This window comes from Crassostrea angulata, chromosome 2 (genome assembly GCF_025612915.1).
Source record: "Crassostrea angulata isolate pt1a10 chromosome 2, ASM2561291v2, whole genome shotgun sequence".
NCBI lineage: Eukaryota > Metazoa > Mollusca > Bivalvia > Ostreida > Ostreidae > Magallana > Magallana angulata.
In genome coordinates, this window is record NC_069112.1 from 73,500,359 (window position 1) to 73,554,406 (window position 54,048).

At 32.8% G+C, this 54,048-nt stretch overlaps 3 protein-coding genes across 4 annotated transcripts; 1 reads left to right on the forward strand and 2 right to left on the reverse strand.

Moving 5' to 3' along the window:
* Window positions 1-2,611: 2,611 nt before the first annotated feature.
* Window positions 2,612-13,502, reverse strand: LOC128172164 (methionyl-tRNA formyltransferase, mitochondrial-like). 2 transcript variants are annotated; one of them, XM_052837943.1, is made up of 11 exons: window positions 13,365-13,502; window positions 12,625-13,109; window positions 11,887-11,956; window positions 11,266-11,408; window positions 10,862-10,984; window positions 10,286-10,388; window positions 9,845-9,920; window positions 8,596-8,687; window positions 8,200-8,275; window positions 3,952-4,064; window positions 2,612-3,480 (listed from the first exon to the last, which is right to left on the reverse strand). In XM_052837943.1, the coding sequence occupies exons 2-11, from the start codon at window positions 13,011-13,013 to the stop codon at window positions 3,253-3,255; spliced, it is 1,413 nt and encodes a 470-aa protein (XP_052693903.1). In that variant the 5' UTR covers window positions 13,014-13,109; window positions 13,365-13,502; the 3' UTR covers window positions 2,612-3,252. The 2 variants fall into 2 exon arrangements, with proteins under 2 accessions (XP_052693903.1, XP_052693902.1); XM_052837942.1 differs by having other exon boundaries at window positions 13,356-13,478.
* A 6,293-nt stretch (window positions 13,503-19,795) lies between these two features.
* On the forward strand, window positions 19,796-27,399 carry LOC128172179 (ras-related protein Rab-11B-like). The gene is made up of 7 exons (XM_052837963.1): window positions 19,796-19,954; window positions 20,967-21,064; window positions 21,646-21,757; window positions 22,106-22,189; window positions 22,462-22,655; window positions 23,214-23,294; window positions 23,665-27,399. The coding sequence occupies exons 2-7, from the start codon at window positions 21,028-21,030 to the stop codon at window positions 23,769-23,771; spliced, it is 615 nt and encodes a 204-aa protein (XP_052693923.1). The 5' UTR covers window positions 19,796-19,954; window positions 20,967-21,027; the 3' UTR covers window positions 23,772-27,399.
* A 3,765-nt stretch (window positions 27,400-31,164) lies between these two features.
* On the reverse strand, window positions 31,165-39,791 carry LOC128172156 (uncharacterized). Its single transcript, XM_052837928.1, has 13 exons — window positions 39,588-39,791; window positions 37,168-37,197; window positions 36,451-36,580; window positions 35,834-35,925; window positions 35,584-35,671; window positions 35,359-35,429; window positions 34,966-35,209; window positions 34,411-34,484; window positions 34,149-34,242; window positions 33,546-33,631; window positions 33,248-33,335; window positions 31,793-33,059; window positions 31,165-31,332 (listed from the first exon to the last, which is right to left on the reverse strand). The coding sequence occupies exons 1-13, from the start codon at window positions 39,652-39,654 to the stop codon at window positions 31,327-31,329; spliced, it is 2,337 nt and encodes a 778-aa protein (XP_052693888.1). The 5' UTR covers window positions 39,655-39,791; the 3' UTR covers window positions 31,165-31,326.
* Window positions 39,792-54,048: the final 14,257 nt, after the last annotated feature.

Sequence of the window (54,048 nt, forward strand, 5' to 3'; positions counted from 1 at the left end):
GCAATCAATGAGTGGTGTGAGATTTAATATATATATAAGTATACTGCACAACCGGCCGTTATCGTTTTCAATGTAGTATTATACCATATGTGAATAACTTAGCACAAGAAATACATTTCCTTCGCAAGATGTCGATTGCATTGTTTGAGAGCCACGTACAATATGTAGACACGTTCTTAGGACAGAATTCCTCCAACTCAAACACATTCTGCACGCAATACAATGAATCTTTTTTTCCTTTAGCTCCTGATTTATTTTTACTTAAGAGAAAACATTAAAAAAAAATCTTCATCAATCATTCCGATAAATATGACTATGAATTTTAATTTGTCACGAGACAAAGTTGTGATCTTGAACACGTGACCAAAGTAGGATAAAATGTCGAAATAAACATGAAAAGTAGAAGATACACATCACTAGGCTCAATTTTTCGAGCATATGATCAATATGCAAATATGAATGTTATCCAATAGTAATAAGAAATGATTTTAGGACCTATAAGAATATTTTATCTCATCGAACGCCTGACCAGGGACGTATATACGTCCCTGGCCTGACTTGTTAAATACATGTATCCACTTTTGACCAGACGTATCTTGTTCGTTCCGGACTTCATACAAAGGAAATCTCAACGGGATGGAACGTTTTGTTACAAGAATACATGTAATTTATGACAACACCAAATAATTAGACCGTGTATATATATATATATATATATATATATATATATATATATATATATATATATATATATATATATATATATATATATATATATATATACATACATCATCACTTTGACCTGTTGACATAATCCTTGAAAGCGTTTGCGTAATATTCAGGCCAATGGTCTCCCATATTGTGTAAACAAATATTTGATGACGTGGCGCTATATAACCCATGATGTGAATAACATATATATACCTATTATCATAAAATAATATCAAAATCAACGTGTTTTTTCATTCAAAGTATAAGAGAACATCAAAATTCTAAAGTGGATTTCTTTGCATATGATGTACAGCATATATAATGAATGGAAACGCCATATTTGGAGGTCACCCATATTAGGAAGTCAAAATTTTCCTAATATGGGAGGATTACTAGAAAATTCTCACGGGGGATTTCGTATGTCGAACTGACTATGAAAACAACATATGATCTTTCAGATCCAAATACCACATTTTATCATCAGTTTATTTGATTTCTCATCAATATATAATCATATTAAAAAATCTGAAGCGATCGTCTGAGCATGTGGCGTTATACGTGTACGGTATGCAATATCGGGGCCACGTTTGTATACAAATTTCCAGGTGGTGTGAGCGGTAAATTCCATAAATTAAATACGCAAGTTTACATATACATGGCGCATTTGTTGAAAAATGCAATATTTCTATCTTCATTTATTAAAGAAAACCACATGCACTTTCACAGGGGGATTTGCGTATCAGGTTTGAGGTGTCACAGACATGACATACATATGAATGAGGGCACGTGTACTCGCTACCATCTCGTTGACGTTTTAAAATCTTTAAAAAGGCCAGGAAAACGTCAGATATTTCGAACTACCCTCTCCTAGACAACCATGGAACAAGGGAAATTAAGCGAAGTTGTTCAATAACTTTTATACATGCTCCCTAAAAAGAGTGCTTGAACATAATATATGCTACGTACAGTAAACCCAACCAATTACAGAGAATAACAGGCAGTAAGATAGTTGGATAAAAGACGGGTCTACTTCACATATTTAAATTTTTATAAAATAGGACCCCAAAAGCAATCCGTGACTAAACCCAAATTAAACCCCAAGTGGACTCAAAGTATAAACCCCAATGCAACTAATTGCATGGACACAAATTTTCAAAGAGTAGACCTTGAGTAAACCCCAAGTAAACTCTGAAAGTAAACCCAGGGTTTAGTTGGGATATACCCTCGGGATAGGTTGGGTCTGATCAGTACTGTAGGTGCCCGAGTTACATTACTATGGGTGTTGTATAAGGAAAGGAGGAATGAGCACATAAATACAATGAAAATATATGGATGGACCGGAAACCAAACCTGGGACCCTGCAACTCTAGTCAGGAACCAGCCCTACCACTGATCTACCAAGGCCGATATCATGATGGTCCATATAGCCAGCCCCCCACCCCAGTACCACACTGCAGTATTACTTATATATATGCCATGCTAACTTATTGTACAAACTATTCAGATAAGTTAATTAAATTTAAAAGTGAAACTCCTTTTGCAGTATTTTTCCAATGCATAGATTTATAATGAAAGGGTCAGGAGGGTCTTGAACTTCAAGAAAATTAAAAAATATGATATTAATTCAATTAGTAAAGTTACCAAAAAACAGTCACTGGACAACACCAACAAATGTAACAACATACTCGGTCCACTCTGGAAAACATCAGCAAACATTGTTTCTCTACCCTACCCACTTTTTTGGATCAGCTCATAAGTTCAGCTGCACTATTGGTGCGTTCTCCTTCCATCAAATTGTCCAAATTAAGATTCATTTCAATCCAGGCACAATTGACTTATTCAGAACTTACGTTGGTCTGATAAACTGTCAGTATTAATAATATCACAACAACAAAGTAACATCTTTTCATCAATTTATTACACTTCTTTTTATCACAGATATACATGCAGTTTGACAATGGATAATGCATAATAAATCACTTGATTTCTAACAGTCACTCTCACAATCAGCATTAATTATAAGAGCAGTTTATTGCAAGTAAATCCGACACCCCCTGTAAATTAAAGATTTTTGTTTGAGACCTAATATAATGCATTAACTCACATAAACAACAAATCAGAAATCAGTTGTTATGGTACTCTGTCTTAAACAATATAGAATCCATTCGTTACGATATCAATAAATTAATACAATAGTATCAACAAACTTTAAAAATCATCAATACCACTCTGGGTGTATTGTGGAGTAAAAAACTAAATGATGTTCAAGTGGATCCTGTCAGTTTCTTTAAACATCAGGTACAAGTACCTATATATATATACGTATTTTTGTTATCAAGGACTAACATCAATATCTTATGTCATTATCCACCTTCTCTACAGTGACACACTTTATCCACCATGACCTATTTTATCCACCATGACCTATTTCATTCATCATGACATATTTCATCCATCCATCATGACCTATTTTCTCTGCCATGACCTTTTTAATTCATCATGACCTATTTCATCCATCATGATCTAATTTACCCACCCTGTTTATCCACCATGACCCACTTTTAAGTCCGTAAACCACCCTTCCCTGACATCCACTGGAATTGTATCACTATGTAGAGGTCGCGGGGACAGAAGGTCAAGGTTAAACTTGATTCCGTTATCCACCGTCTTGAATCGTGGATCTGGATTTTCCAGCAGATATCCGCAGTGGAAATCCACCGCCTTCAGTTTCTTCTTTATTCTGATGGTTCCAAACCCTGTCCATCCATCCTATGGATTGAAGGACAAAATTGTATGAAAAATCAAAATCACAATTTATAGTTTGAAATACATCCGTTTCAGACTCTATAAAAAGATGAATAAAGCATAGTAAGGGGTTTTCATGTAAAAACATGTGACATGTAAAGAATCACGATTTATGAAGCTACATGATTTTTTTTTGCAATTTCATTTGATTTTCTATCCCTCTCCAAGGCTTGGAAATAGACACAAACAACTCATCCAATAAAAGTCATATGTGCCATCACATACAGTATCCTAATACCGGTAGATCGTATGTACATGTATATAAACTCCAACAATTTCAATTGTGTAACTGATATGATGAACAATGAAGTTTTGGGGCAGACAACTGTACCTGGGGAGGGAGGGAGGAAGGAGATTTAGAATAGTAAGATGAGAGAGAGAGAAAGATAGACAGAGAGAGACATAGAATGAGAAAGAGAGAGAGGAGACACACACCTGACACTTGACCAGCAGATGTTTGAGAGGTTTACTGTAGAACAGGGATCCAGGGGTCACCTCCGCGCTGGGGTGGCCATATTTCCACAGCACCGAGTTCTCAAGTTTGGGATCTGTCAAACAAAACCAAAAATGTATCACATATACTGTAGAAAGATAATCAGATAAGCTGACATGCTTCTCATCTTGTACAGCAATTAACTATTGTGGGATTTGGGTGAAGTGGGATGAGTTGAGTAGGATGGGATGGGAATATCAATGAAATCTATATACCAGGGATGGGGTAATTGAAAAAAGTATTTGTAATTGAGTGTAATTAATTACATTTTTCAAAGTAATTGAAAGTAATTGGTAATTGAGTCTGTCTTCAATTACAAGTAATTGAATGTATTTAAATACATTCCAAAAATATTTTGTATTTTCAATTACTTTTCAATTACATCTCAATTACTTTTCTCCAAGTTTAAGATATAATAAAGGTGTCATATAATGATAAATAGATTTTATACATGTTTGGCATGGACTTTTGTTTATACAATAATTAAATGTCCCATAATGTTTCGTATGTTTATACAGTATGACACACTGCCCAGAGCAATAGGTAAATATCTAATTTTGTGGAGGTGTGAACTCCTCCAATACCCAAGAACCCCAATTGATTTTAGACTGAACTGAACTGATTTTAGACTCAAGGGAATCAAAATATCTCATTCTTGTGAATTATAGCAATTTTTATTTATATACTGATATGCTGTACTGCGAAAAGTTGTTCTTTCTCAATAAACATAGTTTAATATGTGAATAAAAATAAATTCACTATAGAGAAAATATTATTCAGAACCAAAAATGAACTCAATGGTACTTAATGAATTTAATGTTAAAGAAAATTTTCAAGAAATCTGAACTGAACTATACAACCTTTAAAAAAATAACCGTACATTAAGCTATTGGCCCTGATAATATTAGTCATAGAATGTTGAAATATACAAAATTTTCCATTTCAAAACCTTTATGTATGCTTTTTAACAAATCACTTGTTGAAAATTCATTTCCAAATTATTGGAAAATAGCTCATGTTCTACCGCTCTTTAAGAAAGATGATCCATCTGTTGCAAGTAACTACAGACCGGTGTCCCTGCTAAGCTGTGTCAGCAAAATTATGGAAAGGATAATTTTTAAGCACGTTTATAATTTCTTTCACGAAAATAATTTATTCTATAAATACCAGGCAGGTTTTTTGCCTGGCCATTCCACGGTATTCCAACTATTAGAAACATATCATAGCATTGTCAAAAGTATAGAAGATGGGAAAATGTGTTGTATGATTTTTTGTGATTTGTCTAAAGCTTTTGACAGGGTGTGGCACGAAGCCCTAATTTTTAAACTTCAAACTTATGGTATAAGTGGGCATCTTTTACAATGGTTTAAAAGTTACTTAAGTGATAGAACACAAAGGGTAATGTACAAAAACAAGTTATCATCAACGTTATGTATCAATGCTGGTGTTCCACAAGGGTCAGTATTAGGACCACTTTTATTTCTTATTTACATTAATGATGTAGCAACGAATATGTTATCATTTTGTAGACTTTATGCTGATGATAATTCATTACAGCATTGTGATTTATATACTAAAAACATTGAAATTGTATTGAACCATGATCTGAAAATTCTCAGCGATTGGTCTGACAAGTGGTTATTGAAATTTAATCCGTCTAAAACAAAAGCTGTTTTTTTCACTAAGAAACATGTAGAAGAATTTCCTAAGTTATTTTTTCAAGGGTGTCAACTGGACTATGTTTCAACCCACAGACATCTTGGTTTACTTTTTTCTAATGATTTAAGTTGGTCTCAATATATTAATAATATAGTAAACAGTGCATACAAAAAGTTAGGACTTTTGAAAAAACTTAAGTTTACTCTAGGTAGAACTAATTTATCAAAAATGTATATCACGTTTATTAGACCAGTTCTTGAATATGCTTCTGTAGTATGGGACGGTTGCAATATGTTTGACATGGAGAGATTAGAACAAGTTCAATTAAGTGCTGCAAGGATTGTTACTGGTTTACCCATTTTAGCATCTACAGATTCTCTCTACACAGAAACTGGCTGGGAATCTCTGGTCAGTCGACGAAATAAGGCTAAATTAATAACCATGTTTAAAATTCATACAAATCAAGTACCTGAGTACTTGAGCAATATTATTCCTCCCGTAACAAAAAATGTCTCAAAATATCACACAAGAAATAGCGAAAATTATAGTGTTCCAATCAGCAGATTAGAACTTTACAAAAAATCTTTTGTACCTGACACCATTCGGAAATGGAATTCTCTCAAATTAGAAGTTAGGGAAGCAACGTCTCTCAACATATTCAAGAAAAACATTACTGAAAGTATTCCTCAACCTCCAAAATATTTTTCATTTGGTAAACGCACTATTAATATTTTACATACCAAGTTGAGACACAACTGTATTTTGAATTATGATCTGTATAGAAGAAACATTATTGAATCACCCAATTGTATTTGTGGTCAAAAGGAGGATATTTATCACTTTTTCTTTGTATGCAAGAATTATGTAAATGCAAGAAACAATCTTTTTGAATTACTTTTTAATAGGCTTGATGAAACAATTTTAATTAACTCACATTTGCTTCTTTGGGGTAGTGACAATTTGTCTTACAATACAAACTGCTTTATTTTTTCAGCAGTTCAAAAGTTCATTAATGAGTCTGGAAGATTTAATAATTAAATTCCTTTTTGCTTTTGCTTTCTATACTGTACATTAACTATACTATATATTTGCAATTACTTTGTAAATGTATGTCCATGAATTTAATTATTATAAAGTCAATAACTATAAGTAACATGTAATATTACATGTACTATGACAATTGTATATATTGTATGTATTATCATTAGGAGAGGAACTTGTAAGTTGTAAGAACTTGTTTCCGATCCTTTTGTGTTACTTACACAATAAAATATGTTCAAATCAAATCTACATTAAGCCCTGTATATCTTAATGTCTTTAATATATGTATATGTTCTCAAGATTTAAAAAAATAAAACTCAAGTAATTGAAATGTAATTAATTACATTTATCAAAGTAATTGAGAGTAATTAATTACATTTTAAAAAATCAATGTAATTGTAATTGCAAGTAATTGATAAAATTGTCAATGTATTTGAAAGTAATTAATTACTTTTCAAAGTAATTGACCCCAACTCTGCTAGATACTCTATAAAGATTTATAATCTTACTACCTTATAATACTGAGTGAATTGACATTCTACAGTAAAACTCGGTTAAAGCGAAGTACTAGGGACCAATGGATTTATATCGTTATATCCGTAATTCGTTATATCCGTATAACGAATTCGTAATAATAACTACAGCGAATTCACTATATATATGTTTTCTTCCACCAGACTATAATCTTGTTAATTTAGGCTTAAAATAAAAATACATTACTTTGATAATCAGATTATGAATTGAAAAATATTTATGAAAATAAACTCATTCAAACTTTTATGTTAAATAGTAGTGCAAACTTTTTTAACTGTAAAGAAATTCGTTACAAAAGTGTTAAATTTCATAATTATTCACCTATACGGTACTCAAAATGAGTTCGCTATATCCGTAAATTCGTTATAATTGAATTCGTTAGAACCGTAAAATTTTACTAATATTTGTTAAGAATTTTACTGGGAATTCAAAAACATCGCTATATCTGATAATTCGCTATATCCGTGTTCGTACTAAACGAGTTTTACTGTAGTAACATTTTACTGCTGTTTGAAGAATTTGTAAGGCAGGGTAAGCTATAGATACTGAATATTCACGGAAATTATTGGTGCTGTTACTTTACATATATATGATAAGGATTTCGTATGTAAAACCACTAAATGTAAACAGTTCCACACATATAAAGAAATAGCAACTAAAAGTTAAACACAACAGTACATGTAAGTGAATCAATAAAATTTGTAGGGGTTAATTTTGCCAGTTTTTCACAGGTTCTTCATAAGGACCTAAATATATTTAGATATACACTTGCATGATTTATGATTCATTATGACATGTCATGTTAAATTGAGGCAGTAAATTAATAGTTCTTGGGTACCCATGAAATCAATAGAAATTGAACCACCATGATGAATTCTAATGATTTCACAATATTTCAAAGACTGGCAATGGAGCACAGAAGTGTACAGTAGTTTTGAGTGTATGTACAGATATACCTGAGTTGAGGGCATGGAAATCACACGGATCCAGCAGGTTGATCTTGGTGTTGTTGAATACAGTCCTCAGCCCCTCCTAATAATAAGATGGCCTTTGGTTAACAACTACAGTCAAATTTTGTTATCTCAAACTAGATGGGTTTATTTAAAAACTTCAAGATATGCAAGTATTTGAGATATCTTGGGTAAAATAGTTGAAAATTAAGTGGTTGGAACTTATGAATCACTTCAGCATATATCTATTGTATTTGAGATATCAGTGTTTGAGATATCAGTGCTTGAGATATCACAGTTCAACCTTATATCAAAATTCTTCAACATTTATAAGGACATCAAACAGGAAATCAGGAATAGCGATATGGCCTATGTTTTCTTGGTTCCATGAAATCTACTCACAATCTCTTGCAGAGCTCTGCGTTGCCGGTCGATGCTGCTGTAGCTCTGGTTCTCCCAGTCCACGTACAGGGCGCGGCGAGACAGCTTGTGTGCTGAAACAGGGAGAGCAAACAACAGTAATCTAAGGAAGGCAACTCTCAGATATGACAGAGGACAAACAACAACAGAGAGAGCAAACTATCATAAGTCTATGGGAGGCAACTGTCAGATATTCAGATCTTGGATAAAGGTCTGTTGCTAAAATTTTGGCTGGAAGCAGAAAATTAAAAATTATCTATTTGTTTTCATGCAACATGGAATTTCTGCATACCATGTTTAGAACTTGATTGGCTTACATGTGCAGAAGTCAGTTTGTGTGGAGCAAATACCATGAGATTGTATGTTAAAATATAAGGACTCTCTATCCCTCCTTCTCTCTCTCTCTCTCTCAGTCTATTTCACTTTATTCAAACTGTATATATGTATACTTAAGTCAACTTGTTAAAAGTTATTGAAGTCAATCACTATGCACATACTAAGAGATTTAACAAATTTTCAATGATAGGGGTATGGTCATGATTTTGGTCAAAAAATATATTTTCATTTTTAATGTTTACAAGGCTCCAGTAGGGCATTTTTAATTGTAAACCAAAATTTCAGTGTCATTTGCTGTGTTAAAAGCGAAATACAAAGCTCACAATTCTCTCATTTAAACAAAGCTTTTGTTTACATTTTGAAGGCTGAAGTAAAATTTTAAGGTTTAGACCTAAATTGAATATGATAAACGCTACAAATTATTTATTTATATACTTAAAACAAATTAGAAGAGAGAAAAATCAGCTTAAATAAGAACTTTTACTGGTTTATTGCACTACTGTAAACAAAAACAGGGCACGAGCCTTGTTTACATGACAAAGAATTAGGAGCCCTGTATCTTGCTTATAACTTTACGACTCATACTCAAATTTTGGTTGATCATTAGAAATGCATTTCTAAAGCATTTTAAATGATAAAAGAATAAAAATAAAATTTAACTAAAATTGTGACCATGTCCCTTTAAGTCCTTCTCAAAGCACATAGGATCTGTCAGTGATTATTTTAGTTTTCGTGGTGTTAAACAGGTGAGAGCCATGGACTCCCTTTGAATGGGATCACAACATAAGCCATTGCACAGTTGCAAAGTTAACATTCCAGAGAGTTGAGACTGTTTGTTTGATAATTGAGGGCTATACACACACACCCATACACACACACAGGAATGCACACATACCATAGGTGACCCCTACAGCGCTCTGTTCAATGACACGTCGCTCGAGTTCCGGTAGGTTGGACAGAGCCTCCATCATCTACAGAGAAAATTCCATATCTTATTGTATCACTCGATTTGACTAACTGTAGAAAACTACATGTACATGTCACGTTTATTTACTATGTCAACACATGTGACTTATGCAAAACAAAGCAATATGCAAAAATAAAGCCATCATAAAGATACAAAAATGAAAAAGTCCATAAGTAGGTCCAGATGCATCCATTCAAGTTTGGTGAGTATAGGACAAGTAATAACATAAATATAGGATCTGCAACAAAAACTTTAACCAGGTCTGGACGCCGATGCCGGGAGTATGGCTCCGAGAGCTAAAAATCCATAATTGTATGGGTCTAGTTAATAGCATATTTTAAAACAAAACATAATTTTGATTTAACTCACCACTTCAGATCCTCGCTCTGCCATCATGGTCTTCAGATCAGAGGCAGTAATCCTGTCTGGTACAGGATATTGTTTCTGAAGAAGGATGGGGCCTATGTCAAAACTGTAAATAAAAGGGACGAATAAACAACTTCAAATTTATGCAGGTTTAAAAATGTGTTAACTTTACCAAAATCAGTATATGTTTTTCATTTCCTGTTTTCTTAAACCTACATACAATAAATCAAGATGTTTCTTTTCAATTACAGATATTGCAAACATAAAATGTTGTTTTCATACAAGGCTTTTGAATCAACTTTCTAATGCAAAATTCAATCTTGCTTTCTAAAACTTGAATTTAAAATCTCAATCAAAGTCTTTGATACTTCAAAATCAACCTGCTGACACACAAAAAAAGAGTATCTGAATTCCTGCATTAAATATGTATAATAATAAGTTATCCTTTCCTTTCCTACAATAAATCTTTCAATAATTGCCAGGAACTGAAATGGCTAAATAATTGAAATATTTTTTTCAAAGCTACCAAGAGGTCATTTTTTAAGGGTGGAGTGGGGGTTGAGAAAATCTAACACTCACTGTTTTGGTCTGATCTCCATTATTGAGATCCCCGTCACCGTGTCGCCATATAAGATTGTGTGTTCTATCGGTGAGGCACCTCGCCATCGGGGTAACAGGCTCGGGTGGACATTCAATATACCACTGAAACAACAGGTACAACACCCAATTAAAATAAATTACTACAAAGTTACTTAAATCAACCTAAAACAATAAAACAAGCCAGTTTCACAGGTTGTATCCTTATTCTTTTAAATTAGTAAAAAATATCAATATACATGCACTCTGATACATGAACTTTTATTTGAGGAGAGTCAGCAGTTACCTGCAACACTTAGCTGGACTGTAGCTAGCTACCTACTAACTAACAGTAGCTAGCTACACAGAGCTATATAGCAATCTTTGTAGAAAAAAATTCTACTTACTAAGGAAACATGTCAATGACCTTGGAGGGGATGAGGAAGCCGAATGAGGCCAGCACTCCCACATCATAGTCCAGGGGGTTGAGGGTGGGCTGCCAGTCTAGGATCCTCAGTCCCTGCTCCTGGGCGTACCGCCGCACGGGGACCTAGACCGATTAAAACAAAGACTGTAGTGTAACGGTATTTTGAAATGGTGGAGAAATCAGCCCACAAGAAGGCTATGCCTCAATAACATTAGCACCTGTTAGTTTAGCCAATAATTGTTCATAAACATGCTTTCAAAGACAGTTCATCCTGGGCACATCAATGATTTAAAATTTGTAAATTATATCTAAGGAAACGGATTAATATATTATGTGATTACTCGTTTCTAAATCCTTGCTTGTGACATTGCATATTTATGTTGTACCTTGTATTCATAATAAACTATGGTATACACTAATAACATTAGCAACATGTTGCAATTCCTTTAAGATTTCTAGAGCTGTATCTATCAGTTAAAAAAACAAGTATTTTTAGGAGATTAGGTTTTTTTCTTATTCATCTCTTTAACTAGGTGTTCTTTATGTTCATTGTATAATGACAAAGCATTGACCGTGACCCTTTATTTAGATGTATACCCACCACTGTGTCCGTTCTGTTAGTAGCTACCACCTCCAGAGTGTCGACCAGTCTGTCACTGCCATTCTGTAACCTATAATGTTTGACCACACTGTTCAGACATGAACTTTTGGGGCTTTTACTGGTATATTTCACAACATACCATTTTTACTATTGATTCAACTTCATCGAAAAACCATAGCCAGTCTCCCAAACGCTTACCGTACTCTGTGCAAGAATGGCTGTGGGTTTTCGATGATAAGGATTCAAAGAAAATATCGCTAAAAAGGAACCAACCTAAGACAATATATATGCCTCAGTCTCATTTGTACCATTGAAATTATAAATTTTAATTTTTGTAAGTAAAAATATTCAAGAGCCAAATCTTTGTGTTCCATGTTCTTTTGAAATTCTTTTAATCCAAAAACATGACGCAAAAACTTTCTTTACCCACAAATAATGTCATAGCAATAACAACTCCTCATTTACCATGTTTACATTGGGAATACTAATTATCATCTAGACTTAGTATATGTACTTGGCAAAAATTGAAAAATAATAATAATGTGTGAACTTCTTAGCAAATACAATTGCATATATGCAATAGGGGACACCAAACTAGGAAATTGACTCCATTTTTTAGAAAACAAAATTTGATCATATTAAGAAGATATCAACTAAAACATGTTTTTTCCTAAAGAAATTTAGGCAAATTAAAGTAGATGCAGTTGGCCTGGGAACATATGGGGATTGATAGCATACCTATTTTCATTCAACGTCTTCAACATTTTCAGGGAGAAATGGTCTGTTCCAAAGAACAGGACTCTCCAGGGTGGACTGGGTCGGGGTAGGTGGTCAGACACGGACAATCTACAGACCGTAGATCTACCCCTTCTGTTCTGTTTATTTCCACTACCATCACTACCACAGGATGAAAAGTATTTCACTGAAAACCAATGCCAATTTCTTCTTGTTTTTCTCCATATTAAAACATTCTTCAAATATGAGTTCTGTGGTACTAATGTAGTATTCACTGCTTGCAACTTTTGGTGCATGCAATACGAATTGGCTGATGAGCAAATGTTTCGTTGCTTTGACGTCCACTGCAACGCATGTGGAGCAACATGGCGAGTCTTTGGAATTGCAAACATTATGATAACAGAGATATTCCACTTAGACGCTACCTCAGTTGTTTACATCACTGAAGTTGTATGTGATGTATTGAACTTTACAGTCAGTACTTAACCCTGAAAAGGTAATTCAGTAACTGAGTAAATATGAAACAAATTAGAAAAAGAAATCTGCTTCAACAGTTGTTGAAATAAATTACTGTAATTCATAAGTTGTTGTAATTTGCATGTCTAACTTAATTACGGATATAGTTTCATAATCACATAAGACTGAAGGAAATTCTAGCTAAGGTCGCCATTCAAGCCGACACTGCGTAAATACACATTAATGTTACTCGTCAGTTAAAAATTATTCAACCATACAATTATTACTTGGTTTATGATGAATGCATTCTTCAGAAGTGAATAAGGTTTCACACAAATGATGATCAAGTTTGCAGACCGCCGGACGAGCAGACAGTGCTGCAAAGTTCGAAACTTTTCTCGTCTCATTAATCTATGCCGAAGTAATCCGAGAGGAAAGTACGAAAATACAACAATCGAAACACATTTGAAGTGACAATTTATATTCTAAAAAGAAAAATATATAATTTATTATTCAGGCACGTAGCATCGTTTTTGAAAGTGGGGGGGGGCCAGACTCATCCAAAAAATCTTGACAAGCAAAAAAAAAAAAAAAAAAAAAAAAGAAGGAAAATTATAACTTTTTAACTTTCCCAAAATCTTCAAAATCCTAATCCGTGGGGGGTGGGGGGGGGGTGGGGGGGGCGAAGTATATAACTTCCATTTTACTCCTCATTTCCCTTTTTCATATCAATTTTTTAAATACCCCCAAAAAAGTGGGGGGGCCAACTCCATGATAAATCTATTTTTTATATGTAAATTTTAAAAAAATTGTTGCTGCCAGAAAAAGTGGGGGGGGGGGGCCAGGCCCCCCCTGGCCCCCCCTGATGCTACGTGCCTGTTATTTTCTTTTGAAAACTATTAAGAATAACAGGCTATTTATTCGGGTGATACTAAAACAAGTCCCACGGAGAAAACAAGTCCCACGTAAGTCCCACGGCAAATGCGGCTATATATCGATATAATTATGATTGATTATGATTAAATGTGATAAAATAATCATAATTAACACAACATAATATTTTTATAAGTTTTTATTACGGATTTATCGACGAAAAATCAAAGGTGTTGGTAAAGATAGATAACTCGTACGTAGAATTCATACGGCAGCAGAAGAAATCTGTATACATGGTATAGGGCCTACCCGCCGTTTATTGATGGATAATTCAAATTTTCTTTCACCAAATAAAATCTAATAGCAATAAAAAATGACTTTATATTCATTAAATAACACAAACTAAGTAAAAGTTGGGTAAGTAGACAACTCCTACGCAGAATGCATTCACCGCCGAGAAAAGAGCACACCTGCCGCTTACCTGATGGGCGATCTTAATGTTTTACTTTTATTTTCTAACTTAAAAAATGATCATATTAATATTGATGAAAAAAATACCACATTTATTGATTAACACTCAATAAATTAGTAAAAATCATGAAAGTAAAAAAAAAATTCCGCAGAATCCATAAATCTAAACAACTAATTGCTATTTTTTTTTATTTTATTTATTAAATTTTTTTTTTTTTGGTATGTTAGTCTTTTATTTCATTGTACTAAAAAATGCATAGATAAAATTATTAATTTTTTTACGCAAATTTAGAAAAAAAAAAGCGCGAATGACTTAAAAATAAAGGGAAAACTCTAACACAGAATTCTTACGACTGTGGATTTAAAATGCACGCCTGCCATTTATAGTTATGTTATTTTATTTGTAAATTATTTCAGATGGCTGTAAAGTTAACATTTTGCTTTATGATTATGTTCAGAAGAGAAGTTTACTTATTGCTGTGATTAATTTATTATATTACATGAAGTTGGGTGATACGAGTTTTATTTAGTCCGTATATCACTCCTTTTAAGTTTGACCCAGTTCTGTTCTCTCTAAGAACTGTCATGTTGTAAATTTTGAATTTACTGGGTGGGTTTAAATACAAAATTTACACATGTTGGAAATTTTGTATTTACACCCACCCAGTAAATTCAAAATTTACAACATGACAGAACCATGCGTTCATTCAGAGTGTTTTTTGGGGGTGGGGGGGGGGGTATTCAGGTTTGTCGGGGGAGGGGGTCGGGGCATATTTTTGGTCATTTTACGATGAAAATTTACGAAATTTGATTTTTTTTCGGGGGGGGGGGGGGATTCCACCCCATCCTCCGAATCCCATCTAGATCAGCTCATGAAAAGTCTGTAAGTGGTGAAAATCTTCCTAAAAGTCAAAGAAAAAATCTTGCATCTCAAAAAAAGAAAAAAGAAAAAAAAAGAATGATGAATGAATGAAAAATCGTGTGTCAAAAATAGAAACCAGCAGAGATCGTCATATTTTTCGAAACCCTTATGATAAAAGAGAAGGCTTTGAAAACATGTATAAATATGTAGTTGTTTGCTTGTCAATTTTCAGCAAGGAATCAAGCTAGCTGTTTTCTCGAGATTTCCATTATATTCTCCCAATTTATTCGGAAACCTATGGAAATCTATACATATGTTAAAAGTAACTTTCTACTGAAATAAATGTTTTCGACTTCTAATTTTATCGAATTATTCATAATAACTGCTAGAATCACACAAGCGTATATGTATACAAGTATGTATATTTATAAACATGCATTTCTTTCTCTCTTTCTTTGTCTTCCCTCCTTCTTTCACTTCATCTCTTTCTCCGTCTTCTCCATCCATCTCTGTCTCTCTCTCTCTTTATTTCTCTCTTCATGAACGGAAAAACCATACAAACATCGAGAGAGAAAAATACTTATATGTAGTTGAACCTGCGTTTAACTGTTCTAGTACATGTATTTTTTCAATACAATTAAAATAAGTGTATAGAGAAAACTATCAAGCAAACGGGATTGAATGTGTAGGAAAATAAATAAATAGCTATAGGACATGCACAAAAAATCTGTGCCAATATATCAATCATTTTCAAACTGATAGACACATTTTAATATTTTTGTAGCGAGTCGGTAAGAGTTCCACTGCAACATTCACATTCTAAATGTTCGAAAAGCAAAATGTCATTCCGACAATTTTAATGAATCACACTGAACAGAATGAATCGAAGGTCGAGAAATGTTTTACGTTTGATAAAAACAGGGACGTATAATTATACTAAGTATATACGCCCCTGATAAAAAGAAAGTCAAGAATAATGCAAGAATAATGCATGGCTGCATTACCAAATATTATTTATTTTTTAATGTATATACATGTACATGTATTTATTGACATGTGCATATGTTTTTCGTACGACAAACAATCATTCACTTCACTTTCCCTCAAACGGTTACACGCAGAGTTTTGTATAAAAAAAAAAAGAAGAAAAAAAAAAGAAGCGGGACCATTGTCACAATCTGAACACGAACACGTTGATTAATGTATTTTTTTTATCTCTATAAATCATGTACTAATTACAAAATAACTTGCTCATTATTTCCTTTACTACTTTACTATAATATTTGGGGCTAGTGGAAGGGGGAGGGGGGGGGGGGGGCTACATGTCCAAAGATGATTGGTGATCGTTGGCTCTACCTATACACGTGTATATATACACGTGTTAGTTTCTTGTATATTCTGTGTGAATTGAACGGTTTTTTGTCGGTTTTGAAACAATAGACCTTTACCTACCTGTATATTGGGAGACGACCGTGAAGCACACCGTGTACACAACCCCCACCCCATCTCTCTCTCTCTCTCTCTCTCTCTCTCTAATATTTTAGGTGACTAGGAAAAATAACAGTTATGAACGAGCAGATCTACGAAACACAAAAAAGTTATGTTTCAAAATACTATGCAGTCCACTTTTATTAATTCCGTTGATAGAGCAAGGTCGCTACATGCAACAGAATTATCAGAGTTTCTGACACCCAATTAAAACTTATATGTAATCTTTATGTAATCTGTATGAAATTGAAGACGAATAACACTCAATCCTTATAAATCTCATGTACACTTACACTGAACACTTAATCAAAAGATGTTATAAGCCATCGATCAGTGTTTTAACTATAGTCAAACTTAAGTATAATTTCTATAGTACATTCATAACCATAAACATTTAAACATGTGTGTTACTATCTTCGAAAAGCTTATAAAATACAGAAAAACAAAATTGTTTTTGTAAAGAAAAGTATAATTCATTATTATTTACGAAACAGACCAGACATATGTATATTAACCAAGAAGATTGCCATGCCATTGTGTTGAATCATTTTACAACGTTAAACATTGTACCGGGTGCTTTTTTTTTCCTCCATTGAAAATTGAAACCAAAATATACCTGGTTACATTCGTTACACTGCAGTGTAAAATTTTGCTATAGTCTTATGAATGACGTATGTAATATTTGTATTTAGAAACAAAATCAGGACTTGAAGATTTACATATAGTTTGGTGAACTAGGCAGTGAAAGTCTTAGATCTAGATATGAAAAAGAACAGGCTAACGTACTTGTGTAAGCATTGCAGATTTTATAATTATTTGTTCTCCAAAATTCATAATTTTAGTAAATTTATATGGAGAAAGAATATACGTTTAAAGCAAAGTGCACGCACATTTTCGTATACACAATCAGTTTTGTACAATGTTAGTAACTGTTTACATCTTGAAAAACTTGGAGAAGAATTTTTCTTTGGCTTTGTAGATGATTTTCGATCACATACTTTTCATGAGCTAAATCTAGATGGGATTCGGGAGTGGGGGAGGGGGAGTTGGAGTTCCGCCCCCGTGGATCAAATCAAATTTATTAAATTTCCTCGATCCCCTCCCTTAACAAACCTGAATATACCCCTCAAAAATATTCTGGATGAACGGGTGGTTTTTATTACGTTTTATGCAAGTTTTAAGTTGAAGAATTTCTTACCGTTTTATCGCCGAACTTGGACGAACAACGCTTGAAAATGAGTCAAAAACTTTGACGTCTGATATATTTATGGACATCTTGGACCACCGGGCCGTCATTTAATTTTGTGTGCACGCAGGAAAATCTCCGATGGAGACCAAAGGGTTCATATATGAATGCTACTGTTTTTTGTTATATAGGAAAAACGTTTACAACTTGAATCACAGAGGTTTAAAGATGGAAAAACTGGTGTTTTTTTTTAGCCCTTGCAGCACCTCCCCCCCCCCCCCCCTAAAGCCGGGATCTTGCACTTATAGATTTCGCTTATTTACCTCATCTAAAGTTGAAACTGCGTAGACAGAAATTTTTGGACCTAAATGATCTACGAAATACCACAAAAGGCATTATACAAAAGCTTTACAAATAATGGTATGAACGTGCATTTTATAAATCGGTTAAATGTCTTAAAAAGTGTGTGGAACTGAAAGGTGTTTACTTTGAAAAAGAGTAACATGTTTGACTTTCAGTTGTTTGACGTCACCTGACTTCGTGGAAATATGAAATGTTGCTCCGTAAATCTAATTCACGCAAAGTAAAAATCGCTGTATCTTTTGGAAAAAAATTAAATTCATATGATTTTGTGTATACTTATTTTCAAATGGTAGTCATTTAATAAAACATACGCCATCCTACAAAGTTCACAGTAATTTTGCCGTAAATCACTGTCCGCGAAATTTCTAACAACCCTCGTACGTACAGTTGATTAAAAAAAAAAAACTAAGGTAATGAAAAAACAGGCACGTAGCATCAAGGGGGCCAGGGCCCCCCACTTTTTCTCGCCGCAACAATTTTTTTAAAATTTACATATAAAAAAATGAATTATAATGGAGTTGGCCCCCCCCCCCCCCCCACGGATTAGGAATTTCATGATTTGGAGGGAAAAAAATTTTGGTACGGAAGAATTTTTTTGGAAGTATAGTTGAGTCTCCCCCCCCCCCCCCCCCCCCCCCCCCCCCCCGGATTAGGATTTTGAAGACTTTTGAAACTTTAAATTTCCCTTTTTTTTTTTTTGCTTGTCAAGATTTTTTGGATGGGTCTGGCCCGGCCCCCCCCCCCCCACTTTCAAAAACGATGCTACGTGCCTGAAAAATCATATCCATTAATATAGGTAGCTATTCGACAAGGGTAATTTAAGCGTACACATGTACATTCCTTCAGGCTTGTGTGTTTCGTATAGACTAGTTCTCAAATCTTTCACTGTATTATAATTTATCATAAAGGCCTCAGTGACAGGCATAATAATTTTTTTTTATTAATATTATCATTTTTTAGTTAGAAAATATAAAACATTAAAATAACCCATCAGGTAAGCGGCAGGAGTGCTCTTTTCTCGGCGGGCGATTGCATTCTGCGTACGAGTTCTCTACTTACCTGACTTTTACTTAGTTTGTGTCAATTAATGAATATAAAGTCAACTTTTTACTGCTATTAGATTTTATTTTGTTGGAGAAAATTAAAATTATCCATCAATTAAACGGCGGGCATATAGATTTCTTCTGCTACCGTATGAATTATACGTACGAGTTATCTACCTTTACCAACATCTTTGATTTTTCGTCGATAAATCCGTAATAAAAACTTATAAAAATATTTTGTTGTGTGAATTGATATTATTTCATCACATTTAATCATAATCAATCATAATTATATCGATATATAGCCGCATTTGCCGTGGGACTTACGTGGGACTTACGTAGGACTTGTTTTCCCCGTGGGACTTGTTTTAGTATCAGCGATTTATTCAGTTTTAATACGTAACTAACGCTCGTTTAAATGAGCTGATTATATTCAAGTGACAGGTGCGTTTTACGCGTTTGTGATTTTGATAGACTATACACAACAAAATAGGAAATGTTTACATAATGACGTTAACTTGATGAAAGAAGATCAGACAAACGTAATTGATTTTCCGTTATATGATAACCCTGACATCGTTGTATAAAAAGGTAAAACACGTTCTCCTTATAGAACAGAAAAAATCAGCTGATTTGCATAGGTTACAAAAGGACAAATTGTTTTCAATTATCAGTCCAGATTTCTTGACCAGAGCTGAATTGTTGCTTTTGGGTTAATGGCAACTTCATTCTATTACCTTCCTTCTCGCTTCAACGGTAAACTAGTGTAAATTAATCCTGAAGGAAGTTGATTAATAAACAGTCATGAACATTTACTGTGTATCATAAGTACTGACTACTGGCGTGCGACCAGTTCTCGCCGAGGAACATTTCTCGCCAGTGCATTGTGACGTCATTTTATCAACACATAAAATTGTATTCGGAAAATGACGTCACAATGTTCTGGAGAGAAATGGTACTTGGCGAGAACTGGTACTGTAATGTTATATGCCACGTACACATCTGACAACATCATGGATATGCTACCTGGAATCTAATTAAGGATTGAAACAAATGAACACAAAATTGTTTAGGACAAACACAACTTGGGTTTACTTGGGATTTCCTTTTGGGGTCAAATCTACACAGTTAAGTGTGAATTAAGCAGACCCACATTTTATCTTACCATCTTACTGCCTGTAGTTCCTGCCCCATGTATATTCCGAATACACAGTTAGGGTCTGTTTTCAGGGGTATATGTCTGATCGGGTTTACTCTCTGTGTCCACTCTGGCTTTACTTTGGGTTAACTCTGGGTCCACTCTAGTAAACTGGGAGTACTGTAAACCCGGAATAAATCCCGAAAGTAAACCCAATTTCAGCATTAGTTGTGTTTTTACAATCTGTTGAAAATCAGCAGAGTTGTGATTGTTTTTGGATCTAGTGATCATGCACGCTCGTAAAGTTAAAGAAATGAATTTTGAATTTATTATTGATGTGTACATAATCACATTGATACTTTGACACATCACATAATGTTGTATGATGGAAGACAAATTGCAATAACCCATAATGTAGTTTTTATTGTTTCGATGTGGGTAAAAGGTAAAACTGTTTATTTACAGATTTAAAAATTCCTTTTCACTGACAGACGAATTGTAGTTTTGTTGAAGAATTGTGATCACCATGGGAGCTGAAGACCAGTATGACTTTATATGGAAAGGTATACCTACAGGCTGCTGCAGCGCCTTTTTGATTAAAGCCATTTCTTTGCAATTCTCTCTTATCTCAATGTACAAACTTTTTGTCAGTTGGTAGCTAAGAAATAATTCTTTAAAAGTCTTTTTACTATGTTGTGTAAAGAATTTAATTAGTAAGAGGTGATGTCACACATAATAATTAGCTGTATCAAAAATCAAAGGCCTCTTTCTATGTGTGTACTTCACACTGTCTATGTATTTATATACCATATATCCGGTAATTTTCGCGATGATATAATTTTTGCTTTTTTTAAGACCTCCTTTAAATTGCAAATAATTGAATACGCAGAAATTATATCCTGTAAAATTTTCTATATGAATTTTTTTAAATCGCGAAAAAAATGACTGATGCAAATTAAAAATGTTAAAGATTTTCCCCATTTTCGCAAATTTTGTGACATGGGGAAAAAAAACGGGATATACAGTACTTAATTTTAACTCACCATTCTCTGTCACATGGTCTATGGAGTTGTAATAGAAGTAGTATTGTATTATATACATTATATAATATATATTAAGCTGTAAGTTCTTTGCTTTAACACAGTGGTACTGGTGGGGGACTCAGGAGTCGGAAAGACGAATCTCCTGTCTCGCTTCACCAGGAACGAATTCAATGCCGAGAGTAAGACTACAATAGGAGTGGAATTTGCTACAAGGTATGAATTCCCTATAGAGTCCTTTTACTAAATGATTATATAACTCACCAATTCAACTTTTAGCAAATATGTTAGAACATTTAATTGGGAACTGTGATTAAAATGTTGTATAGTTTTGACTTTCACACAGAGAAATAATTCAAGTGAAATCAATGAGAGGTGGTTCTGATTTTAAGTGGATATTAATTCCTCATGTTTTTTTTAATAAAATGCTTTCTTTGGTGATTCGTGTAGTAGGTAAATGAAGGTAGCGACAGCTCAGAGAAAAACATAACCTTTTTAAGCGGGAAATTTTGTTCTGATTGAGACTATGAGCGCTTCTCAGTATCAAAAACTGTGTCTTTGTAGAAATGTCCAGATCCGAGGGAAGACGGTGAGAGCCCAGATTTGGGACACAGCTGGGCAGGAGAGATACCGAGCAATAACTAGTGTGTAAGTGCAGGGTCTTGTGCAAGACTAGTGTGGAAGTACAGGGTCTAGTGCAAATACTAGTGTGTAACTACAGGGTCTAGTGCAATAACTATTGTGCAAGTGAAGGATTTAGTGTAAATAACTAGTGTTTATGTGTTGAGTCTAGTGCAATTACTAGTGTGGAAGTGCAGGATAATTTGTAAACCAATTTGTAATTTTATATCACCGACCTTTGAACTCCCAAATGTATGAATCTGATTTTACCAAACTGTTGACCTTTTGAACTCCCACAGGTACTATAGAGGAGCAGTGGGGGCACTTGTTCTCTATGACATCACAAAGCCGGCAACGTTTGAGAACCTGGACAAGTGGATCAGCGAGCTGAAGGAACATGCTGACCCGTGTGTGTGTATCATGATCGTGGGCAACAAGACAGACCTACGGTCACAGCGGGTCGTCTCCACAGAGGAGGGGAGGCTCCTGGCAGGTACTGATCCCTCCCGACATCTCATCTCCAGGCCTTGTATCCACTATCTCCATAATTACTCACTCTCTCCACTGTGTCAAATCATACCAACTCTTTGCACTCTCCTCCCCAATTCAAACCCCTTTCCCCCATTTCAACCCTTTTCCCCATCTTTGATTTTTAAATCAATGATATTAAAACTTACTTTTGAACTGCTGTTGTGATGAGACTTGTGGTCTCTGGGCCTTTTGTTGTGATCTGCATTTTTGTTATACCTTTTGATGACTTGGACCTATTGTGTTGTGTATTTTTCCGAAATTAGGTCGATACTTTTTTCTTGGCATATGGACCTCGCCCTATTTATCGCTTCGACCTATTCCATTTTTTTTTATATGAAATTTTGCAAAAATTAATGCAAACCTCTAATAAAATCATGAGAGTTTACTATAATACAGCTTTAATTTCTGTGTAAAAATTGTATGAATTTTTATCAATATTCTCATTTTTTTATGCAACATATGTATGTCTTTTGATGATTTAGACTGTGTAATTAAATTGTCATGTTTGATTTTCTTGTAGAGAAGTACCGCTACTCTTTCATTGAGACCTCTGCTTTAGATGCATCTAATGTAGGCGAGGCTTTCAACAATTTATTAGTCGGTAAGAACAAAATTAGTACAAAATTGTTACTAGTGGTAAAGTACTGGGGATGGTAACAGGTGGTTACGTAGAAGACATAAAATAAAAAAATAATACTTAAAATTTATTGAATTTCACGATAATGATGAATAATCAAAAATATTATTATTCTGATGCTAACAAAAGTGATGTAAATTTTGATTTTGTCTCATTCAGAGTTAGCCACATTTTCCATCACAGACTAGAGTTTAACCAAATGAATGTATTTTTTGCAGTTGAATTTTTTTTTTTGAAAGGGAAGTTTAGTAGTTTTTGAACATAATATTTGTTTCCTTATAATTACAAATAACCTTTACGTTAAAACAGTTTTTCCTTTATGATTTTTTTGTAGACATTTTTAATATCCAGACTGAAGCAGAGAAATCAGATTCAACCTCTAGAATCGTACCACAAGAAAACAAAGGACAGCAAAATCAAGCCAGCCAGTGTAGCTGTTAAAAAAGACTTTTGATTCAACCAATCACTCTGGTTGATACAAATCATCTAACCAATCATAATGGTTTTTAGAGAGACAATTATCCAATCGGTGTGTCTGTTAGAAAGAAAGATACATTGAGTTCAAATCCTGTGGTGCTAACATTGAGTTCAACTACAGGCAAGAATAGTATGGAAGGAAGGCATTGGGAACTAAAAGATCTGCCTAGTCTGTCATCTTAACAGTTCAGTGAGCAAAATCTAGAGAAATATAAGATATGTCTGAGAGAGAGAGAGAGAGAGAGAGAGAGAGAGAGAGAGAGAGAGAGAGAGGAGAGAGAGAGAGAGAGAGAGAGAGATTGTATATTTTAGTGTACATGCTTCTAAATACATGCATATATGCATAATAGTATGTCAATATTCTGAGTGTTTTTCCTTAACGAGCTTCCCTATATTTTACATATTAATTTGAAAAAAACCTTTTAATAATTTCTCTAATTATTGCCCTATAATATTTAGGAATTCATTTATATTTGAATACAAGATAAATTAACATGGCTACTTCTTCTCAATACTCGATTATGAAATTTGTGAATCATAATTTCAAATATTTTCTTTTTGCTGAAGACAGTAGGAAATAAAAAAAATTTTTTGACAGAAATGCAAATGTTTTTAAGAGAACTTTTTATTGCTACAAAAATAACATGATTTTTCTTTTTTGAAATGTGCAATTTGATATGACTTGCCAATGCAGTGTTTATGTAATGAAGTTTATACTACTGGTAGTATTCTCCAAAATGATAAATTTTAAGAAAAGTAGCCATGAGAGAAAAATTACCAATATAAATTAATTGACAGAAATGATTCATTTTAGAAATTTGTGTTGGTTTGGTTATCATTTAAAAAATTGAAATTACTGTACAGAAATTTAGGTTAGAATGGATTTTAAAAAATTGATTTTTATCAATTATGTTAGGGAAAAAGAAATTGATTTGGCAGAAATAATAGATTTATACATGTTTTGTATGTTTGTTATCATAAAAGAAAAAAATTTGAAAATGAAATAACTAGACATTAAGGTTAAAAAGGATTAAAGAAAAACAGATATAATCAATATGTTGATCACTGACCTGTGTTATTAGATGTTCAGTCTTACAGTTTTACATTAATGATTAGAATACTTTGGAAGAGATTTGTAACCAAAGCACATATTTATGTGGTAGTTGTTCCAACTATATTCCCTAACCCAGAACAATACCAAGAACTCTTTTAATCTTTGATTTGATTGGTCGTTTAGAGAATGGGGTCATTATTTAAGAAGTTTTTCAGTTTTTGTTTTACAAAGAATTATAGATTAGAAGTGATTTATATGTATTTTTTTCAATGATAGTTTATAAGTAGATATTTGTTGTTGTGATTTTTTAGCCCTTTATATTGTGGTTTTCCCTATTGTCTATTTTTCTTGAGCCTTTTTCAAATTTGTTGGTCTGACTTTGTTAAGAAGTATTTTTTATTGTAGAACATGATGGAAATTCTAAAGTTCATATAAATTCATCTACAGAAACTGTTACAGCTTTACATTAAACAAATTAAATTTTGTTAAATAGAGATGAACAGTGGCAAAACTGTTGAGCGGCAACTTGTTTTTGTGACAAAGCCCTATCAATATCTTTTTTGTTATAACAACCATAATACAATGATGGCTGTTTCACGGCAAGAAATATTCCCAACAACCAGGCTCTCCCGAACCTCGCAAAAATTTCTAGCTAGCAATAACAGTTGATTTACAGTAAATTTTCAGCATTTTTCAAGTTAAATTGTGATTAGATTTTGGTTATACATTTAACGTTTACAATCTTGTTGTGTTTGGTTTATGTATGTATATAATTATATCATGTTAACTTTATATTCTGTGATCAAATTGGGTTGTGAATAACTTATTCATGGAAAAGTAGACCACATTTTTTTCGATCATGTGATGTGATTTTTATTAGTCTTTATTTCCCTTTGCATATCATGTGCTTTGTTAACAACTGATTATAATGGCTTATATACTTGATGGGAAGAATACTCTCATTATGAATTTGTAACTTTACATTCCATTTATTCACTGTAGATACAGTTTGAAGCCCTTTTTTATACAACAATAGAGGGACCAACAGCTCTATAATACATAAACCTGGGAAGCACTTCTACTTTTTTTATCTTGTTAAATCAAGATTTGAGTGAAAAAAAACCACACCTAGAAATTCCATGAAAATTTGACGAAAAATTTCTCAATACTGTTTACAAGTGCATTCCAATTACTAGTATTTTATTTTAACATTTTATGTTATCTTGAAAATGTCGTGTGAATGAAGCTGTTCATGTAAAATAGAATGTGATATTTTTACATTCATGTACGTAGACCTAATGCTGCACAATATAACATTGCCTAATTTTGTATTATCTTACTTTATATTTATTTAACACCAAAGCCGAATGCTCGAAATGTGATCTTTTTTTTTTTCAATACTTTGAATGTGGAATAAAGCTTAGGGAGACACGCAGAAAAAATACGGTATCTTTTTTTTCTGACCTATTTGTCTTAAGGTACCTAAACACAATTGTCTGACATTGCATATGAGAGGTAATGCAGCAAATTTGAAATTATTTTTGTAAAAGTCTCCAATGAAATGCCATATTTTGCTGTTGAATATATTTTGTGTTAGATTGATCATACTTGTACAGGGCAGTTAATTATGGTTGTGAACCAATATGATTTAAAGTGGTATGGGACACCTCCATATTGTGACGTACTATTCATCAAAATAAACCAAAATATATATATTGATACATAGTTTCTTTCTCAAAATTGTCACCTAGCGAAGTGGTTTGGTAGGTATACAACAAATCTGCAAGCCATGAGTTCGACTCTGGGAAATTTGAAATTATTGCCAAACCAAATATTTTTAACACAGATATTTTGGTTAAATGTAAAATTGGTGACATTCTAATTGTAACCGATGAAAGTATTTTAATGACAATGCACTTCAATCCTCATTAATATCAACAGATGTCCCATACCACCTTAAAGTAAGGACTTAAAATCTCCTTAAGGTGGAATAACACATCATCACAAAATGGCTGACCGCTGATCGAAACGACATTTCGTTTTATTAAAATGATTTTATCGACTTTAACATGCAACTTACTCCATAGCCGAGTGAATAAAGTGTCGGATTTGTGATCCGTACATCCCGAGTTCGAATCCCACAGGGGGGCTTTTGTTGTTACTTACTAAAATAATTATTTTAGATATTCATTTTTTTTCCCCCAAACTGCAAATTTTTCGCTTATTTGACATATGTACAGTTTATTTATCATTATATCTTTCATTATCAAATAATGTCCTGTTAATTTGAGTGACTTTTTCCAGATGTGTTATTCCACCGTAACTATAAAGACATAACTCCAGAGAACATTTCTGAACAGTTTTGAACGGATATTATGATAGGCATTCATAACATTTTGAAGGAAAATAGATTTTAAAAAAGTAAATACTGTCAAGGGAGAGAATTCAGCATTAAAACAATAGCTATAGAAAATATCATGTAGCACAAAGTCATGGAAATCTTGTTCATACAAGTAACAATAAAAATTGATGAACACAGCCTAACTTTCGCTTATATACTTTTCATAGCACTGGCGTCGGAAGCAAATTGAAAGACTAATCCTCAGAAATATTGAGGAAAAAAAAATAATTCCCAAAATCATAGAAATCCTAATCTGTAGGGGGGGGGGGGGGGGGGGGAGGGGGGTATACCTATACTTCCAAAAAATATACCTATCACTCCAACTTCTCAATCTTTCAAGGTAAATTTAGGAACAATAATCTTTGCTGCGAGAAAAAGTGGGGGGGGGGGGCTAAGCAACGTTAGACCTAACAATTAGGGACATAGCATCAAAATGGGTTCAGCCCCCCCCCCCCCCCCCCCCCCAGCACCCCCCGGTTCCGACGCCTATGCATAGTATCAAACACTGTGACTGACAGTTAAACTGTTATGGTAATACATGTGGTTTATCCTTTCCCCAATTTGTTGCTAAATATATCTAGTTGAATTAACGGACAAAGTTTAAGCCAGTATTTTGTTTCTTTCATGGTCTCTCTATATATTCTTACACGTATCATGGTCTTAAGGTCATTAACACAGTGTAGGGAAGCTGGTTGGTCAACAAATTGACCAAAATATCTGCCATATAAACTTTAACATAAGATATTTTTGTCCATGCACTAATATTATGTATAAGATATGTTAATATTATGTAAAGAAAAACAGCTTTAAAATTTTAAGCATCCTATATCTTTAAACAGAGCTCTTCTTTTAAGGAGATATAAATAGTCTAATATTGGCCACAACCATCGAACCCTCTTAAATTGTCTATAGTAGTCTTGCATAAGACTTCACACAATCAATTGTACATGTATCAGTTAAGCAATGATTTCACACGAATAGTTGTATATGTATCTGTCATGCAATGAGCTCACACGAGTAATTGTACATGTATCTGTTAAGCAATGCTTTCACATGATTAATTGCACATGTATCTGTTAAGCAAATATTCGAGACACACACACTAACAGTGTGTACAATTTTGATGTTTCGTCAGTAAGCATAACGACTAATGCTCCTTTGAAATATCATTCTAGAAGTCACAAACTTCTGATCAAAGGCAGTAAACATAATGATAAAAGTTTAGTTTAAACAATTATATTTATTTAGTTTTCCACTATCCATGTATAATAATTTTTTCATAGGAATACTAGTTATTAATTTATTTATTTAAATAGTCTCTATATTATTGTACAGAGAAAAATATTTTAACAAATATGTCTAGTTCTATTTGGTCATATGTGATACCACACAACTATTCGTCTAATCTGTAATTTATAATGTAATGACATATTCTATTCTTAATTTTCATATAATGTATACCGGGAAATATTTGCCTTGTTTTATTCACGCCCTTGTTGTCAGCGGGCGAATTCAAGACTGAGCCAATTCCAATGTTTAAAATTTATCTCTCTTTAAACATAACGGTGTCTTGGCGAATTAAAGACAGAGCGAAATCGTTTTCAAAAGTAGAGGGGCGAAAATAACACGGGGCGAATAAACCCAAAATACAGTAATTCTTAGTTCATGTACGGTCTTGTTTTATTGAATGACGTGTAACCTGTTACAAATTGTAATTATTTAATAATGTTAAAAGTATGAATGGTTGCTATTGACTTTGTTTCATTTTAAAAGTTCTGTGTGAATGAAGTGCATTATATATGGTTTGCTAACATTACAATTTACTTCTTTATATTTGTCGGTTATAAACTCTTTGAACTAGTTTTTTCAGAAAAATGGCTTTGAGAGTGGATTTTGAGTTTTTCAGTGGATGATTTATATTATACAGCATTCTCAACTTTTTCTACACAAATTTTATATCTAGATAAATGTTAAGGTTCAACTCCTCTAAACCCATGCGCGGATTAACAGTATCTGTCCAGGGGATCCGAGAAATTATTGTGTTTGAGGCCTATTTTCGGTCAATTTACTCTATGGACGCGCATGAAACTAATACCTTTATGAGAATGTGATATCTGCATAGGAATTCGGTATTTTGAATTAAAGCTAAGATTACATATTTTTAGCATATCATATTTGAAAAAAAAATATGACGGAAATCACATATAATCAATTTACTTGTTTTTAAAAGATAAACTGTCATCCATTGAGATTTGTCTTCCTTTTCGAGAGAAATTTTACTGTCATGTACCTTAATGTGCACAGTGTCTTGTTTTTTGTTGCTCTCATAAGAAAGATTGAGCCAGTAGTCCATGATAAACATTGACAAGTTATGTAAGGCCTATAATTATGTGATTTAGAGGAATATATTTGTAGCATAATCAATTTTATTTCTTGTATGAATCTGTGTATTAGTTGTTTTCAAAAATTTAAATACATATTGGCAAATGTTATCAATTTACGATTTTGTCTTTGAAATGTGTTCCCTCTGGGTAATATTTTTACACGACAAAGTTATAATTTTATTCTTCTAAGGATAAGGTCGAGTTCTAATTTACTTTACAGTTTTACTAAAGTTGATGTGAGACATCTCCATAACGTGACGTGCTATTTATCGAGATACACAATAAAATTTATATTTTCCTTCTCAAAATTGTCATGTAACAGCGTAGTGCAAACATTTAGAGCGCTCAAGATGAATCTGTAAGTCATTAGTTTGAATCCCACTGAGGATTTTAAGTTTTTTACCTTTCCCAAAAATTTTAAACGTATTTTTTATGATTAATAAACAATATGAAATTTTTATATCGGTGAAAGTATTGTGATTTTAATGTACTTTTATCCTCATTAATATCACATAATTAATGAAATGAATTTTTTGACACACCATTTATATGGAAACCGTATGCAAAATATTACATCAAACATAGGAGTGGTTCGTTTCTGATTTTAGAGCTGTGTCATATTGAATACTAATGCTTCTTCAGGTGTTAATCAACCCATTAGCAATTGAAGAACTGATCATAAAAAATGCAAGCCGAAACTATAAATATTTTAATTTATTAACGCTAGAACTACAAATATCACACATGTGTACGTCACAACATTATATTTTGACCAGTAGGTGCAGAAATAAATAAATAGCATTAATTATAATTCTTAATGAAAATCATATAATTAATAACGTACGTCAACAGACAAGGAAAACAGGAAACATTCGTTATGGGATCTAATTTATGTACATTATTTTACTATAAAGTGCAAAACTAACAGTAAGTGCATCAGTCTTTTTCTCTTTTTAGAAATATAATGGTAAAGGTACCATTTTCATAAACTTTATACATCTATGTTTTTTTTTCTTTTTTAAAAACATTTGGCACAAAGACAAAAACAAAATATTTGGCACTTGAGAGGTAAGACGATTAACGGGAAAGCACCCACTATCTTTACCAAAAAAATTGATACCTTTAATTTGAAATTTCAAAAGTTGTTTATAAACAGCATATTTTCTGATTTATACAATAGTCATCTATCATCGATCATAAGAACAAGTGAATTCTCAAATAATTAAACGCCACTAGTATGAGTTAGTTTTCTGTTATGGCATTCTAAGTGGAATTGACTGCATATTAAGACCGTTGTAGATCTTATTTACCATTCATTTCACATATCGACTCTTGTTTGACAATTTCGCATTTTATCTCTTCAGTGAGAATAATTTAGTAATATAAGAGTGACTCCAACGATTTCAAATTTCCCGTTGGTTTACGCAGCGCAGAATTTAACCAAAAAAAAAAACCAAAGACAAAAGACAACCCCCCCCCCCCAAAAAAAAAAAAAACCCAACAAAACCCCCCAAAAACCCCAGCATTTTAGAACAACCTTGAAGGTAAAGTAGCCAATATGTCGAACAAACCTTTTTGATTATTATCTAGAAAATGTATTGGCACTTAATTGTAGATTAAAAAAATGTCTCAAGACTTGATGGATTTCAATCTGGATTCGTTATCCCTAATGTTGCGGCATTACTTCTGAAAAATAAAGAAAAAATATTTGAAAATCAAATTTTACATATTTGATACACTAAATGACTATTCTTTATATTGTTAATCTAAATCTAAGATTTTAATTGAAAAAAGACGTCATTTGAAGAGCTTTGATTTATCTATGGTCGCTGGAGACGTCAATGTACTATGTGAAGGATAAAAAAGAGAACTTTTTAAATATATGATTTTAGAAATAAAAGACAGATATAAGAACTGATAATCTTATTGGGTTTTTTATTTTAATATTTTGTTTTTGTTTGTTTTTAGATTTCATTTATTGAAATAAAGCTAGTATAAATCTTTAATGTGTAAAATCTCTTTGAAAAAAGTGTATATTGGTGTGTGAATCTACCTGAGTCGTAAATTAGTTTTCAGTTCGGGAATATATCATGCTGTTGTGTTTAAAGACGACTTTCAATTAAGTAATTATCTGAAATTATCTCACCTGGATCCCCTCTAGTGGAATTCCATGAAACCCAATTCCTTGAAGCATGAATTTGAAGAAATCAGCTGGCAGCCGCATATCGGTTCTCCAGAAATTCATGTTTGATGCTTTTGCATGTTTCTTTAATGATTTTGATTTCATGTTTGCCTTTCCATTATTGTTTATAAATGGAGCTGGTGCCGTGGGATCAATGGATTCAACATTGACTCTGTCAAGAACAACTGGTTGAAAGTCTTTCTTCTTATTTGGTATAGATACTGTTTTAGCTGATCCAATTTTTCTTTTATTAGAGGCATCAAGAATTTGGACATTTATGGCATTAGCAGGAACTGAAGGGGCAAACTCCTTTACTGCAATATTTGGTACCATAGGATTTGACAGTAAGGGATTTTCTATTACCTTGAAGCCAAGAGCACCTTCCTTATTGGGATGAATTTTGGCATCTTTAACTGCCCCCGATGGACTTGTATGGACCGAAGAAGCAATCTGTTCAAATGGCACTGCGTTTATTTTAGAGTGAGGCTGCATGTTATCAATGAGTGGGTTATTTATCACCTCAACTGGCTGTTGTATTTCTGGATAGTCCTGTGGATAATCCACGATCAACGACGGGTTTGTTGGATTTTGATCAATGATCAAAGGATTGTTTATTATCTCTACCTTACCCGGAAGTGAAGATGGTTTACTTGTTTTTTCTATTACACCATGGTTTTGCGGGTTGTCAAATAGTGTGCTCCTTGGCGTAGCATCAATGTATTGTGGATACTCCACAAATGTGTCTGGCGGATTAATAAGTGGATTCTCCAGTACGTGCGTGGCTGATGGATCAGCTGGAACTTCAGGGAAGTTTGATTTTGGCATAAACTGTTGAATTCCTGGTCTCTGGTCCTCCAGCAAACCCTGTGGTATTTGCGGAGGTTGGACTTTAGGTACCACTTTAGGCTCCATTATATTCATTGGCGCATTCGTATCTTCCACAAAAGCCTTTGCCTGGTTGTCCACCTGCACATTATCCTTCGGCCCAGTTTCAAACTTTTCAATGGCATTTACTGTTCTCTGTTTATTCCGTCTTGCCATGGGATCCAGTTCATTGGGAGAAAGCTCACTCACAGGTCTTGGCAAAGGTGTCTTCTTGGAGAAAGGCTTCTTCTTTCTGTTTGTTAGGATGTTCCACCATCCCTGACACCTCGACTCGTCCACTACAATCGTTCTACCGGAGTCCAGGCGTTTGTGATATTCTCTATGACATCCACCGCAATTGTTGATACTGGAAGGCAGGATCATTTGTTTAAAACATTATATAATATCAAAATGTGTAAATTATATGCTACGCTGATACTGAAAGGTAGAATAATAAGTTAAAACATTATATTATATCAAAATGTGTAATATACATATTTGCTACGCTGCAACGTATAAGACTAGAGGAATAGAACAGTGAATTCCATTACTTACACACAAGTGATACTTCTGTCAACCGGACAATATTTAAATCTGCATGTTGTTTTTGGACATTTTTGTCTTGATTCTCCATTAGGACAGGCTAAAATTTAATAATAAAAAAAATAATAAGTCAACACCAGTATTGTTTGGCCATTTTTGTAAAATCTATTGTTGTTTGTTCAACGGCGTCTCTTTCTAAACACTGAACATGATGTAGTATTTGCAACCTCAGTGTTCTGAAGTAATGACCGAAAAACTACCTAGGATATTTTCTAGTAGTCCTTTTATAAAAATGCCTTGTGCTACTTACGCACATCAACTCCATATTGTTCATAACAGTTCACTTCCTGATTGTTGACATACCACATGGCCCGGCAACCTCCACAGCGGCTGGGTCTGAAACCAGTACATCCTTTACATTTAATATGGTACAAACTATTCCAAGGGTTACCGTTGATTTGGCACAGTACAGTACTAATTTATCTATTGATTTGATTTATCTTATTCATTTCTAGGCCCAATTTTAAATCAAATAGGTTTTTACGTTATAAGATTGATAGATGAACTTTCTTTACGATTCAAAATGGTATGTTCATGGTAACTTTGAGATTGTTCAAGAGTGTTGAACAGTACGTAATTTAATCAATTTAAAAGTACAATTCCAGTTTCACTCTACGAATGATTTGGTTTTAAATAAACCTATACTTAGTTGATAAAAAAGGAAGATTTTAACAGCATCACAGACGCTATCCGATAACGTAAAAAAGTATACAGTCATCTGCCAAAGTAGTGAGTTTTTGTTGTTGCCAACACTGGCTTAAATTATCTCACAATTGCAAAAGATTGTTCTAATACTGAGATTTATAATCGACACACAACAGTTTCCGTCTGTACTGCAGCATTTGTTACTTACCTACAGACCGGGTTTTTGTCTTCGTACTTCTTACAGGTTGAGTATTTACACGGGTCATCTTTGCAAACCATTTCCAGTGTATTCTTTGGGCATTCTATTTTTTTAAAAACAATTTTCAGTCAATGAGCAATTGAAAACTTAATATTTTTTTTCAAATGGATTTCATATCTAAACGAAATCTAAACGAAATCATTATGTCTTAAAAATCATTTTAAATGGGATTTATATTTTAAAAATACAAATAAGTAATCCATTTGGTTACCTCTTGAGTTGCAGTCTTGGATGACGTAAATCCCGGTTGTGAATTCTGGCTGACATCCTCCACAATTATTGATTCTACAAGACGAAACCAGCACTATTCACTACGAAAGGCGTTTCAATTGGTTGTCGAGAATTTCGTTTGAGTAAGTACAATTATCACATAATTATTATTAATAATACTAATAATAATATTATTATTATTAATAATAATATTATTAATGATATTATTATTACATAATATGTTTAACTATTAAAGGGAATTTTGGGAAAGTATTTTAATACGTGGTAAACATTTCTTCGAATTTAACTTCAAGAGGAAAAATAATGTGGTTGCACTAATATTCGTTGATTACCAATGTTCGTGGATTTCGTTGTTAAGTTGATCCACTAAATAAAATGTTCATTGAAATGCAATACGTTTTGTATTGATATAATCATAGCCCCTGAATTAACGTATCATTGAAACTGTTATTTTTATTGAATCCACGAAAATTGAAACCTTTGAATATTAATGAAACCACAGTAACCAAAAACACTTCAACCAGGCTACACGCACCTGCACTTGGCCTGGGGATAGGCAGAACAATATGCGTTGGTACAGACATCGGCTGGACAGTCCCATGGCAACTCGCCATTGGGACAGGTGCTCGGTAAGATTGGTTTGGACTGTTTGACACTAGTTCTGATTGTCTCTCGGGCCGCAGAGGGAGAATCAGCAAATGAGGACGCTGCAATAGGGTCAGCAAATCCCTCCAGTGTTTGGCCAAGAATCACTGGACTGTCAGGCTGAATAGCAGACACTGAAATTAAAAAGTTTTCAAAATCACGTAATTGCTACAACACTGATAAAGTAGGTGGTCATATTTATATGGAAGGTTCTTTACTTGCATATGTAACTCATTGCGATGTAAATTTGTGTTAAAATATAAATAAGAATGGTATACACTACCTTCTATGGGGCATCTGCACCATTGACCATCAACGTCGTATTCGGCAAAACATCCTCCGCAAAAATTATTCCTTAAAGAAAACGATATATATATTTCATAGTTATCAGCAAGTAGTTTATATTGAGGTTATAAACTTATTTATCTAAAAAAAATTAAACTAAGTTATATATACACTGTAATATTAGTAATAGTTCTAATGACCGTATAAGGGAAAATCTAGCTACCTGCAAGGGGCAGTTAGGTATGGCCGACATACGGTCGCTACGCATGCGTCTAGGTTACACACCTCCATCCTAACACCTGGTGGACATTCTGAAATTAAAAAAAAAGAATTTGTACGTAATGGGCAAAAACATGAAATATATAAATCTTTAACTCATCGGCAAAAATGTAACTCGACTGAAAAGAGGATATCCATTGACTCATTCTAGGTGTTGCTAAAGCTCACGAGTAATTTGAAAAGTCAAGACCTACCATAGCCTGTTTGCTCTAAAGCTTTACAGCTGACCTCTGTTCCGTTAAGTTTGTATTGGGGTACACAACCGCCACACGTCTGCTTTTGAAATCTGTAAAAAGAAGTTTTGATATGATAATCGATCTAATAGATCAGGTTTGTAACATTGTATTTTATTTCGTATGTTATATTGCTCGATTGGTAAAAAAAATTATAACGGTAATTTAAAGAATTAACATTTAAAGGCTATGTTGGGGACTTCTTTTTAGCAAATATGTATTTTGGCGTTGCTATAGTTGATGGACATTTAAATGACGTTAATTAAACATATTTTGTTTTTACAAAACATTATTACAACTTTTTTTTTAGCCTGCAAATGGATAGTTCCTCAGCGATAACCATTGTATAATTACCATTTTGCCTTCAATATTGTATGAACATTGTTTTAATCAGCATCATATTCTTGATCATTTATGTTTAAATGCATTTGGTGTCGTTTCATGTTAACAAAATCAGTCTAATTTCTTAATGCGTTTCTAAGAAACTTGTTGACTATGTATCAAGAGAACATCCTTCATAAATGTTATTTTTCGAAGCAGAAATACCCTTTCATCTTTATAACCAGTGGTATACTTACGAGCATGTCAGGTCCTTTTCGTACTCCGTCCCGGCATACCTCGTGCACCCTGACGGATTACATCTGTCCTTGTTGGCGCTGGCAATAAGACAACTTAACCAGGCATATGCTCCTCCTGACCTCTGACATCCTGTAAATGGCGTCACAAAAAGGTGAGCATTACCTCACGTAATAGAATATACAACCAAAACTCTCATTTAATATTTTTTGTTTTTACATTTTGTAAATGACGTCACAAAATGGTGAGCATTACCTGAAGTAATAGAATATTCAACCAAAACTCTCATTTCATATGTTTTGGTTCTACCTTTTGTAAATGACGTCACAAAAGGTGAGCATTACCTCAAGTGTTCGAATATTTAACCAGAACTCTCATTTAATGTTTTTTCTTTCTACATCCTGTTTCAGAACTGTTTGCCTTGAATTTCAATACAAGTAATTAATCTTTCTGATTGATTATGAAATACACTTTTCGATCAAAAATATACTGTATACATGGTTACTTTCGGCCCGTGTTATTTGCGCCCTTCTACACTTGCAAACGGTTTCGCCCCGTCTTGAATTCGTCCAGACTCGCTTTTGTACTAAAGAAATAAGTTGGAACATTGTAATCCGCCCAGTCCTAAATTCGCCCGATGACAACGAGGGCAAAAGGGTCGAAAATAAAACGTTGGCAAACATTTCCCTGTATACATTATTTCATTGGATGATCCTTACCTGTACTTGTCTGTTGGCTCGATCCATGTTCTGAAATTGAAGCGATACCATTTATTAACCATGTCTTCAACGACTAAACATATCTCAATATTAAAAAAAAGCACGGTACCGAAGACCATTGTATAATTGCAAACAGTACAAGTCGGTACCTTGCTCATTTTCATAATATAAAAATCAACAAGAACAAATTTATAAAAAGTATATTACTAGTTGAGTTAAACACTTGTGAATTATGTTTTTTGGAAAAAGCGTTGATTAATATATTGTAATAAATTCCATTCTGAGCGAGACAGAAGGCTTATAAATGAATAAAACATTAGCAGAGATCTATACAACTATATTTAGAAACGACAATTATGAACGTCTTCTGGAAACATTGTGACAAAAGTTGGTTTAATGGAAAATTTTCCAACATGAAATCCCTGAATTAAAAAAACCCACATTTCTCTATTCGACTTTTCAAATGGGATAACCTGAAGATTTGATAATAGCTATTTGTTTTCATATTTTCCAAAAGAACTAATCAATAAAAACAAACCGAAAGAAAAAAATAATAGTAAACCTTTATCATGGGTTGTAGTAATACTCCATGTATTATTCAGTTTTTCCTCTACACTATTTTATGAAATTGTCATGACAAGAGTTTTGGTTTAAAATATATTTGGTATTCTTTTTAGTTAAGTTGTGATTTAAATTATTTATAAATGAAATTTTTACGTATAGCAGCACACTCCGGTGACAAAAGGCAAAGCTAGAATTATCAAAAAGTCAAAACGGTTTACACCTAAATGTAATATAAAATTTAAAAGAAACGCTGTATTTTAACTATGAGTCATATTAACAACAATAACATTGATGTAAATATATTACAACTAGAAAAGAAAAAAATTTCTAGGATATATCCAAGTTTTTTCCTTGATATGAATTTTGGATTTGGTTCTCCTATCAACTGTAAAACTTTTGTTGGTGCTGATCGTTTGCCTGGTGGATACTGCTTATCCATAAATGTTGGACAGATAAAAATGAGAGATGACATGAACAACATGATGATAATATATGCACACTTGTTATATATCAGCACATTTTAATAAAAAAAATCTGATTTTTGTGATAACACAAGTTATTGAAGGAAACTTTGATACAATCAGGGAAAACAAGACTTGTAATATATATCTAGAAAACAAACATCTAATCTTCTGTAAAGTATTCATATTCTAATTCAATAGTCTGCAAAGTATTCAGATTTTGTGTAATATACTAAAGAGCACTATTGCAAGTTACAACAAGGCCTCTTGTTATTGACAATAACTTTCATATCATCGTCTGTCATAAATGAGTTTTTGTAGACCATCCCTGATATAGACAGACCGTTCTTTATGAAAGCACACATCTATCATTTCTTTCCAGGTCGTGTTTTTTAACCTCAGGATTTATCTGCAATGCATTGCCTGTACACTAAACAACTAGGTTCGTTCTTAGCCAATCCAACATGGGGTCGGACGAATTGACGAAATGCATTGACGTTTTAACCACAGAACAGGATGTAGAGCTGAGATGATTATTCAATTAGGAATAGATGTCATATCTAAGAGTTATGTACATCGTGAAATGCAGCTATACAAAATTAGCATTACTCAAAACGTTGTGCATAAATGGCTAAAAATATTAGTTTATTATTTTTTAGTCACAAAATGTAAAAGATAACGAAACGCCATTATGATTACATGTATAAATACATTATTGGATTATATCGTAATCTTAAGGATGATGGAATGAAGTCTTGTACAAATTATTCCCAATGAATAAGAATAAAGAGATATATCTTTTACCCCGAGGCTTACGACACGTTATAATCGGTATAACCACAACTTGGTGCCGTGATTAGTTGGATTTAACGGTGTACATACGAAGTTATACACAGACAACACAAAAATCATCAAAATTGTTCCTCTCAATTTTGCCTGATAATATATATTAAATAAAAGGTAATACCTTTTCACCTTGGTTTTATGTCTTGTGACAAATCAATCAATAAACATATCTAAGCTAATTCATTTCATAATACTAAATAAATAATGGTGTTATGCACGCTGAAGTAGAATTTATTATTGACAACCTACACTTGTTTTAGATTTTATCTACATGTATAATTTTATTAGACTTTACCTTACAAAAATGTTAACGAAAACTCTTAATTCTTCTAAGTCAATCACGTAATTTACACCCATGTAGCAGGAATAGTGACGTGTATATATAAACTCTATTTTAGCTACAAAGCATGGTCATTAAGAAAAATTTTCTTATTACTGTGGGACATACATGCATTAAACGTGTAAATATACAGAAAACAAATTATGATCTACATGAATGTCACTGCAGGCGAGAGCCGAACATACACACATTACACACCTTAAACTTACCTGTAAAAACACAAAGGAAGACAATAGTTAACGCGGTAACAAACTGCAGTCCTTTCCTTACATCCATTGTGGAGGAATAAAAACAAATAAAGAAAAAATATCACTGGAAGAATTTCACAGTCTTTCAAACACAATTATGAAATCATGAATAATATTTTAGCTCGTGAACGTATCTCTAACTAAAACAATTCAAGGGCTCTTAAGGTGTTTTTAAACGATTTCTACATTAATTCACACATGAATTATTATGATGCCCTTGTGACGTCACAGAATTAGATTTATTATCGTGCGTGGAATGTTTATATGGGAAAGACAAGTTGTGTATATATATCTACTTTTCCTCATATGTTTTTCTGACGTCACAATCGCACACGACTTCGGACCGATGCCAGATATATTCAATGCCATATCGTTTCGTCAATGTTTTATCTAAAAATAACTTAAGGAAGTACATGATCATATTTTGCAATAGGTATTGACTCCTAATTACAGATTGATAAAATTTTAAAACTCAGCGTAGAACACCACAATGCATATACTTAGGCGAGACTCATGTTGATAATACCGTAATACTAACTAAGGCATATTTTGAATAATATATGCAAACAAACTTTCACTGCAACTAAATTTAATAATTTACTTTAAATATTACCTTTTTACTGTATCTTCAAGTGTATTAAACAAGTTTTAAAACAAATACGATTAACCTAATGTATTTTAAAAAGAAAACACCCCCCCCCCCCTCCTCCCCCCCAAAAAAACCCAACAAAACAAAACAAATAAGATAGTAACCTCAATTCTATCGGTCTTTTAAATAATTTCTCTATCAAACATGGATATCTTTAAATGTTAAACTTATATTTATATTACAAAACATTCTTAGTCTAGATACATTGCAAGCTAAAAACTATCACAGGAAATCGTTGTTCAATAAATATATTACTTGTGCAACGTTTGTTTAACAGCTATTAAACATGTTTTCTTGTTACAAATTAGCCTTAGGACATCTGTGTTTGCATAAGGACAACTGTATTCTTTAAATAAACCAAGGCAATTATTTAATATATAAAGTTAAAGAATTATTTTGATCGACGTTTTAAAGGATTTGACTGAGAAACTTAATTAATGCCCGATCACGGTGACGACTCTATATTTAGAAAAAGCTAATATACTGATTATCAGTTTAAGATGCTTAACATCATTTTTATGCAATACCTTTTTGGTCCTCTCTATCTAAATGCTAAATGTGAGTTACATTATAATCGTGATTAATGCGATTCACACAAATCAAGTATTACTGTGCTCGACATTAAATGGGAGATAAATCCTTTGATACAAACAGCCAAAAAATGATTAGGAAAGTCGTTAACCCTTTATATACAGGTAACATTATATAAATCGTGCCTGTTTGGGAGGGTAACAGCTGAAATTGACACCCCGAGGAAACCATTGTCAACCGACGCGTGGGGTGTTTTTTCAACAGTTACCCTTCCAAACAGGCACTATTTGTTTCATTATACTGAATGTCTTAAGATTAGAGATTTTTTAACTGCTTTTATATAGAAATTAAGTGAATAACACGGCAAACAGTACGCGCATAATTTACGCACATGTAACAATTCGTTGTGTTACCCGTTGCTTAGTGTGTCTCTAACGCTGAGGGTAATAGAACGGATTATCAACTGCGTCTAAACCAATTCAGATTTCAGTATTTAACATGAAAGTATAATAAATAAAAATAAAACAAATGTTAATGTGTTTAACAAATTGCTAGACTTATTATTAAGATTTCCAAAAAAAAAACCCCACGTATATCTACGAAAACTGTATTAATGCATACGTTTCTTTTATTGATTATAACATTAGAATTTCGTGTTAGTTTTGATTTATAATTTTGGTCAGAAGTTTTAGAAACTTTAACATCTGTGTTTGCACATTTATTCTGATAAATCTGATAACTGATATAGATCGCAAAGAAAGAATATATTAAAAATACTATATTTTAATTCTATAAAGTCCTATGCTTTACTAAGTAAAATCATGTAGAATAAGACATTCTGATGTGGATTCATTGTGTGTGCCATTTGACAGGAGTTAAAATGTTAAAATCTGTTAAAAATTGAGCAAATTTTCATTCCAATAAGTTTTATTTAAGTTTTTAAAATTCCTTTGAAATTGATTTTTTTGAAGTACGGGAAATAATAACCATATATTAGATAAATTATTTAACTAACCATGTTGTTTTAATTGGCATTAAAAAACCATTTTTTACATTGGTGCCTAAGGGAGCATTAAAATTTGTGGCGGGTATATCTTAATGGATTTCTTCACTTAAAAAAAACAGTTAACGAAACAAAGGCTGAATTTATTTTTCCTTTGTTTAAATTTACAAAATATTCCCCAAGATTGCGTCAACTTTAACAATTCACGAAAATTGCCCTCATCGATCTTAATGACGTTAAAATATGAAATTTTTAGTGAAAGCTTTAATTTGAATAATTCAAATGTATAAAAACAAAAACAAACAGCATTAGAAATACACTTTATGTGGATGTTCAGTCCAATATTGATGTATGTATCAATATAAATTTTTAAAAACTCTTCGATTAGTCAAAATATATCATTTTATCTTATTACATGGGAAATAAATTTAACACACCACTGACGATCTTTTTTGAAACTTTGACGTACATTATGTATAAGTAATGCATAATATTTATGTGCAACATTGCATAATACATTCGATTTTGGCTGGCACAAATTGTCTATGACATTTACTCTGATAAAAATAGATGTCATTCGTGTTTGTATGAGTATTTTATGGCATGCATTATGGTCAATGTTAATTGATTGTAATAATAAATACATCAATTCTCTAAATTTGTATATACAGTAGTAAGAAGTGACCACCAGAGTAGCTTTATAGGTGGACGCTACTAGCTTGATCTTAGCGAAGAGTGTCGGAATTCTATACAGTCCAGGGCTGAGTTTTACAGAAGAACTTACGATGTACGATAAAATTGATGAATGCTAATTAATCACAAACTAATCAATGTTTTATTCTCATGGCTGTATAATATTATTATGGATATCAGAGTAGTTGTATAAATAAAGTTATAACTAAGTTTTGTTTTTATATATCATCCCATAAGACTGAAAATATTTATGACTTTGTCGTAAGTTCTTTTGTAAAACGCAGCCCAGTCCAGCACAGCAGAATACGCCAACACATATTTCTATACCAACTGGCGTGCCTTTTTTTTTTTCTAAAAAAGGTCATTTGAAATCTCAATCCAAAAAAGTTCTAAATTGTAATTAAAGTTTGTTTCAAATCTTTATATCAACCAATAAAAACACTTAGAAGGCATTCTTGACATTTTACGACTAAATAAATATTTTCACTTAAATAAATAAAAGAACAAAAACATATTCATTGATTAGATGTCATTCAGAAATAAAACCAATCCAATCCCTTTTCTTGTTCGTTATGACAGAAAATAAAATATGTATATATTCTTAAGAAACAGTTAAACCCATTTAATCAGTCATTTCACAGTTATTTAATATTGTATTTTGAAGGAATATTGTTGCTATGTCACATGTCATATAGGCCAAGTTATGCTGAAGTAATGCTTAATAGTTATTCTCGAGACGTTAAAATGTAAATGTATGTCGCTTTAATTTAAGAATTTCTGTGAAACAAATAACTGAATGAATATGTTCTACAAACAAAAATTAAAAAAAAACCAAACGATGTGATTATCAATTTATCATAAGGTTGTTTTTTGAAAAAAGTAAATGTCATAAATTTCAAAATGTATTTTCAAGACAATTATTCATATGTAACCACATTTTATGATTTTAAAAACCAGTAGCATGATTCATCCTTGGTTTATCCTATTTTGTATCACACACACACACACATACCATACCCTTTTTAGCTCACCTGAGCTGAAAGCTCAAGTGAGCTATTCTGATCACATTTTGTCCGTCGTCCGTCTGTCCGTCCGTCTGTCCGTCTGTCCGTCTGTCCGTCTGTAAACTTTTTACATTTTGAACTTCTTCTCTAAAACCGCTTATCCAATTTCAACCAAATTTGGCACAAAGCATCCTTATGGGAGGGCAAATATAAATTGCAGAAATAAAAGTTTGATCTGTATTCAAAGCGGAGAAAACCTTGAAACTGTAGAAAAAGGGGGGTGCATTTTTAAAAATCTTCTTCTCAAGAACTACCGAGGCAAATTCAACCTAGTTTAGCATAAATTATCCTTATGGGAAGGAAAATATAAATTGCAAAAATTAAGTGGTAATTCTGTTTCAAATCTGAGTTATTACGAAAATAATAATAAAGGAAAGGCGTGTTTCAATCAGTTTAATAGCTTCGGGTTCGGCATACGGTAAAATGATTCCATACTTCTAAAACGAGGTTCTTTGTTTAAAGCAGCCATGACATTATACGAAAAAGGTCTTTCTGACTATGATGAATTTGCTTGTTGTGCAACAGTTCGCGTATGAAGGGAAATTTTGAAACATACAAAATATATTGGTGCCGATTTTGTGAAGTAAATTGAGGCTAAATATTTCAATGCGTTGATAGTTTTCACACATGACGATGGTGTTAGCTTGTTCTGATTTTCGTTTCGTTCTCATTATGCTTTGTAACCTGGAAACTATCGTCTGTATTTCGTGATTTTTACGTATCAAATCAAACAGAGACTTCGGTAAATCAAACAGTTAACTGTTTACCTGCGCAAATTAAGCAAAATCGGATGTAGGGGTACTGAAATACAATTCATTCTATCGGTAATTCGGCATTATCTTTTGCGTAATGGTACATGTAATGTAATTAATGCAATAGGTTTTGTTGAGATGCTCGGCATTTTCTCGAGTTTATTCAGTTTAAATAGAGTTTGATATCGCTGACGGAAATATGTAGGTATATACATGTATATATATGATTCATTTCGAAAAAATAAATTGTGTTCTTTATTTGTTATACATGTAGTGCATGTTTCTTGTGTTTAATTGTTTACAATTTCTATTTACTAACCATATTTGAGTGTTAAGCTTCGAATTATAAGCAAGATACAGAGATTTGCTCACAATTCTATGTTTGTACACAGATCTTAAAAACTAAAGCTTAAAAAATTAAAAAAATTGTCAATATTTATTAAGAAAATTTACAAAGCCTGTTCTTCCAGAAACCAACTTTAACAACTTATTGTATTGTAACCTTAACCTTTTTAGCTCACCTGAGGGTGGGGCCACAATGGGGGGTCGAAGTTTAACAAATGAATATATAGAGTAAATCTTTAAAAATCTTCTCCTCAGAAACGAATCAGCCAGGAAAGCTGAAACTTGTGTGAAAGCATCATCAGGTAATGTAGATAAAAATTTGTGAAAATCATGATCTCCGGAGGTAGGGTGGGGCCACAACGAAGGATCGAAGTTTTACATAGGAATATATAGAATAAATCTTTAAAAATCTTCTTCTCAGAAACTAATCGGCCAGGAAGGCTGACACCTGTGTGGAAGTATCCTCAGGTAGTGTAGATTCAAAGTTGTGAAAATCATGACCTCCGGGGTACGGTGGGGCCACAATGGGGGATCGAAGTTTAATATAGGAATATATAGAGTAAATCTTTAAAAATCTTCTTCTCAGAAACTAATCAGCCAGGAAAGCTGAAACTTGTGTGAAGGCATCCTCAGGTAGTGTAGATTCATAGTTGTGAAAATCATGACCCCCAGGGATAGGGTGGGGCCACAATGGGGGATCGAAGTTTAAAATAGGAATATATAGAGTAAATCTTTAAAAATCTTCTTCTCAGAAACTAATCAGCCAGGAAAGCTGACACTTTTGTGGATGCATCCTTAGGTAGTGTAAATTCAAAGTTGTGAAAATCATGACCCCCGGGGGTAGGATGGGGCCACAATGGGGGATCGAAGTTAAACATAGGAATATATAGAGTAAATCTTTAAAAATCTTCTTCTCAGAAACTAATTTGCCGGCAATGCTGAATCTTCTTCAGAAGCATCCTCAGGTAGTGTTGATTCACAGTTGTGAAAATAATAACCCCTGGGGGTAGAATGGGGCCACAATGGGGGATCGAAGTTTAACATATGATTATATAGAGTAAATCTTTAAAAATCTTCTTCTCAGAAACTAATTAGCCAGGAAAGCTGAAACTTGTGTGGAAGCATCCTCAGGTAGTGTAGATTCAAATTTGTGAAAATCATAACCCTGGGGGTAGGTTTGGGCCACAATGGGAGGTCGATGTTTTACATAGGAATAAACAGTGTAAATCTTTTAAAATCTTCTTCTCAGAAACTAATCAGCCAGGAAAGCTGAAACTTGTGTGAAAGCATCCTCAGGTAGTGTAGATTCATAGTTGTGAAAATCATGATCCCCAGGGGTAGGGTGGGGCCATAATGGGGGGTCAAAGTTTAACAAAGGAATATGTAGGGTAAATCTTTAAAAATCTTCTCAGAAACTAATCAGCCAGATGTTTCTTTATAACTGTTAAGAATTTGGCCCCAGGACAATTCTTTGGCCTCCCGAGAAGGTTCAGAGTTTGATGTACGTTTATATCTAATATATAAACTATTGTTAAGGATCATTTTGAGAACTGCAATACTCAACATATGATATGACTATAAAATCATCTTGTTAGAAAAGGGACTAATGATTATAAACATAAGAATATCCAGGGGAAAATGGATTTTATTTATACAGGATCTACATGTATTATTGTACATTGTCCAGATAGTTTGTATTATGACTCCATTAAGCTGATTTTATCATACCTATTGTTCCTCAGGTGAGCGATGTGGCCCATGGGCCTCTTGTTTATTTTGAGAAGCTAAGTTTACTATTATCCTTTAAATTTCCTATCCTTCAGATAAGTTTTATACATGTAGTTTTAATCTATAAAGTGAACTCTGATTGGTTAACGAAATTATGACCTAAATCATGTGAAGATATCTTTACGCAAGAAAACGACAAATTGCGTAAAAGCATTAAAGTGCTTTGCATTGAACTGTCTTCATCTTAATTTCTCATGTACAAGGACACAACATTATATATACTTCTAATAAGTAACAAACAAAGTTGTGCTCAATTGTTTCATTAAAACTTTGTTATTATGTCACCTGTTTCTTGATTGATTGTAATCTATTTAAACTCAGATCTTTTTTAAGGATTGTGAAATTAACTATCAAATTTTTTCCTTACCGATAAATAAATTTGAATGGAAAGAGTGGCATTATACTTCAAATGTTTTATATGCATAAGTTTATTTTAATCGTCTGTAAATGACTATGGTTGTGATTATTTCAGTATATGCTTCATGCTAATAATTCATATATTATCAACATTTTAAACATAATTTGCTTATCCTTTTAATTTCCTATTCATGATTTTATGTACTTTTAAATGAAATAAAACCCACAGGCATTTTAACTAAAATCCCCTATACTCTCCATAGAACCGTCAAAATAAATGCATACGATTTTGACGTCCATTGACGATTTTCCTCCGTCTGTCAAACCCCAAAGTATTATTACTTTTTTATTATAAACTCAGCTGTCAGAAACCTCGGACGTTCGATTCAAAACTATCTCAGTACAAATTTTACACCTCGAAAAATGGATTATTACTGATACCGAATGACTTGGTAGACACCAAATCCCAGTTACACGGCCCCGTAGCCAAGCTGTTGTAACCATAAGTATTTTGGTTATCATCAAATGATTGATAATTGACCAATCATTGCAGAATCTTTCTTTTTCTAAGTTGATGCGTATTTGAAGAAATAAAAATACGTTAATTTAATCTTCTGTACTCAAATAGATATATGCAACCATGGAAATTATAATGTTTTTAAATAAAATTAGAATTATTTATAAGAAATGTGATACATTTTGGTTTTAATATAATTTTGGTAATCTATAACCGACCTTATAACAAAAAATAACACAGAAACCGCTCCAAAGAACGGCAATTTGTAGCTTATTACACATATACTTTACAGAATGATACTGCTTCCAGTTCATTAGGAAATCATTCCTGTCTTAATATCTTCTTCACTGAAAACAAATGTGTATGATCATGTACAATGGAGATCTATAAAAACAAATCTGAAATGTTTTTTATGAGATAATTATAATTATAAAATGTAAAACCTTGTTCATTCCATTTTCTCAGATATCACAAGAAAGGATTGTTATTCTGCCCTCAAAGAAATGGCAACATAAAACTGTTTAAATTCTCTGAAAGTATTCAACTTGGGATTTGAACACTACTTAACTCAGTCAATAGTATCGGATACAGGTAGATTTGCCAGGGGGATTACTTTTATAATCGCTATTTTCCAAAAAGAGCTGTGAAAAATGATTTCATTCTTTTCAATAAAATAAGATACTATTGATCTAATGATTACTAACAAGTATTTTTGTGGAAATACAGATACAATTTCAAGAAACGTAGTTTTTTCTGTGAAATACGTACTAAGTATGCTGTTGAACTTAAGCCCCGTTATTTGATTAGGTTCGTTGCTTCACACGGCACTTAATCTCATGATACTAAAAGATTAACCAAAAACTACATGGTCTTTTATTACTGTCACTCAAAATAAGGTTTTAAGTGATATAAAGAAAGAGATAAAGTTTCAAGAAATTAAATGATTGAACACTATGAATTCTACACAGTAGGATCGGGATTAAGTAAATATTACACATTTAAATAAAGATTCAAAAAGTCATTTAGATGAACACACACACACACACACACACGCACACATGCAGAGATATATATATATATATATATATATATATATATATATATATATATATATATATATATATATATATATATATATATATATATTAGGACACAAGTTCTGACAGTTTACTAGGTCTTTGCCATTAAATAGAAAAATTAAACAAAACTAACAACTGTTACAACAAAATTTAAAATTGTTTTTACAATAGATGAAAATAAGTGATATATACGAGAAAAGGAAACATACACATAAATATAAACCCATTCAGTCTTAGAACATGCAGTCCTGATCATTATCGTTAATCCTTTTAAATAAATAGAATGAACAGAAAACATTTGCAACACGTTATGCTCGTTATGACTGTTATTTTGGTTCGACATTGGGAAAGACAACTCGTGAAAACACTTTGCACTATCCAGCTATTGTTACGTTTCTTTTTGTTTAAATACAATCAGCTACCGCAATGCGTTATGCAGTTCAATATTAATGTTTTCTTTTCCAACAAAATATGATATTTTGCATGCAACATACATGTATATGATACAACATAATGAAAACAGGTTTTAAAAACCTCCAAAATGTCATAACATATACAAAATTTATACAGTCATCAACGTCGTACATGTAATTTCATTCTATGAAGCGAGAAAGATAAAATCAATAGCGTTTATAGCAAAAGGCTTTATTCGAATTAGTCTAGGCAAATATATGTAAAGTACTACGTTATTTGCCCAATAAAACAACTACAAAATATCAAATAAATTCCCACGTTTATCCATCAAACACAGATAGCAATGCTAAATATAGCAACAGTTTGTTATAATATATTTAGACGATATGGATTTTAGAAATGTATCGATGAGAGAACCGAATGACAATTTTATTGTTGAGTTGAACATGGATGCTCATTTGCAAATCATAAAGATGTATTCATTACGTATAAGCATATATAAATTATTCGACTTTTAATGCACTATATAAGTTAATAAAGAAAGCGTCATTAATTTTTAAAAAAAATCTGTCTATTGCTATATTTTGTTTCCTACTGAGTTTATCCACTTCATTTCAATTTAGGGGTCAAACCCCCTTCCTCCTGGAAAAATCTTCATATATTAAAAAAAATCTTTTTATCAGGCACGTAGCATCGTTTATGAAAGTGGAGTGGGGGGGGGGCAGACTTATCCAAAAAATCTTGACAAGCAAAAAAAGCCAACTTTTCAAAATCTTCAAAAACCTAATCCATGGGGAGGGGGATGGGGCTGTTGTAGTATATCTATAACTTCAATTTCACTCATTATTTCTTTATTTCCATTCCAAATTTTTATGCGGTTAGCAAAAAACTACATGTATGTAAATAGCTAACCTTAAATAATTTTAGACCATTCTTTTTTTATACTAAATTTACGTTCAAATAGTCACGAAAGTCTAAATGTTTACGATACGTGGGTAAATTGTACTTTAAAATGTTCAATACCACCATAGCATTTTGCAATTTTATTATGTTTTCTATTAAAATATCTTAAGCTAAAACTGAAAAAAAATATATGAGTTAAAAACAGCATTAGGAATAAATCAAACACACGCGAGTAAAATCAAAATGACAGTTTTTCTCTCTTTTTATTTTATCAAATACCGGCATAAACCGGCTAGTAAACCGCATATAACAGAATCATGTAGATTTCTCTCGCTATGGTTTTGTTGCTAAGTCATCATACACGAGACTTGTTACTATTCATAGCCAAGGTCACACGGTCGATGCACGGAGGTTCGAAATGTGGGATGCAAATTGCACGACACACTGCTTGGAAGTGATGTACGATATGACTGATATTGATAGGCAATAAGATAAATCAAATCATTTCCCAACCGGTATGTGTGCTTCTAATGCAATAGTCGTCCGTGTGCCTCTTTAATGTTATCTGCAAGTATTCAAAAAATGTTGCGCCTTCTTGTTTATCTATATCATGTAGCGCTCTGATTTTTAGATTCTGTTAAAGGAATATGCAGCAAATGTTCTTAATCTCCATATGTGCATATTAACAAAGGCTGCTTAAGTATCGTGAGCAACAACAATAAATAATCATTACCCGGAACAATAAAGCCACCATATCGTTAACAGAAATATTTATTAATATCGACAGTAACCTAAACGGGTTTAATGTTTCTTTTAACAAGAAAAATTTATTTTTCCAAAACTGGCCGGAATTCATTTTATGTTTCTTATATTTCAAAAACAATCCGTCTGTTTTGGACACTCAAGAATTTTATATGCAGAAAATAGTAATGCGAATGAAAAAACACCAAATGAGAAAGCAGATGCAGAGATTAATGCATTCATGTCAATATGTGGTGAATAAAATCTTACTCTTAACGTATGATTCACAATGTGCTATCTGGTATAGAAAAGTAAGTGTCGATCATGTAATGAACGGAAGTCAATAGCAACAACACAAGTGGTTAACCGTAGCTTGTCTTCGTTTTTATGTAGCAGACCATAAAATATTATGTATCTTCATTTCAAGTCTCAGTTATGTAGCTTGTAAACAAATAAATGTAAAATGAAATGAAGTATTATTGGTTATACCAACACATAAATCAAATAAATAACACGGAATAATGATTTCCGACCATTTGTCATTTTAGTACTCCTAACTTTACATAATATAAGTTAATGTGTTTAAAAAAACCCCCCAGAAATAATATTTTTGAAACACAAAAAAGTACATTTTGGACAACATTTAAGTTAACCGTGATGTTAATTAAAACGGAGTTAAATTCTGCAGATAGGTTTGCGTAGATGTTGTAATTACAATCAGAAATATAAAAAAAACCCAAAACAGAATGAGCTTTTTAGGCGTGACAAAGTGACAATAATATATCGATACAATCAATTACTTAAGTAGATCCACCAAGATTATTCCTCGTTTGTCACAGATCCCTTTATCGCTATCACGCCTTGCAGGTGACAAGTCATATCCTCCTAGACCCAGTCATTATTAACAATTACTAATTAGTCAATGAAATGATTCATTCGTATACCTCTGGATGTAGAGAATACATGGAAGAGTGGAACAGAGGACGATGGATTTTACAACATTATGTTTCCCTATTTTGGGCGATTTATTTGGCATTGAAGTAGACTGTAAAGGAATTATTACAGAAAGACTGACCGTATTGTGTTACTCATACAAACTCTGCCAAGGCATAGCACATCAGTAGGCAATTTCAAGATAACTACAAATTAGTTTACATATACATGAATGTCAAAATTTCAGGAACGAGTGAACAAGATGTTTGTCATATTTTGAAGAAAATTTTCTCAACAATGTGAGAATATTATATGTTAGAATCGGCATCAAGGAAGTTGTTTTTTTTTCTAAACGTCATTTACTCAAAGTTCATACTAGACTCCAAAAACATTTGCATGACGATAAATACAAAGGAATGACATAAGAATGTAGTATATTTACATTATCCAGTGTCTTTGCCTGTTATAACACTACGGATCGATTTTGTACTATATAACCCATAATACAAATGACGACACAACGAGGCGCCAGCGGGGTTTGCTTATTAATATTTAAATATATAATCGTATGATGGGTTAAAATTAAATAAATATAAGTAATAAGGAATCATTCTTCGAATATTATGAGATGAAAATTTCGGTCGGATTGTGATCAGATCTATCATAAAGCCCTTCGGGCTTTATTGGATTTGATAACGCCCCGACCGAAATTATCACCTCATAATACTCAAAGAATGATTCCTTATTCCTTATATAAAATCACATGGCAAAACTCATCGTTTAGCATAATAAACGTGGAAAAACTGAACATCTTTCAAAAAATACGCAATGGTTTTGATACGTCTAAATGAAATTTAAGCCATCTTCATTAGAGATATATGTTTTGATGGTTTAGACATAACGTAATGTTAGATGATCATAATAAAAGGATAAGGAACATGTTCTTAAACACAAAACACAATATTACCTCATTTTAATGACATGATGTTAGAAAGAGAAATTATACAAAAACAACAACAACAGCAATAACTGCAATAACAGTACAGTACCACTGTTTAACACCTCCCTTCCAATGGCTAGTTTTACAACAACAAAAAAACACAACAAAAACAACGACAGCAACAAAAACAACGACAACAACGACAACAACAACAGTATAGTACGACTATTTAACACCTCCCATCCAGTGGCTAGTTTTACAATACAATAGCAAAACAACAACAACGACAACAGCAGTACAGTTCCACTATTTAATACCTCCCATCCAGTGGTTAGTTTTACAACACAACAACAGCAAAAAAGCAATAACGACAATAACAGTACAGATTCAGTATTTAACACCTCCCATCCAGTGGCTGGTTTTACGCAAAGATTGCGGAGGTGGGTTTTTTATCGGCAACTTCACACAACTGTTCCAGAATGAACATATTTATGGACAGTTTATTTGGCAGTTTATATCTGTTTAACACACTATGGGGGGAGACCTATACTAGTACCGCGAACACGGCGATGTAGAGACCAAAGGGAAGATATTTATGCTTTGGAAACTGCTACTGTCTGTGCAAGGAAGAGGCTTGCTTCCAAGGCTACTGAAGGCATACAGAGATGTATTCTGTTATGCTAGATATTTTAGGAATTGAGGAAAATGTTTTCATGGACCTGTATCATTGGACGCTGTCAGAAAATCGGAAAAATAAAAAAAAGATTCGTGCTTATCCAGTAAAATTTCTTTTATATTATTCATAAACACCTTATTCCATAAAAAGTTGTAAAATCTTAAGATTTTTAAAAGTAATTACACCATGTGACTAATACGGGAATTCCCAACTCGTTCAGTTGTGCAACAACCCAAATCATTAAACGGCGCTTTCAATAAGGAAGCTCAAAGGAGGCATAAAGACATTAAGAATGAGTTAAGGTTTTATTTTTTGAAAAAGAGTACGTCATTATTTAAAGGAGTTCTATGACTCCTTAAAGTATATTATCGTCAGTTTATCTTAGACTATAAACAACGTATACCATCTACAAATATTTGACAGTACACGTGTGGTTTTATTGGTCTATACAATACAGCATATGACCGATTGTATAAAAAGAATATAAAAATAGACTTTGTCGGAACAACACTGTGCAGAATGACGATTGACATATTCTCTATATATTTGTTTTTGTAAAGCAAAAATTATGTCTTATTCTTTTTTTACAGACATACTTGATTAATACACTGAATTTCGAGGATAAAATGTGTATTGAGTGTAGAGATAAACAAAATTACCGAGTTATACTCAATCATCATACCATACTTAAAAAAGAATTATCACAAAAATGCAATCAAAACATCTGTTCATTTAGAAAATTTTATTCGCAGAGTAAAACCGTACGCTACTCTCACCCCAGCTTGGTTTTAAACTTAGATAGCCACAATTATACGGAAAGAAAACATTTGATCTTTAAATCTATTCTACATTTCTATTCATGGGACAACTATACCTTTCATATTTTAATAATAAAACATCTGACAATGTTCATTGCCATACGTAATTAATATAACTAAGCAGTCACGGTAAAAACATGTGCGTTTGAACTACTGTTTAGTGCAGTTCCGCGGTCACTCTGTATATTGGCCCAAACTAGCCTAACCTTTTGACATATT

Bases quoted from the DNA above. Each gene is read 5' to 3' on its own strand.
- LOC128172164 (XM_052837943.1), bottom strand. From the start codon at position 13,013: ATGTTTGCAATTCCAAAGACTCGCCATGTTGCTCCACATGCGTTGCAG. The intron at 10,985-11,265 runs GTAAGTAGAATT...CTGTTGTTTCAG, and splicing joins GTCATTGACATGTTTCCTTA to TGGTATATTGAATGTCCACC. The intron at 4,065-8,199 runs GTATATCTGTAC...TTTGTTTGACAG, and splicing joins TTTCCATGCCCTCAACTCAG to ATCCCAAACTTGAGAACTCG.
- LOC128172156 (XM_052837928.1), bottom strand. From the start codon at position 39,654: ATGGATGTAAGGAAAGGACTGCAGTTTGTTACCGCGTTAACTATTGTC. The intron at 35,672-35,833 runs GTAGGTCTTGAC...TTTTAATTTCAG, and splicing joins TTTAGAGCAAACAGGCTATG to AATGTCCACCAGGTGTTAGG. The intron at 33,336-33,545 runs GTAAGTAGCACA...ATTAAATTTTAG, and splicing joins ACAATATGGAGTTGATGTGC to CCTGTCCTAATGGAGAATCA.
- LOC128172179 (XM_052837963.1), top strand. From the start codon at position 21,028: ATGGGAGCTGAAGACCAGTATGACTTTATATGGAAAG. The intron at 21,065-21,645 runs GTATACCTACAG...GCTTTAACACAG, and splicing joins GTATGACTTTATATGGAAAG to TGGTACTGGTGGGGGACTCA. The intron at 22,190-22,461 runs GTAAGTGCAGGG...GAACTCCCACAG, and splicing joins TACCGAGCAATAACTAGTGT to GTACTATAGAGGAGCAGTGG.